This window comes from Neodiprion lecontei, chromosome 3, assembly GCF_021901455.1.
Source record: "Neodiprion lecontei isolate iyNeoLeco1 chromosome 3, iyNeoLeco1.1, whole genome shotgun sequence".
Classification (NCBI taxonomy): Eukaryota; Metazoa; Arthropoda; class Insecta; order Hymenoptera; family Diprionidae; genus Neodiprion; species Neodiprion lecontei.
In genome coordinates this window covers 8,822,672-8,894,760 of record NC_060262.1, presented here as the reverse complement: position 1 = coordinate 8,894,760, position 72,089 = coordinate 8,822,672, and the positions used below count along the sequence as shown (strand labels likewise).

The 72,089-nt window shown below is 38.1% G+C and overlaps 2 protein-coding genes and 4 long non-coding RNA genes across 6 annotated transcripts; 4 read left to right on the top strand and 2 right to left on the bottom strand.

The window, feature by feature from the left end:
• The first annotated feature begins 13,787 nt into the window (after positions 1-13,787).
• LOC124293249 lies at positions 13,788-15,465 on the top strand. Its single transcript, XM_046733442.1, has 5 exons — positions 13,788-13,856; positions 14,139-14,546; positions 14,644-14,842; positions 14,931-15,119; positions 15,247-15,465. The coding sequence occupies exons 2-5, from the start codon at positions 14,539-14,541 to the stop codon at positions 15,463-15,465; spliced, it is 615 nt and encodes a 204-aa protein (XP_046589398.1). The 5' UTR covers positions 13,788-13,856; positions 14,139-14,538.
• A 438-nt stretch (positions 15,466-15,903) lies between these two features.
• Positions 15,904-16,654, top strand: LOC124293531. Its single transcript, XR_006903375.1, has 3 exons — positions 15,904-16,078; positions 16,235-16,311; positions 16,395-16,654. It is a non-coding gene; the product is annotated as an uncharacterized LOC124293531 (long non-coding RNA).
• A 4,183-nt stretch (positions 16,655-20,837) lies between these two features.
• LOC124293532 lies at positions 20,838-40,760 on the top strand. The gene is made up of 3 exons (XR_006903376.1): positions 20,838-20,848; positions 32,118-32,122; positions 40,695-40,760. It is a non-coding gene; the product is annotated as an uncharacterized LOC124293532 (long non-coding RNA).
• LOC124293529 lies at positions 23,234-24,828 on the top strand. The gene is made up of 6 exons (XM_046734635.1): positions 23,234-23,409; positions 23,679-23,864; positions 23,955-24,063; positions 24,157-24,360; positions 24,450-24,522; positions 24,630-24,828. The coding sequence occupies exons 1-6, from the start codon at positions 23,251-23,253 to the stop codon at positions 24,751-24,753; spliced, it is 855 nt and encodes a 284-aa protein (XP_046590591.1). The 5' UTR covers positions 23,234-23,250; the 3' UTR covers positions 24,754-24,828.
• LOC124293530 lies at positions 30,826-31,344 on the bottom strand. The gene is made up of 2 exons (XR_006903374.1): positions 31,091-31,344; positions 30,826-30,884 (listed from the first exon to the last, which is right to left on the bottom strand). It is a non-coding gene; the product is annotated as an uncharacterized LOC124293530 (long non-coding RNA).
• A 15,263-nt stretch (positions 40,761-56,023) lies between the features above and the next one.
• Positions 56,024-59,497, bottom strand: LOC124293485. The gene is made up of 4 exons (XR_006903346.1): positions 59,214-59,497; positions 56,683-56,911; positions 56,463-56,621; positions 56,024-56,096 (listed from the first exon to the last, which is right to left on the bottom strand). It is a non-coding gene; the product is annotated as an uncharacterized LOC124293485 (long non-coding RNA).
• Between the last annotated feature and the right edge of the window lie 12,592 nt (positions 59,498-72,089).

Sequence of the window (72,089 nt, the reverse complement as noted above, 5' to 3'; positions counted from 1 at the left end):
AAATCGGGCGCTGAGCAGCCTTTCCGGCCAGCTCCCGGAAAGACAACTTATTAGCAAATGTCATTGATAATAACGCATTTTACAATTAGATCTATCAAAATAAAAAACCTAGCTCATCATTTTCTCCCAACCGGGGCTCGAATCCCGTCGCTTGCAGTGTTTAAGCTCACTTGACAGGTACCCTACCTACTACGCCAAATTACTTTGTGAAATTAACGACTTTATTTTATTTATAATACAATGCACGTTCTACAGACGGGTATGACGGATGATGCAGTCACTGAAAATTCACCAATAAGATTATAATTTCAGAATTCGTACTCACAATTCAATTTTAAATAAATTTACAAAAGCATTCACTTTCCAAAGTTAGTAAATTGTTAGATAGTCCGTAAAATTACAGTGTAATTATCTGAAATTGAAAAATTGCTTATTCCAAAATTAACGTGGGAATTCTTTGGTCTTTGTTGGGATCTGATACTGTTAAGTATGGTGTATAAAGTTTATACGCGCACAACTTGAGTAGATTCACAAGAAAATTCCGGAGTTTCCAAAAATTAATGAGAAACCTTGTAATACAGTACGCGTGACATACTATCAATTGAAAATGAAATTCTCCAGGGTGATCTTAGAACCCAGATTTGGGAAAGTCGAAATCTGACTGATTGTAAGGAACTGAAGGTCCACATGCGACTTTTCGGAATTCTTATTCATCATCTTATTCATCATAATTCTTATTCATCAATTTGTAAAATTGGATTACTTCTGAGAACTATGGGCTTTATTCATAACATCGAGCTTACACAAACCTACAGCTGGTTACTTACGCCGTTGGATCCGGACAGCCGAGAAAATGTCGAGGATGAAGAATCATAGGATCTTCCTCCTACGATGTAAGAAACAAGGAATAATGCCTAAATACTGAAATTTCTCTAAGACTACCTTTGATTGTATTAATTTTAACCTGCCAAGATCAAAAACCAAAGCTAAACAACTCACAACTGATTTCCAAATAGCGCTATTGAAGTTAGAAATCAATGATGTTCATACACACATTATCAACTCTGAACAGACAATGATTAACCTCGCAGAACAAATTAACCTTGAACTAGGGAGTACTTTAGGAAATAAATTTTTTGAATCCCAACATCGGATGCTAAACAATAAATTCATTGCTATCAAAAAACCGGAATATCATTAAATTCACTAATTTACTTGCTCAAAAAAAATCTTTGAACAAACACAAAGACTCGTATTCAATTGGAAAAAATAACTGGTTAATAAATCTAACTGATACTCCTATTCCAGAAAATGTTACTGAAATAGTACAACTAGGTCACAAATTCGGACGAACATACAACAAACGCGATCTTCCGGTCTTCAACCTCATTTCCAATTATGAAGAAAAAATTACGAGTTTTCCTAATGAGTCAAGAAATAAAGTTAGATCCGATTTCACTAACCGTGTACTTGTTTTCCCAAAGTACCCCAAAAACAACATCAATAATTATGTCACTGACAAAAAAATTCGGGACACCATGATTTTTTAAAAAAATAACCCTAAAATTATGTTTTTAAAAGCTGACAAAGGTAATACGTCGGTTGCTATGTATAGAGACTCTTATAACAACAAAATGAGACAGCAGCTTTCTGACACCAGCACTTACAGAATTGCTAAATATGATTTGTGTAACTCCCAACAAACTAGGGTGAATAAGCTCACGTTTAATTGGTTTACCTCCAAACTAATAACCAAAAACCTACATAGAAGCATTTCTACTTACAACAGTGTCCCTCCACGCGCATATGGGCTACCTAAAATTCACAAAGAGGATGTCCCATTAAGAATCATCGTCTCATTTGTCAATAGCCCGACCTATCCCTTAGCCAAGACAATTAATTCATGGCTCACCACCAATATCACTCCTCCCACCTCGAGAGTTAAAGATAGCTTTTTCTTAGTTGATACAATAAAAACATTGATTATCCCGGACAATTATACGTTAATATCGCTAGATGTAATATCACTCTTCACCAACGTTCTTACAGATCTCGCATTGCGTGCAGTAAACAACCGTTGCGCTTCTCTTGAAAATAAGATCCCAATTCCCCTTATTGAACTTGATAAAGCCTTAAAAACATGTTTTGACTCCGCAATATTTAAATTTAATAACGATACTTATGCACAACAATTTGGTTTGCCCATGGGATCTCCTCTCTCCCCAATCCTGTCAGACCTGGTCATGGAAGACTTGGAAACGTCTTGCATTAACAATCTTGGTTTTGATTTACCGTTCTATTTTCGATACGTGGATGATATTCTTACTGCCGTTCCAAAAGAAAAAATAGATCACACTCTTAATACTTTTAACCGATACCATCCAAGATTACAATTTACTATCGAAACAGAAGAAAATAACGCCATCAGTTTCTTAGGTGTATTGTTGATACACAACAATAATGATGTAACGTACTTTGATGTTACGGAAAATAAATATGGATCCGCGAGTTTAATTATCAAGTCAAAAGAAATCAAGAGCGTGAATAAAATGTTGTGAAAAATGCTTTAATGCAAGATATGTGTTTCTCGTTTAGAGTCTGAAACAAGACTGTTTTTGCAATAATGTTGGTTGACGCAGCAACCTTATTTTTTTGAAAAACATAAGAGGTTTATAAACGTCTTTTATCTATGCTGACTACTAGATCATTAAAGAGGGGGCAAAACGGGTGATTTCACCCTTTTTAACAATATTATTCGTGAGCGATATATTTTTCTGTATCTCCAAGTACTGTATGTATACCTAAACACCTGGCAGCTGCCGCACTAGCAACGCAGATGTAGGGAAGGTCGCTCGCGTTGAGTTTGATAAATCGTTGATTTGGCATGGGACTAATTTTGCGAACTTTATTTTTTAGCAAATAACAATCAAGGGATTTTCAATCCAGCGGGGATCCGGGTGGATCCCAACCAGCCAGCACCTCCGAGCGTTGAGGCGGAACCTCAATGGCCCGGAGGTGTCAATGTGCGGCTGAGGCCCCCGGTCCCACTACAACAGCCGGGGGTGGCGTGGGGGGTCACCCCGAATCCCCAACATCCGGGATACCACTAGGGCTACGCGCCGCCCCAGTGGTATGGATGGCGGCAGGCGCCCCAACAGCCCCTAACGCCGGTGAGTAATCTTGTGTTTTCGTACACAATTACGCGTGTGCTTATGCATTTTCTTTGCCTAGATTCCGGAACTGTACGGCGAGCGACAGGGGCTGTTGATGGCGGCCCCTGTACAGCCGCCACCGCCGCCAATCCAGTCCCCGACGATGGTGGTTCCGCACCCCTCACCTGCTGCCTCCTCGGCGGCGAGGCCTGATCGCGCGGCTAGCCCGACGCTTGAGGTACGTCCCCAACTACATATTTGATTGTTTCCAATTTTTTTTTTTGCAGTTATTGAAAGAGTCTGTCTAAGAATTAAAAAGTGGTTTAATTGTGTAATTTTCAAAAACTATGCAGTAACCAGTATAATGTAACGATGACCGTCAGTAGATATCTTCGCGAAGCATACCATATTTTTCTGACACATTTTTATTGCCCAAGGAGTTGGGATGTTATACCCTCGCCGCGTATGAACCGCTGTATACTGTCATTGCCGTGGCGAAACAGTTTTACTTTTCACTGTTTTCGTATCTTATAATTTCATATAAAATAGCTGCTCATCGGTCAAATATGCTCGTGACATTGAATCACAATTATTTGGTTGTTGATAGGAACGGATCACGGAGGCCGTCCGGGTGGCGGTGGCAGCCGCTATGGCCACCGGCGGTCCCGTTCCTCGAGGGGAAGGCAGCCGCCGAAACCGAAACCGCCGCCGTCGAGGAGGTGGTCAGCGAAACCGCAAGGGCGGGAGAGGGGGGGACCAACCCACTATTAATTTTTATTAAATACTTTTTTTTTGGTAATAAAATATAATTTTTCAAAATACTCTCCTTGATCTGGTCAGTACTATTCATCCCACAACTTCCCATGATCCTCCTATTTACGAATCACGTTGAAGAAAACCCTACCGTGCAGCCCGAGGGGGAAATAACTCGGTGAATTGCCATGTCGATAGGTTTGTAAATTCATTATAATGCACCTGAATTAATCAGAATTAATTGAATTAATACGAAATAAGTGAATTAATAAGCATTAACTGAATCACTAAAAGTTCTCACTGAAATAATGAGAATTAACTGGAAAATAAATGAATTCTGGAAAATTAAGTAAAGCTGATTTGTATTAGTTTGGATTCATGCCTGAATTATCTGTTTACTGCGAAATAAAATTGAGGTATTACTACGGTAAGCTCTATGGTGTGTAATCCAGCTCGATTTTTTTTAAACTTTTATTTTGGATAACGATTAATCTCTTTACAAATTTTCAACACAATTGTTTCATGCATTTACTAGAAAATCAGGGTTGAAGTCAGCACTCGTAACACGTATTCCCTATACCGATAAAACAAAACGCGAATGTTTTTTTTTGTATTGTACTTTACCCATCCGCGTCAATCTGATGGAAAATAAATATCTGGCAGAGAAGAAATGCAGGTAATAATGTTCAGAAGATTGGGAATTTTTCATTCATAGCACTTATTGATACACACGTAAAAAGTCCTATATTCATGACAGAATCTCTCGTGCGATGGTTGAGGGAATCAATTCTACTTATTGATAAATGTTTTATTTGTGTATTGTTTGGCAATTTCGCCAGACATCATAGATGTTGTGACGTTGCACCTAGAGTGCAAGTCACAACAAACCCCAAACCCGCGGGGAAGAGCCGAACGGGTGAGCCCTGTCCCGTCGGGAAAGACCCGAACATCACCGAAGCCCCGACGCTCGGCAGAGCCGAGCGCGAGAGTCAGTACGAGCACGGCCGTAGCAGCAGCCACACCGGCGTAACCCAAGAGCGAAAGCGAGAGAGAGAGAGAGAGAAAGAAAGAGAGAAAGTCACCGACACACACAACCACACACCGAACACCCAGCTACCCTCCACCGCACCTCAAGACCTCCACACACACACGTCGACGTAACCAGGTTAGCCTGCCTTCTATCGCCGATCTGCTCCTCCCCTCGCAATACCAACCCTGTCTACCACACACTCCCCGTCACTCTACACCACCCTCCCCTCGCCATATCAACCCTTCCGACCCCACATTCCCCGTCACCTCCCACTCTCCTTCCCCCCCCCTGCGCGCGTAGCTGTAAGTTAGTATTAAGCAACGCTAAGGGCTGAGGCGTGATCAGCCACCGCCTACGTCTACAACCCTTTTGTAACTCTTAATTTAAGTCGAGCCCTGGTGCAAAAGAAAAAAAAAATACACACACTAAGTTTTACCGATCATATCCGCCCCGTCTCTAATTGTCTTCCCCACCCATATTATTCGTGCGGACTCAAAATCCGTCACAAATTGGCGCCCAACGTAAATTACCCACATTTTTACCCCAAATCCAAACAAATAAGAGACAAAACACAGGAATAAACGCTAACAAAGTACACATAGACTCACGAAACAAAACTACACAGTCACGAAAATTCAAATAAAGACAGTTGAACACACACACTACCAAACACGATACACACAATGGCAGACCAAGGACACAGGGAACCGCAAGGCCTAGCGCGCGAACACATGGACATACACACACCCGAACGCAACCAAAACAACTCGACACAGAGCGAGCCGCGCGCGACACGAGATCAACAAACACCGACCCAACGGCAGGAAATAAATAGACGATGCACGATAAATTCACCAAACACAATAAATATAATCGATGCAGCTATCATAGAGAATACACACAATTTACACAGTACACAAATTCAACACCAAGAAAGCCCAGAACCAACAAATCCCACACAAACATACAATACAATCCCAACACCTACACACACGCAAACTAACACGGTAACCACCAATCAAACGAACCGACACTTCACAGGAACAGACACATTTTTAGCCACCAACACACGTAACACACGACTTATGCAAAACCTAATAGACCTCGAAGCATCACCAAGCGACAGAAACGTATACGAAGATCCACACATATACAGCACACAATCAATACATCCCACAAACACAAACCACACATCAAACCCAAACAGTACATACTGGAATCAGCCAGCAATGGCAATGAAAACAATACGAAAATGGAACATAAAATACTCAGGAGACACAAACGAAGACATAGACGAATTTTTACAAAATCTCCGCGACTACCAAACGGGTTATGAAATACACGATACACAATTAATCAACAACCTCAGCCCGATACTCGAAGGTGACGCAAAAAACTGGTACAGATTAAATAGAGGCAAATGGCGAACACTGGAAGAATTCGAGAGAGATATTACACACGCATTTCAAGACATACAACATAGGGACAGACTGGAACAAAAAATCAGAAACTACGTACAAGGACCAACACAAAAAATCACACAATTCCTAATACAATTTAGAACACTACTATCACAACTAAAACCACCATACCACCCACGAACACAATTAGACCTGGCATACAGAAACATGAAAATAGAATACAAGGCATACATAAAACCATACGATTTCGCGAACTTCGACCAACTGGAAATGGCCGCAAAAGAATGGGAAGCAAATATCGAATGGGAAAACACGAGACAAACAATATTAAACAACTACACACAACCGCGAGAAACCTACACACACCAAACACACCACACACAATACATCCCATTAAAGTACACACAAACACAACCCCGCCCAGCAATACTCCCAACACCAAATATACCACCGACACTCACATACAACATACGACGAAACCAAACAAACCAAAACACACAACAGACTCGATACCCCGCAATCACGTATAACTCACCACACTACACTCAGCAACAAACACAAACGAACCCAAACACAGGCACAACACCACGCAGATGCTTCAACTGCAACCAACCCGGACACTTCAAATGGCAATGCACACAAACACAGAACCAGGGAAACGAGTAAGGGTTGACCCAGCAAGGGTGGAGGGCAACCCCACAAACAACACAAACACACCCGAAACAGTAGCACCTACGACAGACAACAACATAACGGAAAGTAGATTCCACATCAGAATCGAAATACACGGTCACGAATTTAACGCACTAATAGACACAGGCGCAACACACTCATACCTAGGCGCAGAAGTAATACAAATACTACACAACACAGACACACAAATAAACAACACACCCGACAGAACAGCTACAATGGGAAACGGAACACAGGTGACGATAAAAGGAGCAGTAACACTCCCAATACGCCTCGGCAACATAACAAAAGAAATTAAGTTCGGATTAATATCAAACTTAGGCTCGCAATGTATCATTGGTAACAGCGACTTAATAAGATTTGGAATATTAATAAATTATGGAAAAAACACATGGTCACTGATAGACGACCCACAGACACACTACCACATGCAAACTAGACCACAAGAACTACCAACACCACTCAAAGAATACACACAAATACATCAAACACGAGAATCACGACACCAATCAACACAAACACACACAAAACAAGCAAAAGCAGCAGAAAAATTAGAAGCAACGAAACAACAAACAAACCCGAAAACAACAGAAAGACAGGAAAACACAAAAAAAAAAACAACCATAAAACAAAAACCACTAACACCAACACTACCCAACACAAAGACACCACCGGAAAACACCCCCCAAAAAGACAACCCACAGAACACACAAATCACAAATCAAAAAATCATACCCACAAACACACAAACAACAGACGACACACAAACCGACAAAGAAACCGAACCACAGATATGCGCAGGAATACAAGAACTCACACAATCACAACACACACAACTACAGACGATAATACAGCAGAAAACCTCAACACTACCAGGCCAACTCGGGCTAACACACCTAATTAAACACAAAATAGACACACAAGGACACGCACCCATAAAACAAAGATACTATATGGTATCACCAAAAATTAGAGAAGCCATCCACACAGAAATACACAAAATGCTGAGAGAAGACGTGATAGAACCATCAGAAAGCGAATGGTCGAGCCCAATTGTCATGATAAGAAAACCAAATAACACATATCGCTTCTGCCTAGACTTTAGGAAGGTTAACTCAGTATCAAAAAAAGACGCATACCCACTACCATACATGACAGCAATATTAGACAAACTACGGACAGCACAGTACATATCAAAAATCGACTTAAGCCAAGCATACTTCCAAATACCACTCGACAAAGACAGCAAACACATAACAGCCTTTACAGTCCCGGGAATGGGCTTATTTCAATTTAAAAGAATGCCATACGGACTGACAGGCGCACCAGCGACATTCCAAAGACTACTAGACAGACTCATAGGCCCAGAATGCGAACCATATGCATTCGCATACCTAGACGACATAATAATAGTAACACAAACATTCAACGAACACTTACAAAGACTAGAGCAAATACTAAAAAGAATTACAGACGCAGGACTGACAATAAACCCAGAGAAGTGCGAGTTCGGATGCGCACAAGTAAAATATCTCGGATACATAGTAGACAGACACGGACTACACGTAGACCCCGACAAAACACAACCCATAGAAAACTACCCAAGCCCAAAAACAATAAAACAATTACGGAGACTAATTGGGATGGCATCATGGTACAGACGCTTCATACCTAACTTCGCACACATTACAGAACCACTAACACGACTACTGAAAAAAGACCAGAAATGGCACTGGGGGGAAGAACAAGAAAACGCAATGAACACAATCAAACACGCACTCACATCACCACCCACACTCGCATGCCCAGACTACACACAAACATTCACACTACAAACAGACGCTAGCGGAACAGGGATAGGTGCCGTACTAACACAATCTCTCGATGACGAAGAGCATGTCATAGCCTACGCTAGCCGTGCGCTAAGCGAGGCAGAACGTAAATACTCAACAACTGAGAGAGAGTGTTTGGCGGTACTCTGGTCCATCAAAAAATTCAGACCCTACGTGGAAGGTTACCACTTCAAAGTCATTACAGATCACCACGCACTGAAGTGGCTTAGACAATTAAAAAACCCCACAGGCCGACTTGCACGATGGGCACTAGAACTATTAGAATACGACTTTGACATTACACACAGAAAAGGTACAATGCACGACGTGCCAGACGCACTTTCAAGACGACACGAAGACGAAGAACACATAGACACAATAGAAGACACGACAGACAAGTGGTACACATACAAAAAAACACAAGTACAAACACGCCCAGAGAAAAACGAGTCGTGGCGAATCAGAAACAATCAACTATACTTCCACCGCCCGAACCCCCTACACTCAAACCTCCTACCAGACACAAACCCATGGAAACTAGTCATACCCAAAGACAAAATAACACACATACTACACGAAAACCACGACGTAACACAAGCAGGACACTTAGGGATCGAAAAAACATACCAACGAGTAGCAAAAACATATTATTGGCCAGGGATGTACAGAGACACAGTAAACTACATAAAAAAATGTGACACATGCCAAAGAACAAAAACAATACAAGCGCGACCAGCAGGACTAATGGGCATGAGAATTATTGAAGAACCATGGACAGTAGTAGCCTCCGACATCATGGGCCCACTCCCACGATCAAAAAAGGGAAACCAATACATCATAGTGTTCGAAGACCTATACACTAAATGGGTGGAAATCATACCCACACGCAAAGCAAACGCCAAAACAGTAGAACAGACATTCCACTCACACGTAATATCACGATGGGGTACACCACGCATACTACTGACAGACAACGGCACACCATACATAAACAAACTCATACGCGAACTAACACAAAAATTCAACATAAGACACGCAACAATCCCCCCATACCACGCACAAGCCAACCCCGTAGAGCGAGTCAACAGAACCGCTAAAACAATGATCCAAGCCTACGTAAACAACGACCACACAGAATGGGACATACACTTACAAGACTTACAATTCGCAATCAATACATGTACACACACATCAACTAAACACACACCAGCCTTTTTAAACCTAGGAAGGGAATTAAATCCCACACAATGTCTAAGAAATCAGTTAGAGAACCACGACGAAGTAGAATTACAAGACACAGACAGATGGACAGACCACTTAAGACGACTACAAATACTTAGAGACGAAGTACAGAGGCACTTGATAGAAGCAAACGAAAAACAAGCACACTACTACAACCTACGAAGACGAGACATTCAATTCAAGGAAGGAGACAGGGTACTAAAAAAGAACCACACACTCTCATCCGGACCAGAACGAACGACAGCTAAGTTAAATAAAAAATTCATAGGCCCATACATAATCACTAGAAAAATCTCACCCACAATATACGAATTAACAACAGAGAGCGGTAGAAATATAGGAAAATGTCATATAGAAGACCTAAAATTATATACATAATCAAATAACACACCCCGAAAATAAACTAACATGTGTATTCACTCCACAGAAACACAACATGGAAAATAAACAACAAAGAATACCGGCCCTAATGACACTACGACTGACGAGACCGACGACAATAACAACAAACACAGAGAGAACACCACTACTACAAACACCAGGACAGGCCCCACACCCACACAGATACGGACGCGACGGCACACACCGGACAGGGACCCGACGAACTCTACTACCGACACCCACTACACACACACAGGTAACAAAGACCGCCACGACAGTAAGGACTCTCCTTCCCCCCCCCCTGCGCGCGTAGCTGTAAGTTAGTATTAAGCAACGCTAAGGGCTGAGGCGTGATCAGCCACCGCCTACGTCTACAACCCTTTTGTAACTCTTAATTTAAGTCGAGCCCTGGTGCAAAAGAAAAAAAAAATACACACACTAAGTTTTACCGATCATATCCGCCCCGTCTCTAATTGTCTTCCCCACCCATATTATTCGTGCGGACTCAAAATCCGTCACAATGTTACATAAGTTATTTCGTCATTAGAAAAATTGCTTCATGAAAGTTCCTCATTCGACAGAAATTCACGGAAAACTGTTATTGTTTCACATTCAATAAACTCAAGGGAGGATTATAATATATACGAGTGGTATTGAATTTCAAAAAAGGGGGGTTAGTACTTGGAATCCGAAGAAGTTGATTCCTTCGAGAGTTCCAAATTTCCGTGAAATCTTATAGGATTGGAGTGAATCCGTAGAAAATTGTAACGTATTCGAATGATTTTTTATGGTTTTTCGTAGCAATTTTCAGTAGGGCGCATGATTGACCGTGCCGGACTTTGATGTACAGCAGCAACACATACCCTGACCTTTCGTAGGTCGTATACGATGCGGAAACCAACCCAAAACTCACTAGCGTATCCGTAGCGTGTACCATCTACGAGAAGTCACGGTATGTAGTTTTATAACAATTTCTACCAAATGAGTAACTCTCAGGTAATTCGTCTAATGTAAAAAAAAAAAAATTGGTAGCATTATTCAGAACTAGGCGTAATTGACAAATGAAACGAAGCAAATTTTAGTATGCAATCCTTATTTGTTGAGAATTAAAAACAGAAAAAATTGGCAAGCAAATCTTCGTCAGAGTTTTAACAAGGATCGGCCCTGTCAAATATTTGCCAGGAATCTTGAACCATAGTATGTAGTAATTGTATGTATGTACAGTGACATAGATTTTTGCGGAATGTATTTCTGGTATTGTTAAACACATTCCCTTTTCGCGTATATATTAGTCTTTAAAACAGGCTCGGACGATTGTCAACCGGCCCACCCCCCCCCCCCCCCCTCCTCCAAATTTGCTATAAATAAATAAATAATGGTCTGTTCAAGAGCACAATTTTTTATCTCAACCCTAAACCCTCACGCTTATACTTGCGTGTTTTCTGCAATTTCGGTATCAATTTTACTGCCGCATCTAATCTTTCGGTCAATAATCTGTAAGTACGACAATTTTGCGGACATCGATGCTACTATTAGATGAGGATATCCGGAGCGTATATGGGGCATTCTATGTCAATTATTCGTTATTTATATCTGCCTCTTCGACGAACAGGAATTAATGGATGGGTATTTTCGTTTTTGTTAATGATTTTCTATCAAATCGATGAAAAAAGGCAGATTTAAGTGGTGCGTACTCGATGTACAATGCCCCAAAACCCTTCAATAAAATGAAAAAGAATAATTTTTTTTGCGGAACTACGACTCAAAACGAGAAAAGAAACAGTATGTTATTTTAATATCGGGTTTTGGAAAAGCCATGAGCATTTAAAAAAAAAATTGTGCGAAATTTTGATAAATTTAAGGTGTTTGGATGGGTTGAGACAAACATCTAAAATATTTCAGAAAGACTGCTTTTGGCAGGTACAAGAAAGTGTAAAATTTTCGATAGAATCGAAATTGGTCGGGGTCACGGGTTGGTCGGTTTCGCATGGAATGCCTCGTTCACATACAGTCGGGCTACGTGCGATTACAAATAGTTACCGCGATTGTGAACTGATGTTACCATTTCCAAACGATGCCTTATGATATGCACGAATTTCAAAATCTAGCGGTTATTCTGAGTGAGTTGTACATTTTTTCGTATCCACCTAAAAGCCCATGTTTTCGTCGGCACTGCAGATTGTTGCTTAGCAGAAACATAGGACGTGTGCGTATTACCATGTCGTTTTACCATCTGGTACCGCTTCGGTCGACTACAGCGCTTCTGGAGGTTCAACGTTGAACTAAATTACAGACTTCTCGTGCATCAGAACGGGCTCCTGTCACCTGAAAATCGCCCGTACAAATCGTGATATATTTACAAAAAACTGACTGGTGCTATAGGTTTTCCCGGATTACGTGTGTATTTTTGTACGTCTGTATCTCCCTGGCAAAAGTGAAAGAAATTCTGATATCGTACAAACGGTGAATATTCAACAAGTCGCTAGCCCGATCGGCCATGTTTGACGCGACGTGATTTTATTGAGTCCATCATTATTTTTATTAGACGTTATCAATAATCTGCGATAGTAGTGACTGACATACAGACGTACAATTTTATTCAAGCTATCTTTTAAAAATTTTCCCAGTCAGATTCATACCCCCGTTTTATCAGGATTTGTGCGGGCGATTTCCCCGCTTCTGACGTCACGAAATATATATAGGACATGCCAGGTCAGCGGCACCTTAAGTTCTGCGGCGTGTAGCGACGGCAAGTGCGCGTCAAGTTGCGCAATCTCCAAAATCGATGACAGATCGATTGTTGCGCATTCTTAGGGTGATGACGTCACTAAGGATTAGCGTGACGAGATTGGCGTTGCGGCCGATCGGCCATCTGAAATCACTATAGTTTTGGCGACTAACCGAGGCACTGCGTCAAAGTAGCGTCTGGGCTTTTGTTATATTGCAAAAAAAAACAGTGCAGTTGTGAGTGGCGATAAGCTGCCGAGATCACGAGGGAGTGGGAAACTTCGTGAGCTGTGGGTCGATTCTGTACTAGACGCAATGAAGGGTCGCTATGAAGCGACGCAACACGAAAGGTCGCTTGCGAAAGCGACGCTATTATAAAAAGCGATTCCGTAGCGGGTGCTATTTTGCGTCAGGCGTTACAAGCAAGCGGTTTCGCCAGCCCAATGGTTGCGTTCAAACCGTGGTTTGAACCTCCCGTTCTAAAAGAAGCCGTGAGCCTAGACTTGTCAGGCGGCGATATAACAGTTTTTTCATGTTACATTGCTATTTGCAGTAATAATAAATAAACCATCAAAATTTTTGTGATTTCGAGATTTGTGACGTAAGGATCAACGTACAAAATGAAGTAGGTAAGGAAATAATATATGAGATTAATGTTTATATGAAATTCATACATAAGTAATGAAATAATACATTTATATTAATATATAAGAGATCATAAGCTTAATTATGATCTCTAGAAAAGTTTTGTTTCATTGTTCTGTGTGTTAGTTCTGTTAGCTACATTTATTCACAAAATTGCTATTTAAAAAATCTGTTATAAGATGTTATAAGACTAGGCATATTCATAAGATGATAATGGCAGGTTTTATGATGTCACATTAATATGAACATGGATTTGTTACAGTCCTACTGTAGCCGGATTCTGCAACTCTTTACCGAGTACTATCGATAACGTTAAGTGGCGACGTTTGTCGCTTGCACTATCGATGGTTGAGACAGACAGTGATTCTGTAACTACGCGTCATCGAACAAAATCGTTGCAAGATGTGCTGTTTGTGAAACGACAAAAGTCGACAACTTTTATTGAAATGTGACAACGTCGCATATTATTACTATGAATTTTATAGGGACTTTGGTGATTTTGGGTAATATAATGTAAAGTCTCAGTCGCATCTGTGTAAATTTATATAAGCGCGGTTAGCTTTCCCATTGTATCAACAATAGTGAAACTCCTTATTCCTTTATTTAAACTACCGTACTTAATTCTTTGAACCTACCTTGTTACCTATATCTTGTTTCAAACTATGGCGTCGTAAGTATAATATAACAATTATACATCATTTTATAATCTGATGATATTGAATATCAGTACGACATAATTTATAAACGTATATTTAAACGCTTCGTAGAAAAAGAATTAGAAGCGGACGGGCGACGGATGCGCAATTAGTGGCAATGGTGCAGTTTATCGAAACACACAAAGGGATTGCGGAAGGGAAATTCCTAATTATGAATGGAAAGGAAGAACTCCGTAAAAAATGGGATCAATTGGCAAATACTTTAAATATGACCAAAGGTGCAACCAAAACCACAGCTCAATGGCAAGTAGTACGTATAATCCAAGACATAATATTTTTAATTATATTCTACCAATTGCAATATAAATAACTTGAACGACCAAATTTCATGTACACAGACTTGGAGAGATATGAAAAGTCGAACATCACAGAAAGCACGTAAAATTAGAAATCAGCGTAATGCAACAGGCAATAAAGAAATTGACGAAGTTCCATTGACACCATTAGAGCTAAGAGTCAGTGGAATCATTGACAAAAACTACGTTGAACGTAGCTCTGACTGTCCTGATAGCGTTCCTGAAGAAGAGGTATCTATTATATAGTTTATGGAAATTACATTTAAGTTGACATTGAAGTAGTTGAATACATGATTTGTAATACACTATTGATACTCCCATTGTACCATTGAGTTTTTGTTTCATTGACTTAGAATAGGAGTTACAAGAACAGCTTGCTGCAAGCGACTCCTCACCATTATTAAAACCTCCACGTGTAGTTAGCATTTTTGACCACATAGCGAGTACATCTGTGGCGCCTCGGCCCGGCCTTACCACACCAGCGCCAGGAGGCGACACCATCCAGGCACCAACTCGACGGCGCAAGCAGCAACTGGTGCCCCACGCAGACTTCACGGACACATCAATCCCGGGCTAGCCTCGTACCTACCAGCATCGCTTGGCTGATGCCCTTCATTAATAACAAAATCCATAATAATCTAAAACTCATCTGTGTGCATTGCCACAGCTATGGCGTGCGCACACTTGTAAATATTGTAAAATACATAACTCGATTAACTACAATTCTGTGTACTAAGTCATTTCGTTCCCCCACTCTCGGAAAGTGTAGCGCGTGTCCGCGGCGTGTGACGACCTCGAGCATAGCGCGGTTTAGCATCATAAATTCCACACATCAATATGCACTGATGTTTTTGAATCAGACATTGCTAATAACTATGGAGATAACGGTATGACTTTGTTATTATGAAGTATTCCGAATCGTTGTTCCATTTCGAACATTATTATTTTTAATACCGATAGAAAACCCCAATGTTGACCTCATTGACTGGGAATATATGGAATTGGGCAACACTGAAGAAGGCATTGCAGAAAGTAAAGTGCAAGTCAAAAATACAAACGAAAATATAGAAAAACACGCACTAATAGAAACATTGGATGTAGAAAACAAATCGGCAACAGTCAATGCCAATAGCCGCCGACACTTCAAAGATTCACAACCGACAGTGCCCCAACTACAGGAACAAGAAAACGTATGTATTCTCAATTTTCATTGAACTTAGAATGTTGTACGTGATTCTATCATAAATGTTACATGTGTACAATATCATCATTTATGAATTTTAAAGAACACTGATACGATATCGAATATAGACTATGTACTAACAATTATGCTATTCTGTTTCAAGGAAGACAATCTGAACAATTATCTTCTACACGGGACCAGTTTGCAGCAATTGCTGAGTCACATGTCCAATCAATGATGGTTAGATTGTAATTTCAGTAAAACTGCTATCGATTTACTGTATGATATAGGATAATTTTCATTTACATGAACTATTTTCGCAGATGCTAGCTGAAGCTGCAAAATTACAGGCAGAAGGGACAAAGCGTCATGCCGATGCTATGGGTCGATTGGCAGAAGCGATGGAACGGCAAGCTGATGCAGCTGTGCAAAACGCTACCAATGAAAAAGCGAGAATCGAAGTCATGTCTCAGCTAGTAAAAGTACTATCACAGATTTTACCAACTTACCAATAATAGTACAGTATAGTTTAGTGTAGTGTAGTGTAGTATAGGACTTCATCGTAAACAACAAACTATTGAACATGGACCAAAGTTTATATCAATAAGTATTATTTAAATTCAAGATGCCAAAACGTACTATAGTGAAAATACAGATATATGTACTCGTCTTACAATATACAAATATAATATTAAAATGTTAAACCAATAAGTAATATATAAGTAATTAAATACACATTATAGTTTTATAATAATAATAAATACATATATTATTATTCAGATTTTACAATTTATTTAAAATTCGGTAAACCAAATTTAATATTATGGTGTATTACATTGTGATATCCCTTGGTTTCACGGACGCGAACCAAGCAAGAACTACCCATCCCTTTGCCCAGGGTACTGCTATCCCTAAACGGCTAGCAGGCCCATACACCCGTATACTTGAGTATAGCCTACGCGCCGCGTCAGCCAAGTCAGTGGTACGGAGTTTACCAAAAACAAAAACATAAAACCACCCCTGACTTGTGCCACCTCCACTGCGGTACGTAAGCATATCTTGAGTACATAAAAAACGGCCGGACCCAAAAGTCCCAGTGTATTGACATTCATAGTAGTCTGCGCTCCGCTCAGCAAAATCTCAAACTTAAATTAATCGATGAAGAGTAACTTGTTCCTCCGTACCAAGATTATGCCTCTTATGGTCTACATCCACCGTAACAACATTATACCTTTCATAATCTAAATTGTGTATGTATTAACCGATCTTGAATACGGCGAGCAAGTGCAAGAGGCGGAAGATTATTGCCGTCATCATCATCCATGTTCGCCATGTTAGGTATATTTGTCACATATTCATCTGGATCCTCATACATATCTGGTGGTAGCCCAAAATTAATACGCATATTGTGTAATACTGCACAGGCATTAACAATTTTTCCAGCCATTCCAGGCTCATATTGCAAAACTCTGTGTTTAGAAAGACACCTCCACGTACTTTTAAGCACTCCAAACAATCGTTCAACACAGTTTCTTGCACTACACAATGATTGATTATAATTGAATCGTGGAGTTCCTTCTCGTTCATTAGGTAATGGAGTCATCAGCCATGGTTCCAAGGGGTAACCCTGGTCACCTCATAAAATATTCAACATTATGAGTAATTTATTTATCAATGAATCACTATGTTGAAAACTACTATTCATAAATGTTACAAGTATCAAGTTACAACTTACCAATAAGAAACGTTCTTTCACCTCGATTATATTCACGCTCCATTATGCGTCGTACAGGGGATGTACTCCATATGTATGAATCATTTCTTGCCCCAGGATAACGTGCATTGATGTTTAATATCTTCAAGTTAGGATCACATATCTGCATGAAAAACGTTTTCATTATCCACAGTTATGTGTTCTATTACACTCGTATTTGCTACGTATCTACGTGATAACGGTTAAAAATCGTACCGCCTGCACATTGAGTGAGTGATATCCATGGTGATTAACATATGCCTCCTAATGTTCTCTAGGCCCAAGCAATGCGACATGAGTGCAATCAATTGCTCCAATAGCTCCTTGAAATGGTTGACGTGCGGTGGCAAATTGTGATGCTGCTCGTTGCCGGTCTTCCGGAGTCATGGGAAATTGTACCCATGGCCTTAGTAATCGTTCATTGATAGCATTTGTGACATCATGAATGCACCGGCTCACTGAAGACTGACTTAATGAGATACCCCACTGGTCTCCTACTGGACGTTGATAACAACCGGTGGCATAAAATCTCACAGCTGTTAATACCTGACATATGAAAATACTAAATATAGTTCACAATAAAATGCAAATTGGTGATTGGCATGCGAACATAATACCTGTGTTTGGACTGAGAGTCCACTGTCCCTCACACGTTGTAAACTAGGCTGTAGAGTGTCAATCAGGTCTGCTGCAAGTTGTGGGTTTATGCGGTATAATTCAATAAACTCTTCATTTGTTGAATCAAACAGGTCTTGCTCTGTTCGCATCAACTTGCGTTCTAATGTTCGTTCCAAACACCTAACTCTATAATCTAAATTTAATACATCTATCGCAAGATAGCCCTCTGCCATCCTGTAAAAATTTGAATGAATTAAAAATTTGAAACGACTTGTATTACACCTCATAATAAGATTACACGGATGACGCGTAAACATCGGAATGCTTTATAAACAAACATAACCTATCAGTTATCAGATTTCATTGAATCAATCATTTGACTTGTATGATAAAAACATATATAATACATAAAACTTGGCACTTACCTCAACTATAGCCAATATACTTCAGTTTTAATAAACGAATAAATTAATTCACAATGACACAGAAAGTTCTTGTAACTCCGTATAATGGCTTCTCACTCTTTTTCTTTAAATAAGGCGCCTAGAGCGCGTAGCTTATGTATGTAGTACTATAAAACACAACGTTAAAGCCTAAACGAGCGTTCTTCAGCCCTCGTTAAGCTAAGCAACATTCGTCGATAGTTAGCGACGCGGCCGTCCGACAAATATCGACATCACGGCTGTAGAGAATTACTTCAAACGAAAAACGTCGATAGTATTGGTTAACGATAGCGATAATTATCGATATCGAGTTACAGAATCCGGCTACTGAAGTAGTAAAACGTTCCCACAAGCACAACAGCAAGCCAAGGAAATATTTGATCGAATATATGTTGTAACGTGGCATTTTTACTGCGCGTTCCACACGGCTCCCCGAACCCTAGACGGAATCCAAAATTAGGGAGCCCGCGGATCAGACCGCGGCTCATTTCGAAAAAGAGCGCCAGGACAACGGTCACGCATCCGAGACTCTGAGAGGGGACCATTGTCGGTAGCGAATACGACTTTTCAGGATTTTTGTTTATTTTTTTTTTGGGTGGCGAGTAAATGCGGCCTCAGACAGGGGATCGGCAGCAAATTCGAACGACGTTACCGGACGGCAATCGCGGCGGATCGCGACGAAAGGAGGGCCTCACACGAGGCTACGGAGAGAGCGTCAACGGAGAGCGTCAACGGAGAGCGTCAACGGAGAGCTCTGCCGCGAGAGAACCCAAGGCGGACGAGATTCCCGTTGGTGCCCGGCGAGCCGTAGCCCTCCCCCCCCCCGTCACCCAGCTGACGACAGGCACCCTCGCGAAGTCGTCACGACGCCACTGTCGAGCTACGGGGTACCAGAGACTGGCGAGCCAATCAACACCCCGCGACAGCGGAATTTACCGATAGCGATAAGCTAGGCTGTAAGAATTTCGTAACGAGAACCCCAATTAGATCGGGAGAATTTCGACTACGGATAGCGCCTATGTTCGACGCATGTTCGAATTGCGGCTCCGATTTGCAGACCTCGTCACTTGAGTCCTGGCGACGTTTCGCGGTGGTCACGATCGAATCAAGCAAAAGTTAGAAAATTGTGTGTGACATGGCGGAGACCGGTGTCGGAGAATTCATCGTGTGGATGCGAAGCGGTAAGCGCTTGTAATTCTTTGCGAACATATTTCGAGCACAAGTTAGATTGGCGCAGTGGTAAACGGTCGGCCCACTTGATTATTGAGTTAGAGTAGCGCTCGAAATTTGTTTGTCGATCTTCTTGATGACGACCGTAGCCTGAGTTTTCGCGATAACGCGTAGAGTCAAGGGGATCCCTGTAAAGTCTCGCGTAAAGTCACGGTTCCGAGTGGGGGACAATTTCGGTTCGAAATTGAGTGTGACCAAATTCCGCTGCACGGGGTCTCGTCGAGTCTGCGTATGTAAAAAGTGTCACCTCTCGTGTGGGTCGCGTATCACTGTGCGTGGACGCTCTGTTTAGCGAGACGGGTTGCGAACTTTTTGGAAATAGTGACTACGACTGGAGCTCGGATGCGTCATAATGCGCTACACAAGCACGAAAAGAAAAGCTTCCTAGATTTATTAATTTGGTCGCGGTTATCGCGTCGAGTCACGTCCTTTTGGTTTAGTTCATGAATTATTGTGTATAAGTAAGGTGGCGACTAGCGCACGTAGAAGTAAGACATCACCTAGATTTAATAACAACCGCGGTTAGCGCGTCGATTATGATCTCGATTACCTTTTTGTCTAGCGGTTTATGATTAAGTGACGATTAGCGTCGTAGTAGAGGACGATCGCGGGCAGCGCATCGAGTCAAAATTTTGTTTTTGGTTTTTGTGAGTTAGGGTATTATTAAGACAGCGACTAGCGCACGTAGGCCGTAGCGGTCTTCTAGATCTATTCATTTTTTTTTCATTATTTTGTTTGTTCTTTCTTTTTCTTTGGTTAAATCTCAGCATTTGTATTTGGACTCGCGAAGAACGACTTTCGCAGAATTATTATTATTTTAATTTTTTTTGTATTATCGCCGGCTAGAAATATATTATTGGAATTTTACAGTGATTTGGCCAAACCACGTGTTGGCGTACGTGTGTCGTATCTCTCTTTACCCGAAAGTTACCCCTTCCCTCTCCGCGGTACTGAGCTGCCGAGTATATGGTCGCGGTATATCGTATTACCGATTTCGAGGCGCGTTGATCACGCCAGGCGCCCAACAAATTTTGCGATATTGTTTTAGGTCCAGGGTACATCGTGGACGCCGATTTATTGTGCGCGAGGTAAGTTCTCGGTCATTTTCTCCGAGTGACCGAGGAGCGAGAAAAATCCACGTCACACTGTAAATTAGAAAGCATCATGAATTCCCAAGTCTGTAGGGACCGTAATAAATTCTAAATTCATGTTCAACACTATTCACTATACATTCCTCCCGCAACCGACATTTCACAGAATGTTCAAGTTCATATCATAACGATTTATATCATTAATTGTGCGATAAATTTATGCAGTTGCACTTCCACGATGAAAAAAAATGTCATTCTTATATTTATATGTCGCATGTATAACGAGCTCATAAAGCAACCGTATGACAGTGACCTGGCGAACCTTCATGGTTACTTCTTGGTTTGAAGGTGGCGGCTAGGTAGCGGAAGTACGCAAAGTACATAGCTAGACCTGGTTATAGCTGAGCAGCCGCCATGTGAGGGATTCGTGGCTTTTTCCCGGCCATTACTCTGCAACGACAGCCAACTTATGCGGCAACCGTATGACAGCGAGCTGGCGAATTTTCTCAGTTTTTTCTTGGTTTCGACATGGCATCCAGGTGGCTAAACTAGCCAGCACCTACTTGATTTTGATATAGCCGCATGGGAGCTTGGCTTTGTGAGAGCTTGGTTAAAACCAGATTGAAGCTGACTATTTTGGCCATATAGCCACCACCTCGAAACCATCAAGAAGCCATGAAAATATGCCATTTCATAACCTCATGTTTGCCACATGTGTTGGTTGTCTTTGTCATGTATATGCCGGGATGAAACCACGAACTGGCTACATTGCAACCACATAGCTAGGTTGGTTTGGCCATGTAGCCGCCATATAGTTGCCGCCTGAAATTGTTACCCAGGTAGTGTTAAAACGACAACACACACTGTCATCTGCTACTCAACATGCTGCCAAATTGGCACCAAAATTTAGTGGACTCTACCGAATCTTCCGTTTTCTCTCCCCGGTGGTGGTTGAACTGCAACAGGTAGATGGGAACAACGTAGTGGGAAAGGTGGATGGAAAGGTCCTAAAGAACTATAAAACTTAGTCCTCGTAATTTAACATACTAGATAATGGGAGACGAGGCTCCACCGCCCGCCTACGTCCTGCGCGGCTGTGGGGCGATTCTGTAACTCGTTATAAGAATAACGATTCCGAACGCTATCGTAACGATAACGAATTTCGCCGCGTGTAACGACTATCTTATAACGACGGTGCGATTCCGTAACTACGAATAGCGACACTTCGACATTACAGAATGGGATAACGAATCGTTGTTGTGGATACCGACAGGAAGTGCCGTATTGTGACAGATCTTTAGTAAATAACTAGAATTTTATCGAAACTCGCCTTAAAATAGTTGAAATTCGTGCCGCGGTGGCGCGCATGAAGGCTTAAATCGACGCGCTCACAATCAGTCAGTGTAAATCCATCGTATGGTGAACATTGTAAATATAAATATCATAGTCAATTCCAGTGAAGTGAATTTTTGCTTTGTTTGCATCATTACTATGGTTTCGGTTGGGAAGTTAGTATAATCAACGATGTTTATGATACATGTTATGTGTGATCTTGTGAATTATATGTTATGTTTTGTGTGGTTTATAGGTTATGAACATGTGAAAATTTAATTCGTTCATGTTTCTGATATTTAATACTGGTGTTTGGTGAGAGTAGTTATGGATAAACTGTTCGTTGTTACAATTAACGTTTATTACAGAGTAATCAAGTGGAGATAAAGGTGCAAAATAAAAACGTTGTAATACAATAGGTGCGTGGAATAAATATACACGTGCTCAATACAATACACTCAGTTACTGAGTCCCGTCTAATCCAAGACGACCCGGTCAGTTTTGACTCACTCGACAGACTACTTCTATCGTTCGCTTACAGTCGTTTATTACCTATGTATAAGTGACATCTATACTTTCACACGCATTGTACATTTGTATATTTCTCATGATCTTCGCATATATGAACAGTTTCCGTGACTAATTTTGATTAATTTTTTCTAGAAACAAACAGAAAAGACAGGCGAAGGCCACGCCAGCCCAAATCGGTTATATGGCCGATTATTTTATCCAGCATCCGCACATCGCGACAGGGAAATTTCAATCTCTCCGTGGAAAATCGGATTTGGCCGCGTCGTGGGAGCAACTCGTGGCGGAACTGAACAAGATGGGAAAAGATGAGAAAGGGAAAGACGTAAAATCATGGAAATCAGCAAGTTAATACGAGTATATTATGTTACTTTCAAAGGTGCTTATCGAAATTTGGTTGGCGAACATTTGCATTGAGTCACGATGCTCAACGTTACTCAACGTTGAGTTGTTCTGAACACGTCCTCTATTTATCGTACAGAATCTTGAGAAATGAATTTGCAAATTTAAATTTGCACCCTTTTACACATCGTTTCATATCGCATTTATAAATTTGCGTATTTTATATAATCTGTAATTTTTCATAATAAATGTTTCAAATTTTTATTCTAGACGTGGCGAGACAACAAGACCACTGTGTCGCAAAAAGTAGCGAAAATTCGAGCAAATCGTTCGAGGACAGGGAATTTGGGTGACCCTCGAGTGAAACTGACCGAACGAGAGGAAAAAATTATGGGCATTGTGGGCTTCGATGACGTGGAAGGAGTGGAATGCCCTGATGCCTTTCCCGAACAACAGGTAATATTGGTTTTGCACTGATGAAGCAAAATATCGAATGTCATAAAAATTATTTTGGAAAACCATTTGTTTCCATAAAAACCATTTCAGTTAAACGTCATAGAGCTACTGGCAGAAGGAGACGAAAGCATACTCGATGAGGATGGCAGCATCTTGACTTGGCGAGACTACGTCGAGGCCAGTGCTCTCGATTACACTAGTAAGTAATCGTTTTTGAATATGCCATTAATTATTTGTTAATGAATCAAAAATTGTTAGTCATATCGCTCATTTGACTTTTGTGTTTTTTCAGATATAGAATTTCTCGAAAACTTCGATGGCGGGGAGGCAACTTTGGAGGAAGGCTCTTCAATACCTGAAGAAAATACAGACGCTGCATTGCCACCACCACCGCCACCTCCTCCAGCAATAACACCATCTCCAGCAGATGCATTGGCAAAACCTGGCCCGAGTGGCCTTAATCAACAAGGAACAGCCTCGAGAGTCACAAGACCTAGTAAGTATCACAAAATCGTAACTTGTTTGTTACAAAATATGGAAACATGTATTTAATATTGGTTTCAACAATCTTTCGGATAATCGAAGATTCGGCACACAGCTGGAAAATTCACGAAACGACTTCGCAACTCTGGCTGAGACACAAGTTTCATGCATGGAGGTACTTATTATTGAAATGTCTTTAAAGTTGTCTTCATCGTACATATTAAGCGACATTTTACGATAAATTCTGTGTCGAAAATAACTGAACAAATTTTTTTTACACAGATGTTTGCAAAATCGATGGAGAAGATGGCCGAGAATGACAGGCAGAGGAACGAAAACGAAAGAGAAAGGAACGAGATTCTCCGCACACTCGTCGAATCTCAGAAAGAGCGGGACTAAGTTATGAATAACTTGACAAGAGTGCTGCAGGAATGTGTGCAACATTTAAAAAAATAAAGAATTAAGCACCAAAGAATTAAGACATAAGCTAAACAATGTATTATTATTATTGTCATTAATAGTTTTTAAACAGATTTATTGCGTTGTAGAATTAAGATTGATCTTTTCAGAATATTTTCTATAAATAAGTTTTTTTTCCCACAGACGAAGCTATTGTGATAACAGAGATTATTATTATTATTGTTTCTGCACTCTTTATTACGTTTTTTAAAATTTTTTCTCAAAGACGATGTTCTGCAGATATTCATCATTGTTATTATATCTCAACACCGTTTAATACTTTTAATAAATTTTAATACGAGTGAAAAAATTTATTTGTACTCATATTCTTAAAAGGAGCCTTTTGACCACGTGTCGTGAATCCCCATGCAGCGTTTACTGCGGCTACGTTTTCCTCACTATTCTTGTTGCATGGACCACCATCGGGTTCTTCGCGTAGAACCAATATTCTGAAGAGTAAAATCATATGGGCATTTCTCCACTGAATGGAAAATCGTTGTCCCAAGGTAAATTTATGAAATAAATCTTAAAATTTCTCAGTTTTTTGTATCAATACCAACATAGAATTAGGTATTCTTGGCACGCCATAGCTTATTTAGTAATTTACTAATGGAATATTCGAATAAATGAACCTCAAACGTCTCAAAACACAGTCCCCTGGTACGTCCCTTTTCCAAAATTACAAATCTTGAAGTTATATTTAGTTTTGGCGCGAAGTATTTAGATTGCGAAACGGAACGCAATCGGTGTGAAGTTTGTTCGGTTGCGTCGCTAGCGGGCAGCCACCATTTTGTTTGGTGCTACTACTGCGTCTTTTGGTGAACCACGCGTCTCGGCCATTAGTAAAAACATTTCCTTGGTAAGCCTTTTTTTTTTACTATTTTAAGACTTTTAATAACGATGATTTGTTTAAAATAATTGATCATTTAGTAGGTAGCCACATCTGTTGCGTTTATCTGAATGTTTGTAATGATATTGTTTTATTAAGTATTCATGTAAAAATTACAGTCCCCTGGCCAACATCCCCCTGTCATTTCATACCACAGGGGACTGTTCATACTACTGTTTTCTTGGGTTTTGACCACTAAAAGTAACGTCTCTTTTTTAGGAAGTACCTCAAAATGCCACCGAAAAAGAAGTCACCCACAACAAGAGAAGAAATACTTGAACAAAAACGTATAGCTGAGCGTTTGAGATATCAACGACTTGAAAATGACCGTCAAAAAAAAGAAGAATTGGATGAAAAAGAAAGGCAGAAGTATCAACAAAAAAAAGCAAAAGGTAAAAGAAAATTTAGTTGAAGATATGAGTCGTCGTGAGCATAAGGCTGTAATAAAGGTTTGGAGAGAGCATTGTTCTAAGTATCGTGTAAAAAAAAAAGTCATGAGTAACTTTTATTAAAATTTGTGATAAGAAGGGCCACAAGTTTAGAATGGACGAAAATGATATTTCTGATGTCAGTTTTGACCAAATATTGCAGAAGTTACCAGATCCAGATCTAAGTCTAAAAGGGAGAACATTACTTTATTATTTTCCTGTATCTGTACCGGTCTTTCAGAAGAATTAATTAATTTAAATATTTTCCCCCAAAGTACAATGTTAAGACTGATTTGTTTGTAAGGTGTTGTACAATTAAAGTTAATTACTTTAGTTACTTCAAAAGTATTATGTCGACCTAAAATATCGGTTGTGATAATTAATTAGCAGTAGTAATGTTTCTTTGTTTATTATTTTTTATATTTTTTTGTTATTTTAAAAAGCAGGATACCATATTTTTCATTATTATAAAGATTGACTTTAGTGTTAGTTAGTAGTGTTAGCTTTTCGACCGAGCCGCATGGAAGGAGTTGATCGCTGTGGTGTCAAAGATGACACTTTGATTATGTTGTATGTACACCTTATTTATTTACAGATTAATATACATATACACAAAAGCAGTCAGTTAAATGGTTGCCACGCGAGGGAAGAGGTGCTCGTGGTCTTGTTGCACCGCGGTGGAGGCTGCAGCGACGATGTGCGGTGCTGAATCGGTGCGGTTCTCGGTGGCGGCGTGTAACGGCTTTCCGGAGAGCTAAGCGGCGTTGGAGGACGGCGGTTCTGGTGCCGGGTTGTAAAAGTCCGTCATGCAGTTGTCCAAAAAGCGTGCTGGTCTGTGACTGTAGCGTACTCGTAGCGTAACAGTGTAGGTCGTATTCGCTGTGAGCCTCGCTCGTGCCGCCGCCTAGCGGTTTCAAAAGCTAAGCAGCCGGCGTGTTATTTAACATTAGAGGCATACGGATAAATATCCAAATCATTTATTATCACCCTTATTATCAAATAAGTGATATTTCCATTGCAACAGTGAAGTGAAAAGTTTAAAGTAATAACGAGTTGAAACTCCAGTACAAAATATGTAAGTATATAGTTATGAAGTAATTAAAACTAAGTTTTCAGTGATAATTTGTAGGTCAAGAAGTTCAAAATAAGTATATTTTGACATAGATAGATAGACCACATTGATACTTAAAAACCTGTCATGCATACTATTAATATATAATAAATAATTTTTTCATAGAAAAATCCGTAGTCATGGATGTTATTATACGGACAGAATTTGAAAAAATTACACATAAAATAAGCTTTCAACCTGCAACGGAACTAAAAGGCATAAAATTATTGAAAGCCAATCATGTTCGGAGTGTGCAAGAATACAGACATAATGGAGAAAGTTTTTTAACTCAAGCCGAAGTTGTACGACAAGCATCCGTATCTTCGGAGCCATATAAAGTACAGTTAAACGTAAGTAATCATTATTTTCGTTGATTACGATGTTACTGAATAATATGCTTCATAAAACAGCTTCAATTTTTTTCTAGATTGACCCTACTCGAGTGGTAACAACCGTTTCTTGCACTTGTGTTTATAATCGAAGTGGACGCTGCAAGCACGTTGCTGCTTTAATAAACTACATTAATAATTATGAAAGCTTGTCAAAGACCAATTTCGAACAACAATGGGGTCGACCTACATCGAAACAATTTGCAAAGCAAAAGTACTCCAAAGGTTCAAATTTTATAGATATGTTCACGTCGATGCCTCTTTTGAAAATGGAACTGCGCGTGCCTGCCCCAGATGAGCTGGAATTTGAATCATCTTTAAAAATCATGTTAAGTGCAGAAGCTTCCATTGACCAGACCAAAGATGAAATTGATAGCTCAATGTCTTCATTATTAGATTTAGTAGAACAAAATTTGAAACAAGAAGACTGTGAGATTTGTTTACCGAACATTCATAATTTTATTGAAGAGTATGCTGTATATACAGCAAAACATTCTCTTTGTGATAATACCAAATTATTCTTTAAGACGCATATTGAACTGTCAAGTGAAGAAATTATCACTCTATGTACTGAAACCATAGATCAAGCCATGTGTTCCAAGTGGCGGTCAGCAAGAAGTTTGAGATTTTCTGCAAGTTCGACCATTCATAAAATAAAAATCAGGAAATCGAAAACCATACATTCTTTGCTAACAGAATTGATTTGTCCAAATGAAGTCAATACTTCTTCAATGCAGTATGGAAAAGATAATGAAAGTGATGCTAGAAAATTGTATGAAAAAATGTCACATAAACAAGTAAAAGAAGTAGGAGTTATTGTTAGTAAATACCAACCGTGGCTATGCGCAAGTCCAGATGGAATTGTAATCGAAGATGAAAGTATTACTGGGTTAGTAGAAATAAAATGTCCAAGTAGTTGTGAAAAATTACCTATTGTTGATTTTAAAAACAGAGAATGCAATGTTAAGTTTTTAAATATTATAGGAGATGAAATAAAGTTAAAAGAGAGTCATATCTATTATACTCAGTGCCAAGTTCAGATGTACGTATGTGGTTTGAGCGTATGTGATTTGTTCGTGTACTCTCCACTTGAAAACGGCAGTTGTATAATACCAGTGTATCGTGACGAGTTGTTTATAGAAAGTGTTGTTCTTAAATCTGAGTATTTTTACTTCAAATACTTTTTGCCAACCCTTTATACTAAAATAACCAAAGAAAATGGAAAAATTAATATCAATCAAATAACAAAGCAACCACGAGTCTTTAGTGGAAAAAATATTCAAAATACTATATAAAATATTGCATAATATTAAAATGAGTATCTTTGATGATTATAATATTAGGGCTGATTATAAGAAATGTACGTACTCAAGCTTCATTTCATTTTTTTTTTTTGAAATCTGGATTACATACATAATATAAAAACTGATATCAATTTCAAATAGATTACATTAGTTTTTGATAACTAAGAATTAAAATATTACTACTATATAAAACGATACTATCAACACTTCCGCAGTAATAATAAATATACAGAACTGAATTAATGTTTCCAAAGAATAGAATTTATACATTTTATAGCGATGTGATATTTAAATAATTATAGTGATACAGCTGTGATGAATGTAAATTCAGATATTTGTAAAACTTATATCTTAAAAACTTGAAGTTTTATAGTCATTAGTATGTAGCAATATAATATTAATAAATACTCAATGAAAACCACTACCTTTTAGGAATAAAGGTTTTTATAATTTTACTTGATAGTTTTTGTTTTATTAGAAATAATTGGTGGCTGTAAATTTACTAAGACGCAGATAACATGAATAATATTATCGATGCAAAAGAACAAATGTTCCGGAATTTTATACAAAATTTGACAAGTTTTAAGTCGTTGCATAATTCTTTCTACATGAATTCGAACTCTTGCGATGTTGTAAGTCAGATCTGTTTCTTCTTTCGAAAATTCTGATTTTTTTTCCAAAAATGGTGGCATAATAAGAAATACTCGTTTACCACTTGCATCAATGATAGATTTGATTTCAGGAAAACCTTTATCTGCTAAGACCACATCACCATCTTCCAATGAATCTACCAAATTCGATTCAATAGTTAATTGGGAATCACCTTTTCTACCGCCAGCAACTTTCGATTTGAAACAGATGAACCCAGATGGTGTGATTCCAATCAGTACTTTTGCTGTAAAACCTTTCTTATAATGAGAGTAACAGTAAATACGGTCGTCAACACTTGACGGAACATCTATCTTGAATTCAGTGCAGTCTATGATAACCCGAGTATTAGAGTACTGAGGTTTAAAACATTCCGGCATAGTTTTCTGTACGGCAGCTCTACTTGGCCAAAACACTAAATTTGCAGTTGACGAACTCAAATATTGTAAAGTTGAAAAGAATATCTTGGAGATTGTTGAACGATGTAAACCAAAGAAAATTGCTATGGCTGAAAATGGCAATCCAGTTTTTATTTTCACTAAAAAAATTAAAAGCCTCTGTTCTCTTGTTATTGTAGATCTTTCCGATGGGTTTTCAGTTTTAGATAATAAAAAATTAAAGTTCTGGAAGTTCACTCCAGCAATATCTAATAAATCTTCATCGGTCTTAATAGATGGAAAACCACAAAAACTACGCTGTTTGCTATTTTGTTTAACTACAGCCTCGTTAAAACCAACCGACTTATCTACTCTATCTGTTAACGATGTGCCACATTGTACCTCTTCATCTTTCATTTTTTTCCTATTCACAATAGTTTTGAGAGTGGCAATTTCCGGTATTTCAGTTTGAACTTCAGCATCGCAGTAGTTAGTCATGTAAATATATCTGTTACACGTGAAAGTTTGTGTTTGTTCGATACCAGCAGAACTTACAAAATCTACTTGACACTCTTCATCACTTTTTAAAATTACTTCGACACTGCTTATATCCATAGGTTCACGTCCACTATTATCAACAACATTGTTGGAGTCGTCATTAACTTGATTTCCAGCATCACAATTCACTCCGATGTTATGCTTGTGAAGAGTCTTTCTTCGGTTCATGAGTCGATTGTACCTATAATTAATAAATACATATGTTATTATATAAATATCGATGTATATATTAATTATTCAATTTTATAATTATTTTTTTACTTCTCATACATTTACCTGCTCAAAACAGCTTTTTCATTTACTTGCTTTGCATGATAAACTGGAGGGAATAGAGTTGGCGCGTAGCTTGGACTCGCAGGATCATCTGATTTTTTCTTGCCAATGAAATGAGCATTACATAATACATGATGAGTTTTTGGAGTCCACTTTGAACCATCAGGGCTGTAAAAAACAATAATACTTATGTATTTATACAATAGTGTTTCATGCAGATAGCATAACAGTTCACCTATTGATATAGTTGGCTCGATTTTAAAAATATAGAAAACTAAGGCATCGAAAGTAAGGCTATGTTACTTACTTTTTTCTTTTCACAGCAGCAATCCATTTTTGCCTTTGAACTATTTTATGTGATGCAGTTGGAAACTTGTAAAATATACAATCACTAGTTTTACCGTTATTTTTGCAGTTAACAACACAACAAGTGTAATTCCACATACCGTCAATTGTTTCTCATACAAAATGCTACAAAATGCTATCACAACACACGCTGGCTCAACTCACTACTCGCCACCCCGCGCGCTGCGATCGTTTCGCAGCTCCCCTCCAAGCGGCGGCTCACAGCGATAGAGGCAGCACTTTAGCCGAAAGTAGCGCGCCCTGTTGTTTAACAAAAGCAAAAAACGGGCAAAAATGTCAATATAGTTAATGTATTTATATAGATTAATGTTAATTAAAAATGGAAAAAATTATTAAATACGGTTTTCAACCAATTAATAATACTAATATTCGAGGTCAAAGCGACTTCAATGGTAAAAAACTCCATGAATCAGGTCATGTATCTAATGTCGTGGAAAAAAGGCTTCTAAATAACGTTGTGACAGTAACCGGTGAGGTTCTTTCTGCGGTGTATAAAACTAAAAATTATAATGTCAAAATAACGGTATGTATTTATATCTCTTAATTTTTTTTTAACTTTGAAATGAAATTAATAAATGTTAATCAGTAAATCATTTTATTTTAGTTAGATAACGAGCGCAATATTAGTCGTGCTGTGTGTACCTGCAAAGCTGGATTGTCTGGTAAATGTAAGCACATGTGTGCTGTGATTTATTATGTCAATTCAGCTGATACAGCGGATTCTAAGACTAGTCATGGTCAAGAATGGGGTAAGCCCTCTTGTCGACAGCTTTTGGATTACGATAAAGGAATAAGAATGAGCAAATTGTTCCCTCCACCGCCTTACTGTGTCAAAAATCCAAACATAGTGCCATGTAAGTTGGAAACTCTAGTCTTTCCGAATGATTTGACTGGGACACCTCCTGCAACAATGATAAATATTGACCGAAGAAATGAAAATGAAATCATAGCAGCTGAATCATTGGTAGCTTTAGTTAAAATAAATAAACAACGTAAGTGCGAAATAGAAATTGAAAAAACGCTGTCGGAAATACTTCAGCTGCAGTCTGTAAACGAACTTTATTCACAAGAGAATATTATAACAAGTGATATTTATGATTTTTACATAAGTGAAGTGTGTTGTGATAAAACAAAAATGATAAGCATTTGCATGCAAACGATTTTACAGTCAAAGACGGATGAGTAGTACAAGCAACGTATACTACGAATAACAGCAAGTAATGGCCACAAATTAAAAGGGGACCGTTTTGATATTGATAAAGCTATTAGAGAGTTAATTACACCTAGTAAAGTGGCGACAGCAACCATGGCTTATGGTACAAAAAATGGAAAAGACAGCTTTGAATGAATATAAAAAACTCCTAAGTCCAGATTGCAAAATTGTTCAAGTCGGCCTTGTGATTAATATTCATCAACCTTGGTTAAGCTGTTCTCCTGACGCTATTTTAGAATATGGTCCTGATATTTGGCAAAAGCGATTGATAGAAATAAAGTGTCCTTACACGTGCAAAAAGATACCAATTTACGACGCGACAGCAAGAAAGTGTAACGTGCAATATTTGAAGTTAGACGAAAATGGAATTTATTTGAGTGAAACTCATTCCATTTATACGCAAGTCCAGCTGCAAATGTATGTAACAAATATCGCTTTCTGCGATTTATTTGTTTACTCACCTCTGGGCTGTGTTCTCATAACAATTGCTCGCAATAATTTGTTCTTGAGTAAATTAGTTCCTAAACTAGAGCAATTTTACGAAACGATCGATTTTACCTACCCATTTAAAATTCCCTAAGCTTATCTCGAACGTTATTAGTTTTAAAATGTCCAATTCGCGTACTGTTTACCAACATAATGTTCACAAATTTCAAAGGTCGTTACTTAATCTCGAGATCAGTGATGCTCACGCGACCATCGTCAAATATCAAAATATTTTGTTGTCGCTTGAGAATAATATTTTAATTGAATTACCCGTTGAAGTGTCAAAAAAATTCTTCGACACACAATACCTGAAATTGGAACCGGCCTTCAACGCTTACAAGGCGGCTAACATCAACAAGTTAGCTAATCTGATTAACAACAAAAAACGTCCCACTTCTAATCCAATTGACTCGACCTTTGAAAATTGGATCGTGAACCTTAGCAATACGGATATTCCTGTCAATGTTACCGACGTGCTAAAAATGGGACCCAAATATGGCATTCCTTTTAAGCCTAACTGCATCCGAACCAACAAACTTATCTCTGATTTCGAATCAAAGATTTCCTTCATTTCTTCTGATTCTCGTAATACGGCCCGCCAAGATTTTACCAACACTATAAAAAAGTTCATCAACACCCCTTCTCCCCTTCACGCTGACAAGAATATCCTTCACAAAATTAAAGAAACTAAGATCTTTCAAAATAACAACCAGGACTTACTTTTCTTGAAGGCTGACAAGGGAAACACGACTGTTGTGATGAACAAACAAATGTACGAGGATAAAATGTTGCAACAACTCTCCAACAACAACTCTTACAAAGTTGTTAGATACGATCTCACCTGTACCTTGCAACAAGAAGTCAAAAAACTAACAACGGATTGGTCTAGAAGCAAACTCATCTCTGATCAACTTAGACGTCAAATTGCAAAAACTGATTGCCTACCACTTAGAGCCTACGGGCTACCGAAAATTCACAAACCGGATACACCGGTAAGAATTATAGTTTCTTTCACTGATAGTCCGACTATCAATCTGGCTCGTTTCCTCAGTCAATGTATAGGTAACAACATCGTACCTCCCTTGTCACGTATAAGAGATAGTTTTGCTCTGGTTAATGCTATTAGGGACTTTCGTCTCCCACCTGATCATATTTTAGTTTCGCTGGATGTTGTGTCATTGTTCACAAATGTTCCACAAGATCTTGCAATCAACGCTGTTAAACAGCGCTGGCATCAGTTGGTGGACAAAATTCCGGTCCCACTTAACGAACTCTTAAAAGCATTGCACATATGTTTTAAGGCTGCCATATTCAAATTCAATCATAACATATATGCTCAAACTTATGGTTTACCGATGGGCTCACCGCTCTCTTCAATTTTGTCGGATTTGGTTTTGGATGATCTTGAACAATATTGTCTCAACAAACTGGACTTCAAGCCTTTATTCTTTTTCAGATATGTAGACGACATAATTACAGCTGTCCCTTCGGATAAAGTTGCAGAAATGCTTTCCGTCTTCAACAGTTTCCATCCGAGACTACAATTTACCTCTGAATTAGAGTCTAATCACCGAATTAGCTTTTTAGATGTCCTGATCATCAATGATAACCAGTTCATTAAAACTGATTGGTTTCATAAGGCTACTTGATCACAAAGGTATTTAAATTACCATTCTCACCATCCCAGATCATACAAAATTGGAACGATTAATTGCTTAGTTGACAGAGCGATCCGACTCTCAAGTATGGAATTTCACAACAAAAATTTGTCCTTGATTCAGCAGGTACTAAGCAAAAACGACTATCCACCTCGCCTGCTCAACAAACATATACAGTTCAAATACGATTCCAGCTTGTCATCGACCAGCCCTAACAATAATATCGATGTAACTACTACACAAACCAATCAAAAAAGCTATATTTCCATCCCATACGTCGCGGGGTTGTTTGAGTCACTTAACAGAACATTCTCCAAGTACAAAATTCAATTTGTGGGTAAATGTGCACATGATCTATCCTCGATGTTTGATTCGGGTAAGGACCCCTAACCCCTGGGTATGCGCTCTGGTGTAGTTTACAAAATACCTTGCAACCAATGCAACATGTCTTACATAGGCCAAACTAGTAGGCAACTACACACCAGGATAACCGAGCATAAACGCAATATCCATGAACACGAGAATAATTATACTGCATTGACGAGACATGCCATCGATTTCGACCACTCTTTTAATTATTCTCAAGCCAGCATTATTGACGTCGAACCGTTGTATTACAATAGGCTACTGTTAGAAATGTGCAATATTGTTGCACATCCCGATTCTGTCAACCGTAAACAAGACATAGAACATCTAAGTAATATTTACACCTCTGTGATACGACCATTGTAATTGTCCATTACCGACTGAGCTTGCTCTCGATTTTACCTCCTTAACAAAAATTTTGGTTTCCTTTTACCCGCTGACTCTGCGTTTGCTCGGATAACTATCGAGATCGACCTCCCCCCACTACACACTGGACGTTCCACTTGTGCTTATGTGCTCTGGACTCAACCTATAACGGCGGTGTGTTTTATTTCATTTTACCAAACTAACAACAATAAAGAAGTCGTGGGAATTTCGTGTCGCGAACGCAGTGTGTTTCGGTTTTTGTTTTTATTGGTTTTTATTGTTTTTTATTGTTTCTATTTATTCATCAATTACCAACACGCATTCTATGTAATTGGAAGTGTCATCTCATACTAGGTAATTCCTCTTTTATACTTGCTCAAACATCCTTGCATATTATTTATACCACTATGTCTAATTTTGTTAAAACCTAGTTGTACATTATTTTATTTTTGTTCGTGACAGATGTTTGAATAAAATGTTCTGAGGAGGGCCCCCACCAGGGCCGAAACGTTAACACGATAAGAAAGTGTTTTGAGTTGTGACCTTCATATCCAAGAATAACATTAATCTAGAGCAATTTTATTTTGTTAATTATCTTTCAAGATTATTTATTGATTATAAAAAGTAAACAATTACAGATATCTTTTAAAAGTTATTTAAAAACAACTGTCAACTTGTAGAAATTTTTTAAGAATGTTCTGTTAGTTTTCCTTTTTTTAATAACTAAATATAAAAAATAATTTATAATTTATAATAATACAGCCAAAATAACATTACCAAATATTTTTGTAAGTATTTTTATGATATAAAAATTCATAATTTAAGCACAGTTTCAAAAAAAATAATATATACTTTGATTATTTTAATAGTTTATTTATCAGATTTTAACAAAGTTACACTTCATACTAATTACACATGTTATTTAATTCTTTAAATTTACAATTTATTCCTTCGTTTTACATTCTGTCGTTGATTGATCTCGTTCTTTAAACAGAGGCTTTTGAATATTTATAATAGCACAAATGACAAAAACAATTTCATCAATATGAGAAAATAGAGATGCTGGCACTTTGGAGAGAATATAAAAGTCTTTTATTCTTTGATTCACTCGTTCAATGTGTATTCTCACTGAAGCAATATTGTAAGTTTCATCTACTTCCTCAGGTGAAAATTGATCTTTTGTACAAAATGGAGGCATCACAAAGATTGCGTTTTTTTCTTCGACTTTAGTTTGTATTTGTGGAAATTCTTTATCTGCTAGCACAACATCTCCAGGCTCAATTAAATCCACTAAACCACAATCATTTGTAATGTAACAATCACCAACACGACCACCATAACACTTTGACAGAAAACTTATAAATCCATTTGGAGCACATCCAACTAAAAATTTTATTGTGTGATGATGTTTATAATCTGAATACATTAGAACCCGATGTTTAACTTCTGGTGGAACTTCTGTCTTGACTTCGGTGCAATCGATAATAACACGTGTGTTGGGGTAATGTATTTTGAATGCTTCTGGTAAGGTTGTTTGTACAGCGACTTTTGATGGCCAAAAAATGAAGTTTTTCATTATTATGTTCATCTGCTGCAGATTATTTATAAATATTCGATAAACAGTAGTGCGATGAATATCGAACAAGACTGACATCGCGGTAAATGTCAAACCGGTTTTTAGTTTCACCAATGTTATCAATAACTTTGTTTTTTTATCAACTTTAGAATTTTTGCAGTCTGGGAGTAGATTTAAAAGGAATGAGAATATAGGCAATGTAACACCTGTTGAGCTACTCATAGCTTCATTAGTTGTGATAGATAACCCATGAAAACCTCGACATTGCGATTTTTTGGATTCAAAATCGATTGGATCGCAAATGGAATCTTGGACCTTTTTCTTCATAAGTGGCATCGAAGCTTGACACATTTTATCCGTGGTTTTTGTCACAGATATATTGACCTGGACTGCAGCGGTACTAATGCCATCATGATGATTCAAATTACAAAAAAATAAGTACAAGTATCTGTCGAACTATCTGATATAAATTGCTCAGTGTGACAAGTTATACTTCGCAAAACCCGAGGAGAAGTATTCATATCAGAAGCATTCGTATCATTCATAAAAAAGTCTTCCTGAACTTCTGTGTCTTGCTCCATGACAATGTCACTTAAACAACTAGTATCCTTATATGCTATTGAATTATCACTGTTTATACTGCTGTTTGTATTATTAATCACTGCAGATTTCGAGACGTTGATTTGTTTATTTAATTGACGTATTCTTGAACGTTCAAATCGTTGCAGCCGTTGAATTGATTTCTTAACATTTTCTTTTCCAGGAAAAATAGAAGGAATGTATGATGGGTGATTGGAGTTATCTGATTTACTATTATTTATGAATTGAGCACTACAAATTCTCGTATGTTAATTTGACTCCCAGTTTTTCGGATTTTTTCTAAAATAAACAACAAAATTTGAAGGTTAGATTTATACTACTCCATAAATTTAAATTTAATTATTGTATGTAATTTTTTTTTTAATAAAATATCACTGTATTTCATTTAAAAATCTTTGAATAATAACATTACTACTGTTGCTAATAATTATAATTCATTACTTACACATAATTTTTTACGGCATTTATCCACTTGATACGTTTATCGTACTTCCATGAGACTCCACGTTCACTCGAAGGAAAACAATAAAATTTTACTGGCGAATTGACTTGGTGCATCCAACGTGATTTTTCTGTACATCCTTTGATACAGCAAGACTTTACGGATGAAGACATTATGAATTATTTTAATATTTATATTATTAAAAATAGAGAAACAAAATATCGCGTGCTTTTGCCTAACTTTTTTGCCCGAATTTTTTACATTTCTATCACCAGTTGGTGTGACGGTCTAACGCACGGTCCCTATAGCTGGTCAATTCCGGCGAGACCGAAGTTGTCCTGCCGATCGGTGAGATCGGTGGTCTCTTATCGCAGCCTCGGTTCCACTTCAACAGCGGGAGACCACGTTGGCTGATTGCGGGACGCGCTGGGCTGCGTGGGTGGCGTGAGCAGCGCGTGTGACGTCGTGCTTTTTTCTGTGGCGCGCGACTGGAAAGCGTGAAACGCTTGTTGCGGTGCGTGAATTGTACGGCGCGCGACCGACAAGTTGGTTTCACAAGGTTGTTTGTGAACAGTTCTCCTGTATTTATGAATTTTCTGATTGTTTGCGAATTTCTATTAGTCTGCTTCTGTAGTTTCTATCGTATTTTTAGCCCTAGTGGCTTTACCTTTCGTTTCATAATTATTTGTAATAGCAGTGTTCCTTATATTTTATTTCTGTTATTGCTTAATATATTTTTATTTATTTTCTGCTTATTGTGTCGTACATCGAGTTCCTTGAAGTATAACCGAGCGTAGAATCAGCCAGTAAATATTACCGCACCTTTTTCTATTGCTATTGGCAATTCTATATTATTTTTGCCTCTGTATGTTGTTAAGTCAAGTTCTGGGTATTATTCTTGATTCTTTTGTACTGCGGTATATTTAGTGTATCTCTTCATTTTGTGAACTCTCCGAAATTCTCACTCTCTCATGATTTTGTATTTTGTATTCTCTCGAAAATTGTGTTTGGGAATTCATTGTTCAATTCTTCAGATCCGTAATTATTGGAAATTATCCATTTTATCAATGATGAATAACTTTATCAATAATCATCTGATCGATCGTTTACGCTTCCGATTTTGTAAATTGGTAATGAATGTCAATTTCTCGTACTGGTTGTAATCTATGGTGAATTCTTCGTATTATCTACCGAGCTATCGTTACCTTGTTTTCTACCGATTGCAGTCAAGTTCTCACTCTCGTTTTTAATTGACAGAATAATAATTTTCGTAGCGTCATTTGCACCTTGGGTAAGATCACGTCTCCCAGTGACGTGTAGTTTCAAGTAAATTCTTGCATTACATCGCTTCTCCAGACCTACCTTCATTTTTCTGTTAACTACCGTCTCTCGTTTCAAAGCTAGCGTTTGAATTCTATTCTACCGAAATTTTTGTAAACAACGATTGCTCATTTTATCAACTACCGCTGTCGATACCGTTTCATTTGCCGGTCTCAGGCCTGTAACCTTCTCGACAATATATGATCGATTGACCTGTTCATTTTTCCGGACTTGAGTTCATTATTTTCTCTAACTAGGGGCTTCGCCCCTGCGCGCTTCGCGCGCCAACCCCATCTCGGCGCTACGCATTGTCTAGTAGACAGGCGAATTCCTTCATGTTGATTTAATGACAGGTCCTGCACTTGCTGTCCACTTCAATTCCTTCTGTGCTTACTTTTCTTTTTTTCATCAATCTAAGCTTCCATTCGTTGGTTGAAAATTGGTGTTCCTTCTCTATTGATATCTGTCTATCTCCTTGACTTGCTGAATTATTTTTGCTACCGCTCTGCCCGTTATTCTCCAAAATCACCTTCTTTATATTTTTTTTTTCTCTGTATTTATGTTGCTGTTCACTCCGTAAAACACCTCTTTCTCTTGTGGTCAACATCGATCCTGGTCGTCCTCTTTCCTGGTTATACGAATATTTGGTGGATATTATTCTATGGCTTATTTGGTTCTTCGCACTTACAATTTTATTTTCCTCTTTCTTTTGTGATACTTCCGACCATCCACCATCTTCATCGCCTTGTCTGCTGCTTGAAACTCCTCCTTTCTCCATTGTCATCGTAAATCCTGGCTGTCCTTTTGACTGTTCGGTGATATATTTAGATTCACTATTATTTGATTGTTACTTTTCATACTTATTACTCACTATCTGAATTTTATTTTGGTTCTGCAAGACATCAAAGTGTCCACTCTCTCCGTCACCGGTGAAGGGTAGCGAGAATTGTGATCCGATCCGGTGTGGATGAATTTGTTCTTCGCGATACTCGATTTAACATATCTTAAAAATTTCCGCAGCTGCATATATTGCATTTTTATTCATATGTGATTTGTAATCACCAGGTCACCTAATCACAGCACCGTTTGACTCATTACCTGTAATAAAACCCGCAAATGTAGACCAATTATCCATTATATTTGAAACGATACTCAGTCTCACCTCTGCGTGTCGATCTTGAGTGCCGTATACACAATACGCCAACGCGCGAAAAAGACAATTCCTGTCGGGAATCATCGTTATAATTTTCGTTTGCATGTTCATTTTTTGCGCGTCAGAAACAGATACCTATAAAGATATTTGTCAAAGACTGTCATAAACAGCCGATGACAGCTGTCAAAGGGTTTGCTAGATGCTTTTTGTTTTGTTTTCGGTATCTCACCCCACCGCCAACTTCATGCGTATACTATTGTTTATATAATCTTTTTTTACTATTGTTATTATAATCTTTTTTTACTATTGTTATTATAATCTTTTTCTACGTTCATTTGTTTGAAACTTTTTTATTAGATAGAGAGATTCTGTCATTATTGTTAGTTGCCTTGAATACCGCCACTCTACCAGTTCGTGTGAGTACCTGAGCCTAGCTAGCCATACAACCGATTCTCTAATTATTTTTCGTACGGTTTCGTGTCGATTTTATTGATTCATATTTTTGCTTGAAAATCGACGCTAACGCGTCTGGCACCTAACATAATTGATTTTGTTATAGTTTGATGGTCCGAATAAGCGGAGAATCGCGCCAAAATGTCAACGGTGAGTCCTCATCTGAGGGTAACAGAATTTAGCGTTACAATATATATATTGTTATAAAAGGGTAAAATCACCCGTTTAACTCCTCTTTGTAATGATATACTAGTAATGTTAACAAATGACTAAGGTTGCTGTATCAACCTATATTCTTATTCGAGACGTAAAATGGAAAGCACGTACTTCTTTATTCATGTATCATTACAACATTGTCGAAGCATTTTCAAAGCATTTTCTTTCCTCACTGTAATTGGAATCCAGTCAAGCTCGTGAACCTGTATTTTTGCGCAACTTCTCCGAAAATTACAACATATTATCTCAGTTGTCTTATTCTTAGCATCTTATCTCTCTCCTTTATCGCAGTTTCGATTACATTGTCTGTATCTTTCTGTCTGATTCGATCAATGTGCCTTGCCGTCGATCACTAATGAATAATTAATATGGTTTATAAATCGCGTGCGCGATCTTCCATCGCTACGCGGTGTAACACGTCGTTCTCGGTACCTGAAGTATTGCGCTGTACCGAGTTACATTTTTCTGGTCAACACTCGCTCTTAATTATCGCTGGCACGTAATTTGCCCGTAGTTCTTCTCGCTAGTAATATATCGCATTATCGTGCCTTTCGTATAATCTCTTTTCTTAATACGTTAAGAATATTTGTATCTTCCCTGTATCTTACCATTATTCATCTCATATCTATCCGCATATATTCCAAGCTAGACACTACTTATCAATTTGTCTTCGTTATTATAATTTTCGAATCCTGAATTCTGTATCGAGTATCGTGTTTTCCTAAATTGAATTTCTGAACCTCTGATCTAACTTACAAGGAAAGTTTTTCCGCTGACATCCTTCGATATTGATGAAATTTATATATGGTATTCTACATCAAAATCTGAGAGACGCGTATTTTTGTTTTATCGGCGGGAAAACGTTTTTAGGGGGTGAAATTATCGAATATGAGTAAGAGTTTCTTCTCTGCATGCGCGATGTATAAGGAGACTGTAGTGTGTAGATGTTGTTTTTACCCTTTTTGAATCCTTGCTTCCGATGAGAAGCCCGTAAGACAAGCAATGCCGTCTAATAAATGAGATGCGGATGTGCAAATCATTAATCTACGAGAGAATTTTGTTGAAAGAATGTAAATTTGAAAAACTGGTGAATTCGAAAAATTAACGACGGAGCCAGGAATCGAACCTGGTATCTAGAGATGCTTGACCGGAGCCATACTCCACTAGACCACCTAGCCGCCCTGACTCTGTTGTCGTTAATTTCTCTTATCGCCAGTGAGTTCGAATTTGTTTTCCTGTGCCCGGTTTAAGTATGAGTAAGAGTTTCTTCTCTGCATGCGCGATGTATAAGGAGACTGTAGTGTGTAGATGTTGTTTTTACCCTTTTTGAATCCTTGCTTCCGATGAGAAACCCGTAAGACAAGCAATGTGCAAACGGTGAAATTATCCTTTGAAGTTGAGACCTTCGAGGGGTACTTTTCAGGTTTCACCTATTTTCAATTGAGATAATCGAATGCACCCGAATGGATAATTACCTTAATGATAAACTCTGAAAAATGCAACTGGTTTCATATCGGGAGGAAAAAAGTTATAGGGGTTGAAATCCATAAAATCGTTATAACAAAAAAATTATTGCACCTATCTCGATGGATTCAATTGCACTTTGAAAAGCGAAAAAAAATAATACATATGGGTTTTTGCGTTTTTCTCGCAAATTAAGTTGAGGGGGTGAACTACCCCTACGTATGTTTACATTTAATCTCAATAAAACGGCAGTAATCCTTTGTTTCCTTGTTTCGTCTCTCAGTGATACGTATATCTGTAAATTCTCAACATCTACGTATTAAACGATGCACAGATTTTTCTCGAAATTACATTTTCATAATTGGTGAAAGTGATATGACCAAAAGTATGCATCCAATCTAAATGGTTTGTTTTTTCTTCAAAGGCAATTTGAGACTCTTCTAGTTATACTTAAAACGTTTTTTTAAAATTCATATAAACAATGGATTTCACCTAATTGAGCAAGAAAAATTGGAAAAAATCAAATTTTTCTGCTGAAAATTCTACAACTTTATCAATTTTTCATTTTTTGTAACTTTTTACGGTATTCATACGAATCACATTCACAGTTTAAAAGAATTCGCTCCTTTATTTTTGCCGCCAAAAATGACAGATTGGATAACTTTTACGGATAACAATTTTTTTTATTAGTTAATATTGAATATACCACAAGACGAATTTCGAAAAATATCTATTCCTTATATTTTTCACAAAAATTTAGTGAATACTGACATATTTTCATAGTTGTTGTAATGCCCCCCCCCCGGCCCCCTTACTTGAAGGTGTTATCTGGGAGTCACCTCTGTTTAGTCTGTGACTCGCTCCCATAATCAGATTTGAAATACGACGTAGAAGCAGTGATAAAACTGCGATCGCGGAATATAATCACCACAGCCCGCTATAATTTCTCTACACGACGAAAGAAGTCACTTACAATTCGAGACTATTTAAAATGAAATTGCAAATATTAATCAAAGTGAAGATTAATCCTTTGAACGTTATTAGAATGCTTCTCGCAACTTTTGTAGTTATGCGCTTACCGGATTCGCCAGTAAATAACGATGAAATACAGTTGAAAGAAAACTTTGAAAATATTTTCTTGAGTGCAATGAACGAATACAGTGGTTTCGAAATGGTAGAAGAAAATTCTTTACATTCTGAAGAACCGTACAAGGATTAGCAAATGGAAATTGTTGAAGATGAAGAATGGGCAAACGCCCTGTACAAACCAGTACTTTCGCCTGATACATGATCTCGTGATAACGAAGACTTATCTTGCGAGTACAAATTAAGGGCCGTTGAGTATTGGCGCAGCGGGAAGAAAGGGAATTTGGGTTTGGGCAGTGTTGAACAAAAGTTCAAGAACGTGCGATCTATACGGAAGTTGCACCGGTGGGCCCACAATTTGAACAACGGGGCGACATACAAAGAAATATTACCACGAATTTGTGGTTACGCACATAGTGCACGATTCTGATTTGAAAAAATGGGCTTTAAATGCTCAAAAAGAGATAGGGCATACTGATTTTCGTTTCAAAGTGTCTCGTACGTGGATGAACTCATTCAAAGCAGCTCATCGTATCGTATCGAGAAAAATTAATAAATTTATTACATCCAAAACAATGTAAGATGGAAAAGTCTTGGAACAACAAATTCAAAAATTTGTCTATGACGTAAAGCAAAATATTAAAACGTACGGATTGTCAAATACATTCAACGCAGATCAGAGTGGCTTCCAACTAGAAATGCATTCCGGAAGAACTTAGCAGTCGAAGGAGCAAAGCAAGTACAATGTCTTGTACAATCAGTCTCTTCTACCAGCCACAGTTACACTATTCAGCCGACTATATCAGCTGACGGCAAGCTGCTATCTCCTCTATTTTTGGTTTCAAAAGAACCAACTGGCAAGACTGGTCCGATAGTGGAGAAAACGCTTTTCAGACCAGATAATCTGTACACAGAAGTATCCAAGTCTGGGAAGCTTACTTCAGGTATAAATTACACCCACTATTTTTGTACAGACATTTTTTCGAATGAAAAAATAATAGGTTTTTCTATTTTCAGATCATTTTATAATTTGATTGCAGCATGTATTTTTCCCGAAAGTCGGTTCAGAATCTTTATTACTGATTGATTCTTGGACTGGACACTGTCCCAAAGCTGTACTTGATGTGAAACCTTCAAACAGAGATGTCCAAGTAATGATTATACCTAAAGGAACTACCGGAAAAATCCAGCCCCTCGATGTTTTTGGATTCCGAGTGTGGAAAAATTTTGTTAGACATTTTTCTGATAAATGTCTTTTGATGAATTATGATATTGATTTGCATTTGAGAAACAATAACATAAAGCTTCAGTCACTTGTTCATAACCAACTGTCGTCACCACGTTATATCGATCTTTTCAAATATTCTTGGTACAAAAATAGTTACATAGAAGAAAAACCAGCGAATTTTGAAAATCCTGTACACTTTGCATTCGGAGATTCCTGCAACTCACACTGTGAAGTTCCAGGATGTGAAAATGTTGCTACTGTTCGCTGTTCCTGGTGTAAAAAGCCGTTACGTTTTAAACACTTTTTCAATAACTATATCATTACTGCAGTACTTACAACGGCTAATAGAGCATATGATTATATACTCGCTTCTATTCATTGCTATAGTTATTATTTTGTTAAACGGTTGATATATTATCAATAAAAGAAACAAGCATATTGTACGCTCTCTTTTATTCATTTACTTCGCAGTTTTTGTGTGCGTCATCCTAAAACTTGGTCTTATCTACCGAAACCAATATATGTAAGTGCTTATCGTATGCTCATGGTATCCCATTGCCAAATATAAATCAGTCAGAATTATTGATAGGTCAGATATAAATAATTTTTCGACCAAAGATCGATCTGTAAATAAGTTGGCTCCTAGATAAAACCGTTCATTCAATGCTATATACGTGATACGGTTGTCATAAATTAAAAAAAAAAAACATATCACTAGGAGAAGGAATAAAAAAAAAAAGAATTACTGCCGTTTTATAAAGATTAAATGTAAACATACGTAGGGGTGGTTCACCCGCTTAACTTGATTTGCGAGAAAAACGCAAAAACCTATATGTATTATTTTTTTCGCTCTTTAAAGTGTAATTGAATCCATCGAGATAGGTGAAATAGTTTTGTTATAATACGATTTTATGAATTTTAACGGCTATAACTTTTTTCCCATGCAACCCCCCGATGTAAAACCAGTCGCATTTTCCAGCGTTTATCATTAAGGTAATGATCCATCTGGGTGCATTCGATTATCTCAAGTGAAAATAGGTGAAACCTGAAAAGTACCCCTCGGAGGTCTCAACTCCAAAGCAACATTTCACCCCCTAGAAACGTTTTTCCGCCGATAAAAAAAAATACGTGTCTCTTAGATTTTGATGTAGAATAACATATGAATTTCATCAAAATCGAAAGATGTCAGCGGAATGACTTTCCTTGTTAGATATCATCTGATTGACTTCTCTCTCTTGTTCTTTCGTTTCTCATGATATTTCTCAATTTCTTCATCATTTGTAAGATTCTGTGCTTTAACCGTAGACTACCTAGGCGTGGCTTCTCCTTACGGCAGAAGCAGTAACGATTCTAAAACGCATTTTTAAATCAGCTGTCGTGTTCTTATGTGAAAGCGTGTATTTATTTACAGTTAATAAACTCGAATTTTCAAAAAAAATTCAATAAAATATGAAAATTTCAATACAAGAAATTTGTGAGTTTGCAAATACTCAGCCTAGTCATAAAAATTTTATTGGTGGTGAAGATATACTTGATGCGGGACATCTAATGAAATGTGGCCTACAGCAATCAGATACTAGTTGTGATAATGTGTATAAAATAATTGCATTCTGTCTCCAAACTTCTCGTTTAAAAGATCCACCGCATGAAATTGTGGGTGCAATATCGCAAAATGGGAAAATAATGGGAATGTCATGTTCGTGCAAGGCTGGTCTAAGTGAAAGCTGTAAGCATGTAGTAGCTACACTTCTCTACTGCAACAGGTTAGTTTTTTGCTTATAAATAAATTTAACAAGCATAGTAAAATTTAATTCTATAAAATGACTCTACTGTTAATATTATATCTCAATTTTTTTAGAAATGCTGTTGAAAAATTGCAGCTTATCACTTGCACTGACAAGAAATGCACGTGGAGTGCTCCGCAAAAGGATGCGCTTGAAAAGTATGAACCTAAACCATTGGAAGAACACGACTGTTTTCAATTAAAGCTACAGAAAAATTTGGAGGCTCCAGGTAAAAAACATAAAAAAAAAAATGAAGACCCACCGATTTGTATGGAACTAATAAAGCTAACTGAAGAAAAAAAACCTGCTGGTGTAACACCAGTCATAAACTTAATCGTATATGTAGATTTATAGTAAGAGTAGGCTTGTAGTTGACAGCACAGTTTGGAAGGTTTCTGAATTTTAATTTCAGTACAGTCAACAACTACTCGAACTTGTTCAAAATCTTTGAAGCACAAAGGAATATTCTTTAAAATATTTTGTTTGCTAGGCCATCGAATACTGGGTTTTAAAACAACGTATAAAATGTCGATCATTTTCCAAATCAATTCTTTGCAAGCTTGACTGGATACTTCAAAGAAAATTGGTAGAGTTGCATATGACATGTTTTGCTTCAATTTCATAAAAGTCATTATAATTAACTCTCGTAAATTAAATGTAATACAAGCGATTGAGATACGACGCAGTGATTGTGCTTTAATGATTAACTTCTCGATAGTAAATAAAATTTGAAAATTAGATAATCCAGTTAACGTACTAAGCTGTTTATCAGTTTTTACTTTACTCGATAATTTGGGAGTCAGATAATCACTCTCGACTTGAATCGCAACATCACGATGTATAATAGGCAAACTATTTTCGGATCTTGTCACGTTATCAACAGATACCGTGTTAGACAACAGCAGCAAGTCTTCAGTCGTTACTTCAACATTAGATTGATCTCCACTACACGGATCTACATTACACGGATTACCTTGTGTCTGGTCTAAGGGGTCATCTCGAGTAGCTGTGGAAATACCTTCAAACGTATCAGTGATAATAGATGATTTTTTCTTCAATGATCTTTGACGTTGTCTTTCGTTTCTGCTTTGGATTTGACTCGCATTTGGTTTATCAAATGATGTTAATGATGTTTGAGGAAGGTTGCATGACGGAACGCTTGTTTTTTTCAAATGAGAACGAAGAGGATTGACATTGGCTGCAATGAAAAATAAAATTTAATGTTTATTGTTTTTTATTTTTTCTGACAAATATTACACTACAAAAAATTTCATTTCATATTGATGATAAACAAATAATTATGAAATGAAATTCTATAGGTAATTACTTACATGTTGGTATGAAGTCATTTTTGGTGAAATGTAATGAACACACTTTTTTTGACTGTGTAACCTTATTCCCAATTTTCAATGCTTTTATCCAAGCTAATCGACGATCAATTACTTCATCTTCACCAAATTTATTTTTGATTACTACAAAACTAGAATTTGCCGAAGGAAAAGCGTAAAATCGAACTGTATTGTTCTTACTAGACTTGCTATTACACCCATACACGCAGCAGACAGTTTTATTTTTATTTTCTCGTGGTGGAAACTCCATGATTAAATTTTTTGATCAAATATTGAAATTTAAGATGTTTTTAAGTAATAACTAAGCTTATAGATAATGATTGATTACTTAATATTTAAGAAAAAGTTTAACACTTTTAAACTACATTTCTCACATATTATATTTGAGATCAGCAGTTTAAGCTTGACCTGCATAGAGTAGTTTATATTTGATCCGTCAGGTAGCGTATCTGAGTGGATGATTTCCCAATATTGGGTAGAAAATATTTGGTTCCATGTATTTTCTTGTTGAAAAACTTGTTTTTCCTCATTCAAAGCAAAACAAAGTGTAGAAACGGCCAAAACTGACGAAAATAACAGTATTTCGTAATTTTCAGTGTGTTCCACCACTTTGTGAAATTTCAAAAACATGAGTGTTTTTTGAGTCAAAATACACTCGGAGTAGAAATTCAAAATCTGCTTCTACCTTAGTTGTCGAGAAAAAAATGTGTTAAAAATTTGGGAATTTTTTTTGAGGGGAAGGGAGTGAAAAAAAATCTGTAAAAATCAAGTTGAAAGAATTTTACTCTCTGTGTACACCGTATTTTTTCATAAGGATTCGTTGACTTAGCGGTAAGTTAAGAAACAGCCGAAAAACTGGGTTTTCTGGGGTGGTAAGGCCAACAGAAGGGGGGAGTGGGGGGTTTGGGGACAACATTCGTGTCGAGCACTTTTTTTTGACTGTACCAACGTAATAAAACCATAATTAGCCCAAAAGATTTCGTGTGCCAAATTACTATTCTTATCCGGCAATAACCTTTAATCTATGCCATTGCCAACGTACTTATTGCATTCAACTCCGGTTTAAACATCTTCCTTCAAAATTCGCGCGCACTTTGGTTATTTCATAAATGCGCCACCCACGTCGCACGGTCGGTTTGTACGCTTTGCATTTGTTAATTCTACACGCTATTTCATTCAGTCGCCTGTTAGTCTTTCCGAAAACAGTTAATATTTCTATTCTAACTAGTGTCCGATACTTTTTTTGAAGATGAATCCGGTGAAAAGACGCGGAAAACCGTCTATTGTTAATAAAAATGTTCTTACCGAAACAGTTTTACGCCACAAGGGACAAATACTTCGAGCCGAAGTGTTTTTCATGTAATTAGAGTAATAATTCTTATTTTCCGCGCGGGTAACCAACTGAAAATTATGAAAAAAATCGCTCATCAAACATCATTGCAATTTGTTCAAATCGAAACCAAAACACCTTTTTCTCGGCGAAGCCAAAACAACACCTTCCTTCTTCCAGCCGACGACTTGTTCTTTTTTCTGAAATCATACGTTTTCTGTATTTGTTCTATTTTCGTTGTTTGTTGTATTATTTCATGTTTGTACGAATTAGAGTAAGTGTTTTGTGAAAAAATATGAAATAAATACATATGTCATTCAGAGTTCACAAATTCTCAAGTTTGCATCCCATTTGACGTTGAAGAGAAGAAATGATCCAAATTGTCTAACGATATCTTTAAAAATCATTCCTGAAAGCCACTTCCATCCCCACGCGGTGTTCAATTTTCTACAAAGCTTGTTAAAAAGTTTCGTGTTTTCTTCAATATTGTAGTGGATTGATTATGTGAAATTTGCGTGACGAGCTACTAATTTTAATTTTTTTCATATACTCGTGGTCAGTATTGTATGTAGAATTGCGTCGTTCGCGGCTTGAGTTATGCAGTAAAAGGTAAGCTTCGACTGTAGTCAGAGTAAGTGGGAATTTACGTAGTAAGTAAATATGTACCAACTATATATATATATTATGGCATCCAATTATGGATTACATTAAACGGAGAACCCTCCAAGAGCAGTGAAAGCAAACAAGTGTCGGAGAGTAATTTCACACATCATGCAAATCGTATAAACAGGTACATTCGAGTCACCGACATTTTAATATTTCATCTCAGAATCAACTTGTCGGATTCTCCTTTCTCTTTAATCAAAGTACACTCTATTCTACAAGGCGTTACACTTGTAGAGAAAATCTGTTCTGTTTCAAGGGTACTCAAGACTGAAATCCTTCGAAGTACAATCACACGTAGTTGTGATGTTATCGAGAGAAGTCAGCACTGCCATCGATATTTTTTAAATTCAGGTTCCGACAAATTTCAAAATTGCATGGGTAAGTAGCGGCTAGTTGGCGGCAAACTATCCAAGAGATGCTATTTCGTATTCTGTACAGTTACCGTACGTGAAATTAGACAAACCCACGGGAGCTCGTGGAGTTTTAACATTCCGACATAGCGGCAACCTTACCGCACCTATAATTCAGACCGAATGTCTGTGTACACATATTGCATAAATTACACGTCAGAATCTCTTCGACGGATATGATGAATGTTGTATCACACAAAGTTGATACTCATTTCTCTACGATAATCGTGGTTCCGAAATAACCCGCGGATCCGTGTGCGGAATGACCTTCCACAGCTCATCCAGCCGCCGCTTGGTGCAGTGGGGTATATACCTAGCCGGCGTCGCTGGAGTTGCGAGAGACGCGCGCCCCTAGCGGGCGCGTGCGGTACTTGGACAGTGCCAGGGGTACGGCGCGCGGCGACAAGATAGCGGCAGCGGATTTCTGACCCCAAGACGTGCGGTGTTTCGGAGTAAGTTCCGAGTCGCTTCGACCATTCTCTCAATAATTCCGATATGATCAAACATAGCTCAGGCCAGAAACGTCAGTATGTATAGCTTTGTGTCTCTCTTTCTCTTCTTGGGTTGCAGCTCGAGGCTGATGTTTATCTGGAACGGTCTCTTGCTATACTGTGTTCATATTTAAAGTGTGGACGACTTTTCTTAGGTACCCCCCCCCCCCCCCCCTATATCAATTTCAAATCATTAAAAAACAATTGCCTAATTTTTTCAGATTTTTGTCTCAACTCTAACTCGTGCTGTCAACACGGTGGATTTCCCCTCTAAAGTATACATATTTCGGACCTGTTCTCAGTATATTTTTTATTATAAAAGTACTGCTGTACAAAAAATTTTGTAACTGTAAGGTTATAGTGGTCATTAGCGTAACTATCTGAGAAAAAATTCATATCATCATACGATGCAATCGCGACGATTTGCGCACCCTCGAAACTGACTGTTTTTGCATTTAGAGGAAGTGTAAATTCGTCGTGATTGTATGGTATGATGATGTGAATTTTTTCTCAGATAGTAACAGTAATCCTCGAAGTAACCACTAAAACCTCGCAGTTACAAATTTTTTTGAACACATTTACTGTTATAATATAATACTCGTATATGTATACTGCTAGCGTGTCCAAATTACGTGTATTTTAAACGTGGAAATCCACGCTGTTCTCGGCACGCCGGACGGGTTGAAGTTGAGATATAAATCCGAAAAAATTAGGCAATTATTTTTTAATTACTTGAAATTGATTTGGTGGGGATGCTTGAAAAAAATCGTCAAAACCTATGGGACGCCCTACATATAATATATTCACATAAAACGTGTGCGGTCGGGGAACCCCCGTATTTACATCGTTTCTATTTGTCAATTTTCCTGACGTTATGAAAAGGGTTATGCCCCTTCTTTCTTTCTCTCTATTCCCGCTTCGTCACCCAGTGAGGTCACGAACTCTCCTGAGTTCTTCGTCGTCGATATTAATCAAGACCGGTCAGATTTGCTTTTATTCGCTTCCATCTATAGACGACCTAAGGGCCTCCGTCTACAAGAATTTTCTGCTATATTTAATCAGTTTGCGTATGCTTATAAAAATCTCATTATTGCTGGGGACCTGAATTGAATCTTACTGTCAAATAATTACGAAGCACCGGTACCTTACCGACTTGGTTTTCTCTTCGGCTTTTCATCCTGTTGAGTCGCAAGCAACGTACCACACGGCCATGTCTAATTCGTGGTTAGATGTATTTGGGTCATTCCATATCAATTCAACGACGTTGCGACGGTGACCCTCTCGGATTGTTGTGATTTTTTAATATGTTTTTATACATACAGAAAGAAGTCCTCAGCAATTTTCAGCTCTTTATCTCTTCCCATTCCGGAGTTGTCGATTTCTGAAGTAATTAACGAAGAAAATTCATGTTTCTGACAAGAATTGAAATAACCTCATTAAATACAAAAATTTTGAAGTGTTTTCTGATGCTCGTTCTGAAAAAAAATACGAAAATTGAAAAAAATTTATTGATGCTTTTTTGGCCATTTTTGATCGAAAAATTGGATTTTCGTTCAATGGGACACTTTTAATTTTATCCAAAAAAATATACCAAATTCAGCGTTAAAGAACAACATTTTTGAGCTATAATAAAAGATGGGCTTTCAATAACTTCTCGTGAAAATAATTTAAAAACAAATTTTTTGTCGGTGATTTTGATTTATTTTCCTTCTCAGATCACATAGCTTATTTTTATAGTCTAAAGATACATTATTCTTACATTTTATTCAATTTAATACATTGACCGTCTTGTTATTTTATTACCTATCATTTTATTACTTTGTGCGTTGTTGATTCTGATGATCAGGAAAATCTTTTGAAACTAATTGTGTTATCGGTATTTCGTACAGCAGAATGAATTTGTTGTGTGTTAGGTATTGGTTTTGCACTACTAAAACGATCCAACAATCTTTTTTCCATCGCTTCATAGTCAATTTTAGTCAAAAATCTAACTTCTATATAAATCAATATTACCGTAAAAAAATTTGTTTTCAAATTATTTTCACCAGAAGTTATTGAAAAGCCCATCTTCTATTATAGCTCAAAAATTTTGTTTTTTAAGGTGCCGCTGACCTGGCATGTCCTATATGTATTTCGTGACGTCAGAAGTAGGGAAATCGCCCGCACAAATCTTGATAAAACGGGGGTACGAATCTGACTGGGAAAATTTTCAAAACATAGCTTGAAAAAAATTCTACGTCTGTATCTCAGTCACCACGATCACAGATCACTGATAACGTCTAATAAAAATAATGATGAACTCAATAAAATCACGTCGCATCAAACATGGCCGATCGAGCTAGCGACTTGTTGAATATTCACCGCTTGTACGATATCATAATTTCTTTCACTTTTGCCAGGGAGATACCGACGTACAAAAACACACACGTAATCCGGGAAAACCTAATGCACCAGTCAGTTTTCCGTAAATGTGGCAAGATTTGTGCGGGCGATTTTCAGGTGACAGGAGCCCGTTCTGATGCACGAGAAGTCTGTAATTTAGTTCAACGTTGAACCTCCAGAAGCGCTGTAGTCGACCGAAGCGGTACCAGATGGTAAAATGACATGGTAATACGCCCACGTCCCATGTTTCTGCTAAAGCAACAATCTGCAGTGCCGACGAGAGCATAGGCTTTTAGGTGGGTACGAAAAAATGTACAACTCACTCAGAATAACCGTTATATTTCAAAATTCGTGCATATTATAAGGCATCGTTTCGAAATGGTAACATCAATTCATAATCGCGGTAACTATTCGTAATCGCACGTAGCCCGACTGTATGTGAACGAGGCATTCCATGCGAAACCGACCAACCCGTGGCCCCGACCAACTTCGATTCTATCGAAAATTTTACACTTTCTTGTACCTGCCGAAAGCAGTCTTTCTGAAATATTTTATATGGTTGTCTCAACCCATCCAAACACCATAAATTTATCAAAATATCGCACAATTTTTTTTTAAATGCTCATCGCTTTTCCAAAACCCGATATTAAAATAACATACTGTTTCTTTTCTCGATTTGAGTCGTAGTTCCGCAAAGAAAATTATTCTTTTTTATTTTATTGAAGGGTTTTGGGGTATTCTACATCGAGTACACACCACTTAAATTTGCCTTTTTTCATCGATTTGACAGAAAATCATCAACAAAAACGAAAATACCTATCCATTAATTCCTGTTCGTCGAAGAGGCAGATATAAATAACGAATAATTGACATAGAATGCCCCATATACGCTCCGGATATCCTCATCTAATAGTAGCATCGATGTCCACAAAATTGTCACACTTACAGATTATTGACCGGAAGATTAGATGCGGCAGTAAAATAAATACCGAAAGTGCAGGAAACACGCAAGTATAAGCGTGAGGATTTCGGGTTGAGATAAAAAATTGTGCTCTTGAACAGACCATTATTTCTTTATTTATAGCAAATTTGGTGGAGGGGGGGGCGGGCCGGTTGACAATCGTCCGAGCCTGTTTTAAAGATTAATATATACGCGAAAAGTGAATGTGTTTAACAATACCAGAAATACATTTCGCAAAAATCTATGTCACTGTATATACATACAATTACTACATACTATGGTTCAAAATTCGTGGCAAATATTTTACAGGGCCGATCCTTGTTAAAACTCTGATAAAGATTTGCTTGCCAATTTTTTCTGTTTTTAATTCTCAACAAATAAGGATTGCATACTAAAATTTGCTTCGTTTCATTTGTCAATTACGCTTGGTTCTGAATGATGCTACCAAATTTTTTTTTTTTACATTAGACGAATTACCTGAAAGTTACTCATTTGGTAGAAATCGTTATAAAACTACATACCGTGACTTCTCGTAGATGGTATACGCTACGGATACGCTAGTGAGTTTTGGGTTGGTTTCCGCATCGTATACGACCTACGACAGGTCAGGGTATGTGTTACTGCTGTACATCGAAGTCCGGCACGGTCAATCATGCGCCCTACTGAAAATTGCTACGAAAAACCATAAAAAATCATTCGAAGATGTTACAATTTTCTACGGATTCACTCCAATCCTATAAGATTTCACGGAAATTTGGAACTCTCGAAGGAATCAACTTCTTCGGATTCCAAATACTATCCCTCCTTTTTCGAAATTCAATACCACTCGTATATATTATAATCCTCCCTTGAGTTTATTGAATGTGAAACAATAACAGTTTTCCGTGAATTTCTGTCAAATGAGGAACTTTCATGAAGCAATTTTTCGAATGACGAAATAACTTATGTAACATCTATGATGTCTGGCGAAATTGCCAAACAATACACAAATTAAACATTTATCAATAAGTAGAATTGATTCCCTCAACCATCGCACGAGAGATTCTGTCATGAATATAGGACTTTTTACGTGTGTATCAATAAGTGCTATGAATGAAAAATTCCCAATATTTTGAACATTATTACCTGCATTTCTTCTCTTCCAGATATTTATTTTCCATCAGATTGATGCGGACGGGTAAAGTACAATATAAAAAAAACATTCGCGTTTTGTTTTATCGGTATAGGGAATACGTGTTACGAGTGCTGACTTCAACCCTGATTCTCTAGTAAATGCATGAAACAATTGTGTTGAAAATTTGTAAAGAGATTAATCGTGATCCAAATTAAAAGTTTAAAAAAAATCGAGCTGGATTACAGACCATAGAGCTTACCGTAGTAATACCTCAATTTTATTTCGCAGTAAACAGATAATTCAGGCATGAATCCAAACTAATACAAATCAGCTTGACTTCATTTTCCAGAATTCATTTATTTTCCAGTTGATTCTCTTTATTTCAGTGAGAACTTTTAGTGGTTCAGTTAATGCTTATTAATTGACTTATTTCGTATTAATTCAATCAATTCTGATTGATTCAGGTGCATTATAATGAATTTACAAACCTATCGACATGGCAATTCACCGAGTTATTTCCCCCTCGGGCTGCACGGTAGGGTTTTTTTCAACGTGATTCGTAAATAGGAGGATTATGGAAAGTTGTGAAATGAATAGTACTGACCAGATCGAGGAGAGTATTTTACAAAATTATATTTTATTCGGAAAATTTGAATTTGATAAAAATTAAACGTGGGCTGGTTCCGCCCCCCACTCCCGCCCCTGCGGTTTCCCCTACCACCTCCTCGACGGCGGCGGTATCGGTTTCGGCGGCCGCCTTCCCCTCGAGAAACGGGTCCGCCGGTGGCCATAGCGGCTGCCACCGCCACCCGGACGGCCTCCGTGATCCGTTCCTATCAACAACCAAATAATTGTGATTCAATGTCACGAGCATTTTTGACCGATGAGCAGCTATTCTATATGAAATTATAAAATACGAAAACAGTGAAAAGTAAAACTGTTTCGCCACGGCAATGAGAGTATACAGCGGTCACACACGGCGAGGGTATAACATCCCAACTCCTTGGGCAATAAAAATGTGTCAGAAAAATATGGTATGCTTCCCGAAGATATCTACTGACGGTCATCGTGACATTATACCGGCTACTGCATAGTTTTTGAAAATTACGCAATTAAACCACTTTTTAATTCTTAGACAGACTCTTTCAATAACTGCAAAAAAAAATTAGAAACAATAAAATGTGTAGTTGGGGACGTACCTCTAGCGTCGGGCTAGCCGCGCGAGCAGGCCTCGCCGCCGAAGAGGCAGCAGGAGAGGGCGGCGGAACCAGCATCGTCGGCGACTGGAGTGGCGGCGGTGGCGGCTGAACAGCGGCCGCCATCAACAGCCCCTGTCGCTCGCCTTACAGTTCCGGGATCTAGGCGAAGAAAATGCATGAGCACACGCGTAATTGTGTACGAAAACACGAGATTACTTACCGGCGTTAGGGGCTGATGAGGCTCCTGCCGCCATCCATACCACTGGGGCCGCGCGTAGGAGGGTTGACCGTTCACGCCACCCCCGGCTGCTGTAGCTGGACCGGGGGCCTCAGCTGTACATTGACACCTCCGGGATATTGAGGTTGCGCCTCAACGCCAGGAGGTGATGGCTGGTTGGGATCCACCCGAATCCCCGCTGGATTCAAAATCCCTTGCTGATTGTTGTTTACTAAAAAATAAAGTTCGTAAAATTAGTCCTATGCCAAATCAACGATTTATCAAAATCAACGCGAGCGACCTTCCCTACATCCGCTTTGCTAGTGCGACAGTTGCCAGGTGTTTAGGTATACATACAGTACTTGGAAATACAGAAAAATACATCGCTCACGAATAATGAAGTGGATTCAAAATCTTGGTCCCGAATTCCCAGCCTATATACCGCATCGCGATGGCCACTAAGCTAAAAATAATCGATGCATCGGTTAATCGAGTCGAAAAAAATTATGGAATAAGACTCGATTGAATCGGTAATAATTTATCGATTGATCGATCATTTGATATTTTATTGAAATTGTGCATTCGAATCCCTAATTTAGTGCGGTTTATAAATATTCTCGAGCTGCTGAAGCTGAATACAGGGTGGCTCGGAAAAAGAAGAAAAAAACAGAAAAATTAACGTTCCAATTCAAAACCTGAATAAACTAAGATCGCGTTTCTCTGTCCATAAGATCTTTTTGAAGCGAAGCTTTCCAAATCAAAGCTCTTACGCACGTTTGTAACGGGGATCTTACTCACGAAAAGTGAAACGTCAGGAAGGGAAGTTGCAACGCGTATTGTTGCTGTGAGTAAAGCGAACCAGAGAACTAGAGAAGGTAACTGCAAAAGTTTCAGTGTGATCGGGTTATAAATATTATAACTATGAATGATCTTATAAAAAAACGCTCGATGCGCGAGCGGCTTGGACAGCGTTCGTGCGCTGCGGTAACGGAATATTACGCGTTATTCGCAAATTTTGTTATCACTGCGATAGTACATTGCAAAGTTTATTGTCATTTAATTATTTACAATTTTTATGTGTCGTATGATAGTGTGCGTTCGTTAATAAAATAAAAAAAGGATGGTAAAAGATCACACAAAAGGCGAATCAGGTAATTTAGGCTTGTATATCCGAGCGTTGATGGTTGGTTTTTCTTTTTGGTTCAGGAGTCTTTGCCCTCACCTCAGACAGTAGTCTGGTCGAGAAGTGAGTTCACTGCGAAAAATCGTTAGAATGGTATTAAAAATATGGCGATTGGTGCATTGGATTCAGAATTTCAAATGATGAAACCGGTATTTCTTAATCAATCCGCCATTAAAAATTTCAATTGTTATAAACAAACAACGAAAAGAAAAAAAGGGAGTCTCCGTTTTATAGCTATAATTTCAAAAATATAAAAGATAAATGAATTTTGAAAAAAGATCCTAAAAGAGGAGGAAATTTCCGATTCAAACGTCCGTGCTCACGGAATTCTAGCTTTATTATAAATAATTTTAATTTAACGTTGAAAATAGGGCTCCGTGCGGCCGTTTCGGTGCCGAGGCGTCACCGCCTAGCGAAGCATGCAACACGAAACAATTTTTTTATAACATTCAATATTAATTTAAAAATTTGGATAAATTATAGTGTTATCTAGACACTTGAAGGAATGTAGTCTTACCAAAAAAAAATTTTTAACTCGATTTTCGTTTAAGTTATTTCATTGTTAATCAACTCATTTTTCGTGGACTTGACTTTTCATAAAATCACTTGTAAAAGTTCAAAAAATGGGTCTCTAAATTTTTTTTCTTTTGTGAGCTCTTCTTATATAAATAAAAAACAAGATTCAGTGGTAAGAGTTTAGAAAAGTTTTTTCATTTGTTTATAATGATTTTTCAAAGTTATCAAAAATGGAAAAATCCGACTACTGTTATGAAAAAATTTTTTTTTCATAAATCTTGAATTTTGGTTGTTTTTAAATTATTATGTTGCGTTTATTAGCTTGGCTGAAAATTTTTTTACGTGTATTGTTTAAAAATTTATTATAAACAAATAGAAAAGTTGAATATTTTTGAAAAATTTTTTTTGGTCATTTTATTGTCTTAGTGAAATAATTATTTTCAAAAAAAAATGAACGATCAAGATCGGAGATATAAAAACCTCAGCGATCGAATCGTTCAATCTATATATCAACGAACACTACCAATAGATTCTGCATTTTGTTTTCAATTCTATGATTACTCGAGGTCTGACCAACTAAGGTTCTCGATGGGTGAACCGAAAGTTTATTTCTTTAGGATTTAAATCGGGATTCAAGGGTCTTTCGTGACTTTGACTCTTCTGGTCCACCGAACCCTTCACAAAAGGATAAGGCTCGTTCAGCATGTTCAGAATACAGCTGACAAGTGTATGTTGTAAGCGAGAAGTAAGTACGTAACTGTCGAAAGTAAGAGTCTTGGAAAAAAGTTGACCGATCGTTATGGTACCTATCGAAAAAAAGCGTTTCGAAACTCACCGGTGTGGATCCGGATGTGTCCTTTGAGTTGACCGTTGTTACTGAATGCGACGTTGCAGTGGGGGCAAGGAAACTTCATCGGCCTTAGTTTCTTGCTCTGTTTAACAAGAGTCTCGTGATGTTGTAGCGCCCTCGCTGCCTCTTCGATAGCTAAATGTCTTTGATACTCCAACCGCTTGCATGCCGCGATATGTTCCTGCCAAGCGATGAGTTTCTGGTGGTCAAGGCAGGGTCCATTGCCACTGGGAAACGGGAAGGATCCCGAAGGGGTAATTGGCCGGATGTGCTGGACCGAGAGCCGAGCACGATGCTGACGGGTGATCGTGGATGAAACGACTGTTTGGCAAACATACGATTTCACTGCTGGCTTCAACGGAACCATCGGTTGTCGATGTGCTTGAAATCGCCCGATCGACGAGGCTCGACAGCTTCGTAAGATTGTCGTTCTCTCGACCTTGGGAACTATTGCTCTCGACGGTGGCACTGGAACTTCTCCCGGAAACGGAAACGGAACTTGACGGCGAGGGGAGAACTTGATTACCATTTATCAGGTCGCACTTGACGTTCACTTGGATCGGCGACGTCTCGGTTTTACACTCTACGTCCCACGGACGGAAGATGTGGTCTACTTTTGGGTTTCCATCCATCTTGTTGCCTCTCGACAAGAATCGCACCGATTCGATGTCTCGCCAACTATCGCGCTCTTCCAAACTCTCGGTGATACCGAAGAGCCGATTCTGTCCAACTAGATTTGACGCGAGTCACTTGTTCACTAACTACTCGTCTTTTCCAAACTTTCGTCGATACCGAGGACTCGATTCTATGCAGGGAAGATATAAACCCCAAGGTTCGGAGACGTCTAGTCCGCTGCTATTTTCCCCCTTCTCATTTTAACAGGGGTGAGGGACTGACGCCGCCCTTCGAGGACACACTTCTGTCGAATCGCTTCTATTCCAGAGGGTACGGGGTGGGGTTTCCAAGGGCTTGGGAAGGCGCTCGTGTAGGCCTGCCGTAGGCGCTACGATATTCCTCGTGTTCTTTGTCCACTATTAATTCACCCCTCTGCGGAAGGCCGGGTAACCGGCTACGCCAAATACCCTGCGATACAGACTTACTGCCAGGGGTGCTTTACGACACCCTCCTTGGTTTTTCGAACGATACAACTGTGATCGGGATTTTTCAGACCCCCCTCACGTACGGATGCATAGATTTGGTTGAACTAATGCCCACCACTTGACATCTGCAGGGGCTTTATTAATTGAATTCACTTTTTGCGGTCACCCTGCGAAACGGATATACATATATGTATGGACGTGTTACTTGTTTCTTTTTTTCATATTCGTTCACATTGATTCGTAAAATTTCTTCAAAACTTTCGTTAATTTCTGCACTCGGCGTTATTGGAAACTTACAAGTATAAAGGTACCGCATGACGATCTCGCCAAATTCGTTTGTTTTTTCAATATTTTAGTAATTAGCTGAGCGAGATTTATTTATTTTTTATCATTTATTTATGATAGATATTCACAAGATTTGGCAGGTCATTTTTTTATTCACAAACTTTTCGAGAATTTTTCATCAACGGAATTGGAAGTGAATTCAGGTTCTGGAATTGAGACGCGTTAGATCACGACTAAGGTACAGAATGAGATTTTTGTATAATTTTCGGCAGTATGAAATATTTGTTACATAACCATGTGTATAACCATGTGAACTTCTCGACAATATATGACCGATTGACCTGTTCATTTTCCTTTTGACGTGAGTTTATTCTTTATTTCGTTATTTTCTTTGATTCTGCAATTACTGTTAGCTGCCTTGAATACCGCCACTCTACCGGGTTGTACGTGTGCATACCTGAGCCTAGCCAGCCATACAACGAGTTCTCTATTTATTCTTTTTGTACGGTTTTGTGTTATTTTTATTGATTCGTATTATTGCTTGAAAATCGACGTTAACGCGTCTGGCGCCCAACATAATTGATTTTGTTATAGTTTGATATTTTGAATAAGTGGAGAATCGCGCCAGAGTGTCAACGGTGAGTCCTCATCCGAGGGTAACAGAATTAAGCGTTACAAATTGGCGCCCAACGTGGGGCCACAAAAGGCCAGTTAGAGAAAAATTCCAGTTAATAATTCAGTTAAAAACTTGAGAGAGAGAGGGAAAGAGAGAAATTATTATTAACAAAAGAAACCTCTTCCCGCTTTTACTCAGTCAGTTACTAACACAAAGATTCAAGTAGTACTTGAAAAACAGTTGATATTGAATGACCAATCGACCCAAAATACTTAAATATTCAGCGGACTGAACATCCCGGATTACAGATATTATTACGACGACGGAATAATCCCTCGCGAGTATTACTTCTAGCCGACGCGACGCATTGTTCGCGGAGAGCAGCGCGCGGCCCATAACAATGTTTTTTTTTGGCCCGCTATAGTTGTTGACAACTCACGAGTGAGACCGTATTTCTTGCTCGTGACCGCTTTTTGACACCCAGGATCAGCCGTGTGTATGTCGCTCGCTCAATCGTGTTCGCTACAAGCGGTATTGTGAATCGCAAACAACAATACATGCCTTCGTTGCCGTCTGTAAAGGACTCGTGGATACATTTATTAACTGCAGCGGAATTACGTTACGAGCTAAGACAGCGTCCATTATCGGCGGAGGAACTTTACCGACCTTACGAGATCGTTTAATCCGATTCTACCGAATTTCTCGCGGAGAAATGACCGATCCCGCTACTCCCGATAAAACGACGCTTGATGCCGAAGTCGGCACAACGTCTTTACAAATACCGACGGACGAAAGACAGAGCCCGCAATCGACGCGTGAACTCGGAATAAGCACGGAAAATAATCTGTCGTTAAATAATACTTCTCCCGGTAATACGCATGATTTATCGTCAAACCAAAACAGCGCTGCGGCTATCGATATCAGAGGTCCTCTGGAACACCGGACGCATATGGTAAACACTGCGCGAGAACACTTCCCGATACCGCCTAGCTTTACACCGCGTCGCGAAGCTCCCCCGTTCCATCATAACACGCCGCGACAACCTTTTGACTCATTCCCGACAGCTCAACCGCCGCGTTTCAATGACAACACCCCAAATACACGCGCCGCATACGAGGTTATGCGAAAATGGAATTTAAAATTTGCAGGATCGCGTAATGAAGATTCGGAAGCCTTCTTAACGCGGATAGAGGAGGGTAGAACCTTATTTAATTTACGCGATAATGACATACTTAACAGTCTCTTGTTTTTTCTTTCTGGAGTAGCTTTGTACTGGTTCCGCAACAAACGACCCCAATGGCACAGTTTCTCCGATTTCGAACACGTTTGGCGTTATAGGTTCGGTGATCCAAATTTACAGTTTACATTGCGTGAAGAGATCCGTAACCGTACGCAAGGCGAAAATGAGCCAGTCGCCGATTACCTCACATATATGCGTGCGGATTTTGATCGACCAAGTCCCGGATTCTCCCACGACGAAGAGAAGGACAATGCCTATCGAAACCTGCTACCGCGTTTTCAAGTGTTGATAAGACGGAGAGATCTCGAAGATCTTGATGATTTATAGGATACCGCCCGACAATTGGAGATGAGTTTTACGGCAAGTAATAAATACCAAGCACCACCGACTCCCGAAAACTCACTGCTACCGGATCTAGCATAATTATCGCGGAACACGCGCTAACTCCCGTCAATCGCGATTCGCGTTAGCCAACCTAAATCTAGCGGATGAACCAAAGGATAACGTTGATGCTGCGTATCTAACGTCTATTCAAGAAAATCGATCAAACTCGAACGTTAATAGAAAAGCCCTGGATCCTAGACCTCACACACGTTATGATCAACGACCACCGAGGAATCATACCAGCAACCGGAATGACTACCGCCAGAATGAAAACCCGAGTAACGTTAACTCGCCTGTAACTTCTACCGCTTCGTCTGCCGACTCCAATCCATTTCTAACGACTACAGAACAAATAACTGCACGCACACGTCCTAGATTTGCATGTTACAATTGCCAGCAACTCGAACGTCATCAGCGACAGTGCACCGCTCCACGCACGAAATTTTGCTTCACGTGCGGGTTGACAGGATACACCCGAGCCACATGTACCCGGTGTGCGGAAAACTATCAGGGGAACCGCGCGCAAGGGCAACCTCGGAACCCAGACCCACAGTAGAGCCCGAAATCTCGTTCGAACAAATTGTCAGACCTTGTTCTTTACCTACCGAAAGGGCATAGCCGGATAAGCAGGTCGAATCGGCCCCCGCTGAATTTTTTGTCGGTACTTCAGGGATCAATTTGGACCCAAATGAAAATAATTCAGTGAAAATTTCAGCTATTAATCTTAAACGGTTTCCGAGTAATTGAAAAGAAACCTATTTTTTAGTATTTATTTTTTTTTAATAGTAAAATTAGAAATTTTTTTTTGCTGATTTTTTTTTAAATACTTACGAGTAAAAGCTGTGAAAAAAATTTTTTTTCATGATTTCTAGACTAATAGCCGATTTTTAAACTAAAAAACAAAATTACAATTATTTTTTTTATGCCTATTTTAAAACATGCAATCACCAAATTTGGACAGAATACGTCTTTTATACCCCTCTGTACTCAGGAATTTTTTCAATTTTTTTGGTTTGGTGCAACGTCATGAAAAAAATTAAAAACCAATTTTTTGTTAATTATTTTATATTTCAACTGCTTAGAAGACTACTTACAACTAATTATAAAATGTATTTATTCATAAAAATATTCATCAAAAACGTAAGTGGTCATCAAAATATTTGTTAATATTTTCGTCAATCTTCATCACTGTCTTCATTAATAACTACACAGCGCCCGGTATTATTGAAAATGCGACTCAAAATTTCTGCTGGTCTTACAATTCTCGATAAATATCTAGCATGTGATAGGTAATAAATAATAGCTGCTACATGCGAACAACAACCAACTGTACGCCGACCGTTGGCACAATCACAGCAATATCGAGAAATTCCGTCAACTCCATTTTTGCCACGATGATACTCAATGAAGCAGCGATATGTTTTTGCATTAATATGCCGAGATCTTACTTGAAATCTAAGAATGTTTTCAGCCGATCTTACGTACTGAAGGCCTATATTATTATCTTCATCCATCATCTCAGCTAAGTATGACACTGCTTGAGAAAGCTGGTATGATCCTGTCAGTAAAATATGCAATTAAGTCGCATTTTCAATAATACCGGGCGCTGTGTAGTTATTAATGAAGACAGTGATGAAGATTGACGAAAATATTAACAAATATTTTCATGACCACTTACGTTTTTGATGAATACTTTTATGAATAAATACATTTTATAATTAGTTGTAAGTAGTGAATAATAAATTTTCTTGGGAACTTGGACAGAATTGATCAGATTCAATTTATCAAAATTTGCAACGTTTCGTTGGTTTTATTTATTTTCCAACTTCATCAGGCAAGCTGTAACAGATGTGCATAAACTTTAAAATTAAGTTGCATAAAACAATAGATATGATACATGTAAGTTACAAATTCAGAAATGATAAACTAAACAAAATTACAAAATATTTACTTTTGAGGTTAAATCATCGTTAAAATCCTCTGGTCCATAACATCAAGTCAAAATATATGTTTAAATAAGACTAGACAGATATATACATTTTTTTTATAATAAAATTATAAATTCATTGTGCCAATAAATCAATTTAAATAAAATAAAATGGACAAATATAATGATGGGCAAATACACATGTCAAACGTAGTGACTCTTAAATCACAGACTGTACTGCTCTCACACAGTGTGATAGTACGTGTGGAGGTCGCATTATCTGTATTGTCAACATGACTCTGTTGTCCATGACTAGTACTGTTCGTATTATGCGCGAAAGTTCAACCTCTAAGTAAAATAAAAATAATTACTATGACTTCACTAAATCCTTAACATCATTTATCAGGTCACTGTAAATTGTACTGAGATTTTGCGTGTCGGATCTAAAATTGACACAATTCATCGCCTTAATAAAAATCATTTCACTTAGGTTTCTCTTCATGTAATTTTTCTCCAGATCTAAAATCTCCACATCCTCGAACTGAAAGTTATGACCATCTTCAACAAAGTGATGTTCCGCTAATGCTGTTTTGTTGTTTTTTGTGGACTTCTCAGGTCTGCAGTCAAGTTTGTGTTGTCTCACTCTGGCTTTTAATTTTTGCCTGGTCTGTCCAACGTACCATTTCCCACACGAGCACGGAATCCTGTATACCAGGCCAGATCTATCTTCTTTCCCCATTTTGTCTTTTAGCCGGGAAAATAGATCCTTAACCTTGAATACATTGTAGAATACCAACTTGCAGTTGGTGTGCCTGAATAAAGATCCCAGTCTTGGTGACAAGCCTTTTATGTAGGGAAATCTGCTAAACGACCAATTCCTGTTGACATTGTTGCTCCTGATGTTGTTTCTAATCCTCTCAGACACAATTTTCTCACACTTGTTGATGACCTTGTTTGGATAATTGTTAGATGACAGTAATCTTCTAACCATGCGAATACTTTCCTTGGTCTTGTTCACATGACTCAAGCGCATGGCTCTGTTCAAAAACCCTTTTGCAACCCCCAATTTCTGGCTCAATGGATGATTGGAATTAAAATTCAAAATTCTTCCTGAGCTGTACGGTTTCTTGAACCAAGAAGTTATAAGATCACCATCTTCTGATCTTTCTATTAGTATGTCCAAAAAAGGCAACTTCCCGTTATTCTCAACTTCCAAGGTAAACTGGATGTCCTTGTCAACACTATTAAACACATCTAAGATGCTGTCTACTTTATCCTTTGGAACCACTGCGAAGAGATCATCAACATACGACTTAATAATCGGAATTTCAAAGTCAAGGTGAGTCAACGCCATTGAAACAACATAATCTACTGCAATGATGGCAATTGAAGGACTTGCTGGACTCCCCATAGCAATGATTTTTATTAAGGCGATGAATTGTGTCAATTTTAGATCCGACACGCAAAATCTCAGTACAATTTACAGTGACCTGATAAATGATGTTAAGGATTTAGTGAAGTCATAGTAATTATTTTTATTTTACTTAGAGGTTGAACTTTCGCGCATAATACGAACAGTACTAGTCATGGACAACAGAGTCATGTTGACAATACAGATAATGCGACCTCCACACGTACTATCACACTGTGTGAGAGCAGTACAGTCTGTGATTTAAGAGTCACTACGTTTGACATGTGTATTTGCCCATCATTATATTTGTCCATTTTATTTTATTTAAATTGATTTATTGGCACAATGAATTTATAATTTTATTATAAAAAAAATGTATATATCTGTCTAGTCTTATTTAAACATATATTTTGACTTGATGTTATGGACCAGAGGATTTTAACGATGATTTAACCTCAAAAGTAAATATTTTGTAATTTTGTTTAGTTTATCATTTCTGAATTTGTAACTTACATGTATCATATCTATTGTTTTATGCAACTTAATTTTAAAGTTTATGCACATCTGTTACAGCTTGCCTGATGAAGTTGGAAAATAAATAAAACCAACGAAACGTTGCAAATTTTGATAAATTGAATCTGATCAATTCTGTCCAAGTTCCCAAGAAAATTTATTATTCATTACATTTAACATGGATGAGAACCAAGATTTGGGTTGTAAGTAGTGTTCTAAGCAGTTGAAATGTAAAATAATTAACAAAAAATTGGTTTTTAATTTTTTTCATGACGTTGCACCAAACCAAAAAAATTGAAAAAATTCCTGAGTACAGAGGGGTATAAAAGACGTATTCTGTCCCAATTTGGTGATTGCATGTTTTAAAATAGGCATAAAAAAAAATAATTGTAATTTTGTTTTTTAGTTTAAAAATCGGCTATTAGTCTAGAAATCATAAAAAAAAAATTTTTCACAGCTTTTACTCGTAAGTATTTAAAAAAAAATCAGCAAAAAAAAATTTTTAATTTTACTATTAAAAAAAAAATAAATACTAAAAAATAGGTTTTTTTTCAATTACTCGGAAACCGTTTAAGATTAATAGCTGAAATTTTCACTGAATCATTTTCATTTGGGTCCAAATTGATCCCTGAAGTACCGACAAAAAATTCAGCGGGGGCCGATTCGACCTGCTTATCCGGCTATGCCCTTAATAATACTACCGATTCTACCGCCTCTACCGCCTCTGCCGTCCCTACCGTCTTCAGCTACCGTCAACCTACCGTAAAGATCTAACTTCGTTTTCGCAATGCTAAGCTGTCGGAAAATTTGACTCTACCTTCACCGTTCGAGTCATTGTCTGAGTTCCACCTTATTTCTACCGTCTGATTTATCCTCAAACACGTAACTTCGTTTTTACCGTTTTAAGCTATCGTTAAAAGTTTACTTCAGTTCTACCGTTCCGAGCTGTCGTGGAAATTTAACGTCCTTTCCTACCGATTTGAGCTACCGTGAAAAAACTCCGATTCTGACTTATTCCGTCAACGTTAACTGTCTCGTAATCACTCCAAACCACCCTCTGTATCAACTGATTTTTCGCAAAAACCACCACTGTCGTCTGGTCGAGAAGTGAGTTCACTGCGAAAAATCGTTAGAATGGTCTTAAAAATATGGCGATTGGTGCATTGGATTCAGAATTTAAAATGATGAAACCGGTATTTTTTAATCGATCCGCCAGTAAAAATTTCAATTGTTATAAACAAAAAACGAATAGAAAAAAAGGGAGTCTCCGTTTTATAGCTATAATTTCAGAAATATAAAAGATAAATGAATTTTGAAAAAAGATCCTAAAAGAGGAGGAAATTTCCGATGAAAAAGTCCGTACTTCCGGAATTCTAGCTTTATTATTTATAATTTTAATTTAACGTTGAAAATAGGGCTTCGCGCGGCCGTTTCGGTGCCTAGGCGTCACCGCCTAGCGAAGCATGCAACACGAAACAATTTTTTTATAACATCCAATATTGATTTAAAAATTTGAATAAATTATAGTGTTATCTAGACACTTGAAGGAATGTAGTCTTAGCAAAAAAAAATTTTTAACTCGATTTTCGTTCAAGTTATTTCATTGTTAATTAACTTATTTTTCGTAAACTTGACTTTTCATAAAATCACTTGTAAAAGTTTAAAAAATGGGTCTATAAATTTTTTTTCTTTTGTGAGCTCTTCTTATATAAATAATAAACAAGATTCAGGGGAAAAAGTTTATAAAAGTTTCTTCATTTGTCGTAACCAAATTTTGTGAGGTTGAGGGTAAAACGATCGAAACGAGATAATTGGTTACCCTACGGCACAGTCACTAACCTGAATAATTAGATAGAGAGAGAGGTAATAAGAGAGAAAGATACGATTGTTGGGCGCCAGACGCACATGCGTCAAAATTAGATAATGAGAGAAAAAGATAAAGGTAAAGGTAAAGGTAATAGATAGAGGTAAGGTCAGGTTCTACGACGGTTTTGTACAGTTTGCTCAGATAGACAAGATAATGCTAGACGGGCGGGGTCGAATCCAATAGATAAAATAAGAAACAGGTGAAACAGGAATAGTATCAAATATATTAAGTAGGAAGCGATAAGTTTAATGCCAAGCAAGTAGCTGAAGAGATTGAGATACAATTACGATAAATGCGATAATTAACAATATTTACAGCCAGAGAAAAGTTAAGCGAGAGATTTAACAAATAACGGAACGTTTTCCGAATAAGCGGGAAATATGCGCAAGCTCGCGATACTATGATTCGAGGTAATAACTAATACGGTTCTATAATGAGTATGCAGAACGGAAAAGATATACGGTACTTAAATTAAGCATTAAGGAAATAAACCATAAAATATGAGAAGCGATTATAAACACATGCGAAATACAACAATTGTAATAGTTATCAGATTACCAGAATGATCAGAAACAGGCAGACGGGGAATTATGAATTACAAGGTAAATTCAAGCAACAGGTCAAGTAGAAAATTATCATAAAACATACGTACTAACAGATAATACGTAGTCTCTAGTTTGCGGTAAGTGCGAGAGAAAGAGAGATAATATTCAGTACGATAAAAGGTAATTCAAGATAAGGCAAACAGTATTCAAGATAATTAATATGCAACGTACGGCAAACCAAAGAGACTACGGACAACTACGATCAGCGATATTAGCGAAGAAAATAATGAGAAAGATATTATGCGATACGGCACAATACTCCAATGTCAAATGAACGACGAGCGGGACCGCGCAGCGATGTAAGATCGCTCCCGCGGTACACTCATTAAGATACGATAATCAACGGCAATAGGTAAAGAGACAGATATAAACTAATCAGAGAAAATATAACGAAATAGCAATGCTCAGTAGCTAAGATAAAAATTGATCCTCCAACGGAACGCGCTGCGATATTAGACATTCAAATATTCCAGAAGAGAAAGATGATAAAATAAAGCAATAGTCACTACAATGCGTAAGTAATAGTCAACCAGTCGCGAAGTTACTTGCAATAAGACAGAGAAAGGGACAAGATAAGAGATAAGAGAGAATAAGATACGAGCCCAGGTGGCTCAAGCAGACCAACTGCAAGATAAAGAGAGAAAGAGATAAAGGCAGAGGTACTATATATTGCAAGTAATCTCGTGGCTTCACAAAATAGAAAAGGAACCTCACTTACGTAAAAAAAGATATAGCAGGTACTAGAGAATGCGGTACAATAGCGAGAACTAAATCGATAGATAGCGATAATGGCACTGAAGATCACGATAGCACGTCTTGGTTAGTCAAAAACTGAACGTAGAGTGACGAGATGAGCGATGATCCTGATTTTCGTCGAGCTGCTGTCACGTGATTCTACCTCAAATTTGCGGTATTCTAATTGGACCAGCAGGTCGCGTAGGTCTGGTCTGCGGATAGGCGGCGATAATCCCTCGCCGCTTGTTTTTCTTCTCCCTCGACGACAGGTATCGAGGTATCGGGACGTCGGAAGGTGGTCAGAGATGTTTTCCCTCAGCTGTGCGGTATCGTTGGTGAGAGGGGGGGGGTCGTACTGCTCAAGTGTAGCGATATTGAGGTGTGCGGCAATATTACGTCACCGGTCCTTTGGACTTGCGACCGACTGTAACTCACTCCTTGCTTTACTGGTACTCCCCGTTGTAGCTATTTCGTCGGCGCTGCATCCCGGCCCTCGCTCATCGAAGCCCTCATGCCGGAACGATCTGGTGGTGATGGCCCTCAACCCGGATCCCCACACTAGATCCACCAGATCCACGTGGTCAGCATATCATTAGCCTATTCCACGCCGCAGTCCTTCGATAAGACGGTTCGTGAAGAGAAAACCGTCTTCTATTGGATAGTCAACGACTTAGTAGATGTTAGGGTCGGTTCAGCTCCAGGCTGATAAGTATCGTCGACGGGAGGCTTCGTTGTGTTTTTGACGCACAGCCCTGTACGCCGCCTGACGATGCATTCGAGCGGTAGAAGCATTCATTCGTGGTTCGGCTCCTGGCCGATAAGTCTCAAATAGTTGGAGGTGCTGTTTGTGCATCACGCACGACCCTGTTCGACAACTAGATAGGCATCCATCGGGAGTGGTTTCAGCGGTATTCGTTCGTCTGTAGTCGGTGGTGGTCGATGTTGAGCTGGTACGTGACCCCTGTCAGGCAGTGTCCTGGTATCTTGACGCGAAGGTCTCGCAGATGGTTCTCGTGGAGCGTTACAGAATTAGAAAATAGCATACAATTAGCTTAGTAAAGAGAATTCAACTTAAAGATAATTAGTCGTTCATTTTCGGAGTATTGGCCTCAGACCTGCTTTCGTTATTTTTAGCGATATCTGCACCTAGGGGAATGCGATAATTAAACAAAGTGACGGGGTACGAAATACCACGTCACATTGTTTATAATGATTTTTCAAAGTTTTCAAAAATGGAACAATCCGGCTAATGTTATGAAAAATTTTTTTTTTCATAAATCTTGAATTTTGGTTGTTTTTAAATTAATATGTTGCGTTTATTAGCTTGGCTGAAAATTTTTTAACGTGTATTGTTTAAAAATTTATTATAAACAAATAGACAAGTTGGATATTTTTGAAAAATTTTTTTTGGTCATTTTATTGTCTTAGTGAAATAATAATTTAAAAAAAAAAAAAAATTTTCTCAAAAAAATCATTCAATTGTTGAAAACTGTTGTTTTCATTTATCCACCATTTAAATTATTTCTTCAGAAATAATTTTTTTTATAAAAATCATCATTTACAATTGTTAATATAATTATGAAAATAAATTTTTTTTCTATTTGAATTTTCATTGTTTATTTTGTAAACAATTTGTGATAAAAAAATTTATATTTTCTTTTTATTTTTTTTTCGTTGCTTTAAAAAATTACAAATACAGCCATGTGCATCAGAGTTGTAGAAAAAAATTTTTGGGGTAAAGTATTTTAAAATTCAATAATCAATAGAGAAAAATTTTTTTTACAACTCTGATGCACATGGCTGTATTTGTAATTTTTTAAAACAACGGAAAAAAAATGAAACGAAAATATGAATTTCTTTATAACAAATCTCTCTATCTAATAAAAAAGTTTCATACAAATGAACGTAGAAAAAGATTATAATAACAATAGTATAAAAAAGATTATAATAACAATAGTATACGCATGAAGTTGGCGGTGGGGTGAGATGCCGAAAACAAAACAAAAAGCATCTAGCAAACCCTTTGACAGCTGTCATCGGCTGTTTATGACAGTCTTTGACAAATATCTTTATAGGTATCTGTTTCTGACGCGCAAAAAATGAACATGCAAACGAAAATTATAACGATGATTCCCGACAGGAATTGTCTTTTTCGCGCGTTGGCGTATTGTGTATACG

Bases quoted from the DNA above. Each gene is read 5' to 3' on its own strand.
- LOC124293249 (XM_046733442.1), top strand. The intron at 14,843-14,930 runs GTACGTATAATC...TCATGTACACAG, and splicing joins CCACAGCTCAATGGCAAGTA to ACTTGGAGAGATATGAAAAG. The intron at 15,120-15,246 runs GTATCTATTATA...GACTTAGAATAG, and splicing joins ATAGCGTTCCTGAAGAAGAG to GAGTTACAAGAACAGCTTGC.
- LOC124293529 (XM_046734635.1), top strand. From the start codon at position 23,251: ATGGCCGATTATTTTATCCAGCATCCGCACATCGCGACAGGGAAATTT. The intron at 24,361-24,449 runs GTAAGTATCACA...GGATAATCGAAG, and splicing joins CTCGAGAGTCACAAGACCTA to ATTCGGCACACAGCTGGAAA. The intron at 24,523-24,629 runs GTACTTATTATT...TTTTTTACACAG, and splicing joins CACAAGTTTCATGCATGGAG to ATGTTTGCAAAATCGATGGA.